This window comes from Pyrus communis, chromosome 15 (assembly GCF_041283825.1).
Source record: "Pyrus communis isolate YQ-2024b chromosome 15, ASM4128382v1, whole genome shotgun sequence".
In the NCBI taxonomy this organism is placed as follows: domain Eukaryota; kingdom Viridiplantae; phylum Streptophyta; class Magnoliopsida; order Rosales; family Rosaceae; genus Pyrus; species Pyrus communis.
Window position 1 is genome coordinate 6,607,984 of NC_142579.1, and position 57,073 is coordinate 6,665,056.

General features: G+C 37.4%; 5 protein-coding genes across 15 annotated transcripts; 4 read left to right on the top strand and 1 right to left on the bottom strand.

Annotated features, from left to right (window-relative positions):
* Window positions 1-3,642: 3,642 nt before the first annotated feature.
* LOC137748866 (putative pectin methyltransferase QUA2) lies at window positions 3,643-9,976 on the top strand. Of its 4 annotated transcripts, none has more exons than XM_068489072.2 (10): window positions 3,648-3,981; window positions 4,404-4,521; window positions 4,741-5,488; window positions 5,582-5,714; window positions 6,572-6,812; window positions 7,258-7,483; window positions 7,598-7,773; window positions 7,913-8,216; window positions 8,959-9,097; window positions 9,491-9,976. In XM_068489072.2, the coding sequence occupies exons 3-10, from the start codon at window positions 4,779-4,781 to the stop codon at window positions 9,647-9,649; spliced, it is 2,088 nt and encodes a 695-aa protein (XP_068345173.1). In that variant the 5' UTR covers window positions 3,648-3,981; window positions 4,404-4,521; window positions 4,741-4,778; the 3' UTR covers window positions 9,650-9,976. The 4 variants fall into 4 exon arrangements, with proteins under 4 accessions (XP_068345157.1, XP_068345173.1, XP_068345165.1 ...); XM_088685375.1 differs by lacking the exon at window positions 3,648-3,981 and adding an exon at window positions 4,037-4,051; XM_068489056.2 differs by lacking the exon at window positions 4,404-4,521 and having other exon boundaries at window positions 3,643-3,981.
* A 9,020-nt stretch (window positions 9,977-18,996) lies between these two features.
* On the top strand, window positions 18,997-20,552 carry LOC137748802 (protein WHAT'S THIS FACTOR 1 homolog, chloroplastic-like). Its single transcript, XM_068488993.2, has one exon. The coding sequence runs from the start codon at window positions 19,108-19,110 to the stop codon at window positions 20,317-20,319; it is 1,212 nt and encodes a 403-aa protein (XP_068345094.2). The 5' UTR covers window positions 18,997-19,107; the 3' UTR covers window positions 20,320-20,552.
* A 1,559-nt stretch (window positions 20,553-22,111) lies between these two features.
* On the bottom strand, window positions 22,112-25,702 carry LOC137748745 (uncharacterized). Of its 2 annotated transcripts, XM_068488935.2 has the most exons (6): window positions 25,294-25,621; window positions 25,100-25,149; window positions 24,603-25,013; window positions 23,192-24,497; window positions 22,941-23,087; window positions 22,112-22,838 (listed from the first exon to the last, which is right to left on the bottom strand). In XM_068488935.2, exons 3-6 carry the CDS (start codon window positions 24,654-24,656, stop codon window positions 22,357-22,359), a joined length of 1,989 nt encoding a protein of 662 aa, XP_068345036.2. In that variant the 5' UTR covers window positions 24,657-25,013; window positions 25,100-25,149; window positions 25,294-25,621; the 3' UTR covers window positions 22,112-22,356. The 2 variants fall into 2 exon arrangements, with proteins under 2 accessions (XP_068345036.2, XP_068345029.2); XM_068488928.2 differs by lacking the exon at window positions 25,100-25,149 and having other exon boundaries at window positions 25,294-25,702.
* A 16,892-nt stretch (window positions 25,703-42,594) lies between these two features.
* Window positions 42,595-49,349, top strand: LOC137748724 (uncharacterized). 7 transcript variants are annotated; one of them, XM_088686224.1, is made up of 6 exons: window positions 42,595-43,735; window positions 43,819-43,882; window positions 45,392-45,511; window positions 45,583-47,379; window positions 47,464-47,664; window positions 48,041-48,170. In XM_088686224.1, exons 1-5 carry the CDS (start codon window positions 42,681-42,683, stop codon window positions 47,506-47,508), a joined length of 3,081 nt encoding a protein of 1,026 aa, XP_088542350.1. In that variant the 5' UTR covers window positions 42,595-42,680; the 3' UTR covers window positions 47,509-47,664; window positions 48,041-48,170. The 7 variants fall into 7 exon arrangements, with proteins under 7 accessions (XP_088542350.1, XP_088542347.1, XP_088542348.1 ...); XM_088686221.1 differs by lacking the exon at window positions 47,464-47,664 and adding an exon at window positions 48,957-49,349 and having other exon boundaries at window positions 42,597-43,735; window positions 48,041-48,478; XM_088686222.1 differs by lacking the exon at window positions 47,464-47,664 and adding an exon at window positions 48,957-49,349 and having other exon boundaries at window positions 42,597-43,735; window positions 45,595-47,379; window positions 48,041-48,478.
* A 2,226-nt stretch (window positions 49,350-51,575) lies between these two features.
* Window positions 51,576-54,519, top strand: LOC148690445 (5'-adenylylsulfate reductase-like 4). The gene is made up of 4 exons (XM_088686347.1): window positions 51,576-52,177; window positions 52,945-53,132; window positions 53,217-53,341; window positions 53,685-54,519. Exons 1-4 carry the CDS (start codon window positions 51,995-51,997, stop codon window positions 54,128-54,130), a joined length of 942 nt encoding a protein of 313 aa, XP_088542473.1. The 5' UTR covers window positions 51,576-51,994; the 3' UTR covers window positions 54,131-54,519.
* Window positions 54,520-57,073: the final 2,554 nt, after the last annotated feature.

Here is a 57,073-nt window from a genome sequence, read left to right on the forward strand (position 1 = left end):
GAATCTTTATTGTCAGAGGTCATCTCATTATCCTTCTCGCCGAAGTGAGGTGTTACAGATTACTACATTCGGCACACTGAAAGCCGAATTTGACATTGAACTTCGCAGAACTAGTAACCTTGTCTTCAGGCTCTAGAACCCAAAGGCCGAGACGTGTTCCTCCCTCGTTTGCAGTCGCAAGATCAGGAAGTCAATAGTGCCTAACGCCACATTAACATATTTCACTCCTCGGTCGAGCTCGGCCGACGAGTTGGCACACCCAGCATACAACTGAATGACGTAATTAACTTATTAATTATTCGATCTACGCACCACGTAGGCTTGATAGTTTTTAGGATCAACAAACCTAAAAACACTAACCATGGAACTAGTTCACCGGATCGCATTTTCTTTCCATTTACTGCTTATTGTTTATTGGCCCCCACCTCTTTTTTAACCGCGTGGCTCGTGGGCCGTGGAGTCCAGCTAGCCACCCTATTCAATTCCTCGTGTCTACTCTCCACCGCCACCACTAACGGACAACTACCGTTCACACTTGCGAATCCGAGCTGCAATCATCTGCGACGCGCACCCATCTCACCAACCCACCTCCACCCGCCACCTCACCGCTCCAGTCCCACCGACACAGATAAACGCGGCAACTGGGTCCCACTTACCACCTGCCCGCACTGGCCCAGTCCCTTTCCTAAATTGCCTACAGGATATTATCTTACGAATATTTGCATGTGTCCCCCGTCTGCCCTTCAATATTTGTCAAAAGGATCCATGAATAATTATAAAAAAGTCCAGCTCTTTGGTATAATTTATTTCAGGGCTTCCAATCTAGTGTGATCAGGTACACGACTGCAACTAATTGCAGGGTGCCACGTCAGTGCGGTGAAGTCTTAGTGGTTGAGTGGAATCAGATTTTGGTAGTGGAAGTTGGATTCTTCTACAGAGGGAGGAGAGAGAGCAGAAGGATTGCCCCGTTTGTGTAGGTGAGAGGATTCCATTTGCCTGATTCTCTGACCCAAATCATTCACAAGCCCCCAAAAGTGTACCATTACCCTGTCAAACAAGCCCTCACCCATTTATTTATTTTCTCCAACTTTATTTTGTGTTTATTTATCTTGGTAAGAATTTATCTTTTTTCCCGCTGTCAACAAATGGTAAGATAATTACGCTGATTTTATCTAAATTAAAGAAATAAAAGTTTGAACTTTAATGCATAGCATTGATCGCATGGTGTCCAACTTTGTTAGATTCATGTCTACCTATCTATTTTATTTTAAAAGAATGATAAACCAAACCGTTTTTAATTTTTCACACACTTCTACGTGATTTTACTATTGTTTTCGTTGGTCACTTAGTACTACGGTCTAGTAGTATTCTTCTTCACTCGTTTGCCGCCTAGTACTATTATTGTTTTTCGTTTATAATTTATTTGATTAGATGATTAAAATTTCAAAAAAAAAAGAAGTGAAATTTAAAAATAAATAAATTATCATTTCCCTTTCTTTTACAATTGTGATTATGATTCTTCGTGGCTAGTAAATCTATCTTAAAGCAATATATGTCTTTTAGCTTTTGAATAGGAATTTAATCCCATCCGGATTCAAATTGTGGGGATCCTAGAGATTCTCACATCTTAGTCATTCATAGTGCATCGTACAGTAAAAAGTTATTTTATTTTTTTAATTTAAAATTAAACATAAATAATATCTGACGAAAACTGGTCGCACGATATACGATGAACGACTAGAATCTAGAAATCCTTAAAATCCTCACAAATAGATCCAAAGATAATCCTCTTTCTTTGGATGGTACTAGACAAATTACAGTTGAAAATCTGTCTTCAACTGAGCCAATTTTTTAGTCCACGACCAAAAGCATTTTGATTGCATAAATATACTATAGATAACACATGTGATGTGCTGTTCCTTTCTCCACAAAATTCAGAAATTACGACTAGGGTAAGATACATATTTACAAAAGAAAAAACCCGTCTTATCAATGACATGTAAATATTTGTCCGAAGAAACATAATTTTATAAAATCAACAATTCTTAACATATTTGCTGACTTTTAATATGTGTTATTTAAGTATTTCATTAGTTTTGAATTATTAAACGAGTGGGAGGTAGTGAGAAGTGATGCAAGTGCGGTGGGGAGGGTGAAATAATAAGATTGTTTAGTACAAAATACCGAATGGCTAGCCTAAGTGTCCGGCAAATCAGGCGCGAGCCAAAGTTTATATTTTGGTAGATCCATAAAATTCCTAAAACAAAAGGATCCATATAAACAATGAACTTTGCACACAGATAGATAGAGGAAGTCAGCAAGTAAATTCCCCAATTGCTTTTTTTAAATGATTTGTTTAAATTTAATTCTTTGGAAGATTGACTGGGGCTCATCCTCAAAAGCCCATTCCCTAAGACTTCCAAATGGTTCGTTTTATTCGTAAAAAAGAAAAAAAAAAAAAGAAGCACGGCTGGATGCACAAATTTTTATAATATAAGTGGTTAAATTTTTTTTTTCTTTAAATTTTCAACTATTTGTATTATGACACTTGATGTACCTAACTGTATTATTAATACACTGAAAAATCTCTTAGGATTAGGGTTGGTGAGAATAGGGTAAAGAGTTAAGTGATAGAGAGATAGAGGATTGATTTTTTTTAAATTTTTTATTTATAGATTTAGAGTTCGATTTCTTAATATTACAAAAAAGATCAGTTTTCGTTTCAAAATAAAGTGAAATGTCTATTTAGATCCTTAATTTTACATCTTTACATTGAAGCTGTTGTAAAATGATGGTAAAGCAAATAAACATCCTTTGTGACGTTAGAAAAAGACGTAAGATACAAGAAAACAGATGACCATCTCCTAAAAAAAAGTTCAACTGAGAGACAATATAATTAGTCGAGTGGATATTACAAAATAAAAAAAACTCATTAGAGGCATGGTTCATAAATAATTAACACCATTCACCATGTTCTCGAAATCTTAATACGAATGCACTTTTTCCCAATTTCACTTTGTATAAAGCAAAAAACTCTTGAAACCTCTCCCAAAATTTCAGTATACCAAATTCACCAAATACCTCTATAGTCATATATGAAGACTTGTGAGTGTGAGCAGTTAAACCGACTCATAGATCAAAAGTTCAAAACTAGTTGGGAAAAGGTCTCTTTCATGGAAGACCATCTTGCTCTTCTGTAGACCAAAATTAATTGAATGTCAAATTGGGACCAATTTGGGGCATTTGATATTTTCACATTTGTGACATTGAAAAAGTGAGAATTTAGAATTTATAGCAGCGGTGCACTTCTTCTCCTGCATGCATGGTAACACATAGCGTGTTCTTATACGTAATACATTTAAAATCATCTTCAATGAGTTTTCAAACTATGATTTTGTGTTATTATATAAGCTTTGGTAAATTTTTTTTTTTTTTTTCACTTTAGATTGACCCCAATAATAAAATTTCTGACTATGTCACTATTTTTAACGTAATATTTTATAATTTTGATACGAAAATTAACTTTAAATTGTGAAGTGATAGAGACTCTACCTTAACAGTGTGTTATTACCCTTTCTAATATATATATATATATATATATATATATATATATATATATATATATATATATATTAATCTCTCGCTTCAACCCTCTCTCTCCACAGTAGTGCATTTTCCCCTTCAAATTACATAGTACTCAGTTTTCACGAACTCTGTCACGATTGGATCGGTACAAAATCCTCTCCCTCTCTCTCTACTTTCTCTTTCCTCTCCTGTGAGCTAAAGCATTTGAGGAAAGTGGGAGAGACCGACCCAAGTGAGGGATGAAATCGGAGCCACAGCAGCACAAGTGTTTGTGGCAATAAACAGACCGAGCTAGTCCATGGATTCATACTGATTTCCTTCCAACAATTTCTTGGCCTTTCTTTTCTGTTTCTTTCTCTTTATCCATTATTCTGTTCTCTTTCCCTAATTAAAAAGGTACTGTTTTTTTCTCTGCAACTACTTCTTCTCTCACGTTTGCTACATTTGGCTCCTTCTGCACAATTGGGTAACCACTGGTTTTGCTATCTGTGGATTGATCTCAAATGGGTTTTGCTTACTTTGTACTTCTGGTTCTTTTTATTACACTCTAGGATTGAAATTTGAGTCGAAATATGCTTGCTGTTTTGCTATTAGTTCGTTTGGGTACTTGAAAGTGATTTAATTTTTTTATTGTTATTTGGTGTGGGAAGTGATCCAAATCTGTAGTTAATATGTAAATGCATCTGCTTTCGGTCTCTTAATTTCTGTAAATCTTAATTGCTCTGTGTCTGGGTTTATTCTTCCCAATTGATTCTTAGATAAAAGATTTTCCTTTTTCTCTTTAATATGTTGAATCGTTTATGGGGTCTGTCTTGCAGCTGGGTTAATGGATCTAGTGACGAAATGATCATGCTTCTGAGGGAAAACTTTTTATTCTTTCCTTTCTTTTAAAGCTTATTGGATGGAAAATACATTTGGGTTTTGTAGAATCTAAAGGTAAATCAACTTTTTGAATGAAGTTATGACCTCACCAGAAAAAGAAAACTCTTTTGAATGAGGAATTGTTGTGGTTTTGCAATTGTCTTGGGATTTAAGTTAAAGGACATTAGTGGGTTTCTGCCTTTTTCACCTCTCAGCCTGTTTTTCTTTTGTTGGAGTTTTCCTGGATGTCTTTTGATTGTGTATGAATTTTAATTTTATTTATTCTTTTAACAGATTCTTGTTCCGCGGTCTGCATCATTTGAAATCAAAGAATGGCCAGACCTCTGCATCGAGGTCCGTCTGGTCTGCGGATCTCTGGCAGTAGCAATGATTTTTTGGACTCCCAAATGAAAGATAAAACAGATAAAGAAGATTTGGACAGAAGAGCTTCTTCTGATAATAATAGTTTTGCTTTTAGATTGCCAGTTCGAGTACTTTTTCCGGACAATTCTCCTTCCAAACATGGAAATACCGAAAATGGCTTTGCATCCGATCCCTTCATGGCTGGTACTCCCAGAAGTCGGCACAAGTTAATGCTGCTACTGTTGAAGTTAAGTTTAGTTTTGATTGTTATTCTAGCTCTTACCGGATCCTTTTGGTGGACACTCTCCATCTCAACAACTTCAAGAGGTCGCATACACCATGGATACCGGCGACTCCAAGAGCAACTTGTTTCTGACCTGTGGCATATCGGAGAGCTTTCTCTTGGTTCATCAAGGTTGAAAGACTTGGAGTTTTGTCCTCAGGAGTACGAAAATAATGTCCCATGCTTCAATGTTTCGGAGAATCTTGCCTTAGGTCTTACTGATGGCAACGAATATGACCGGCATTGTGAGAATGGGATGAGGCAAAATTGTTTAGTTCTTCCGCCTGTGCATTATAAGATTCCTCTTCGGTGGCCTACTGGTAGAGATGTCATCTGGGTGGGGAATGTGAAAATAACAGCGCAGGAGGTACTTTCTTCTGGAAGCTTGACGAAGAGGTCAGCTGTGATTTCTCTTGTTAGCAAACGTTGCTCTAATTCTATTAACCTGTCCTGGTTTTGCTTTAATTTTGAGTTTCCATGTGCTTACAGGATGATGATGTTGGAAGAAGAGCAAATTTCATTCCGTTCAGCCTCCTTGATGTTTGATGGTGTTGAAGACTACTCGCACCAAATTGCAGAAATGATAGGACTGAGAAATGAATCTAACTTCATACAAGCTGGGGTAAGTGGATTGGAATTTGTGTGTATTAGTTGTTGGAACCGACCCCACATAACAATGGAAACATTCGTTATCATGTTCCTTTCCCTTGGTTGATTTGATTCCCCTCGTGTAGTTTATTTAACTTATATTCGGGTAGATTAGTCACGCAAGTTGACATATTTATTTTAATGCACATAATCATATTGATCAAGAAGTGTTAGGAATATATATGTAGCATTTTAGCCAAGCGGTTGACATCTTTATTTTAATGCTCCTTATTGAACAAGAAGGGGTTCTAGCCTAACCCCCAGTCCAGAATATTCAGTTTAAGAAATGAATCAGTATCCTTTTTTTAGTGGTAGTTGACATGTGGGTTAATATGTCAAACATCGCCCTTGGCATGAAAACTGCAGCTCAGTTAATACACATTTTGAACTGTTTCAAGCACTTTTACATTTGACATTGCTTACTCCATAAGAGACTGCAAATACTTTATAACTCCTTATGGTACCCTACCAAGCTGCTTTTTTAGCTTTGGTTCCATTTATGCATACACATAAACACCTGCATACCACCTAGAAGGGTACATATGTCATATCCATTGGTTTCTGATGCATGATTGATCATTACAGAAATTCTTATGTACGGATCAGATTATTTCAAAGACAAATAGAGCATACTGTTGTTATTTTATGATCACTTGTAGTGTATTTGCTCTTTAATGCACTGCAACATGCTTTATATGCCAGATGGACTGTGGTATGTACACACTTGTGTCTTATGTACATATTATCAAGATGTGTGGTGGTTGCACTGAATTTAAAACTCTGCTGTTATGTTTGAATTGGTTAATGAAACTGTCAAAATTAATTCTGCAGGTGAGAACCATCTTGGATATAGGATGCGGTTATGGTAGTTTCGGAGCACATCTCTTTTCCAGTCAGATCCTAACTATGTGCATTGCGAACTATGAGGCTTCAGGAAGCCAAGTTCAGCTGACTCTTGAAAGGGGTCTTCCTGCAATGATTGGTTCTTTTATTTCGAAACAGTTGCCGTATCCATCTCTCTCTTTTGATATGTTGCATTGTGCACGATGTGGGATTGATTGGGACGAACGGGGTAACGCTCTCCTCTTTAACAAGTGTTTTCTTTTGTGCCTGCATACACCACGCCTTTTAACCAATGCTACTAACCAACTACTTCTAACTGTACTCCATGAAGTGCCAATATTTTAAATGTTCAATCTGCATTATGTTCTTGTTTTGTGTAAACTTATCTTGGAACCTAGCACATTTTGATTGTAAGATCCGTCAGAAATTGTGTATAAAAAAATGTGCAGAATCCAACGAATACAATTCTTTCTGTATTATTAAAGAGTTTTCAGAAAATAATTAGACTGTTACTCTTTAGAAGAAATATTTAGGCTACTACTTTTTGGATTTACAATTTTGTTGAGAAGTGGGATTGCAGAAAATATCACATTCAGCCATTAATATACTAAAAGACTAATACTTTTTGGATTTACCGTATATTAATCATATGTTCAATTATGTTCGTACGACAGATGGGATCCTCTTGATTGAGGTTGATAGAGTTTTGAAGCCTGGTGGGTACTTTGTCTGGACATCACCTATTACCAATGCTGAAACATTTCGTCGTAACAAAGTGAATCAGAAAAGGTGGAAGCTTGTACATGATTTTGCAGAAAATCTCTGCTGGGAGATGTTATCGCAGCAAGATGAAACAGTTGTATGGAAGAAGACTAGTGAAAGAAATTGTTATAGTTCACGGTAAGGAAACTAATGTGGATTTTCTTTTGAACGTGGGATCATATGTGTTTGGTCTTTAGTGCACAAGAATAAGAGCCAAAACTGATATGTAGTACAATCTACGTATTTCTTCAGGAAACCAGGTTCAGGTCCCTCTATATGCAGCAAAGGTCATGATGTTGAATCTCCATATTATCGACCACTCCAAGCCTGCATTGGTGGAACTCAAAGCCGCAGATGGATTCCTATTGAAGGGAGGAAAACGTGGCCTTATAGGGCTAATCTGAACAAGAGTGAACTTGCCATATATGGTACTTGTTATGTTCCTGATATAGCCTATTTTGTAGAGAAAACAAACAAATGCATCGCTCAGCCTCTGACTAGGCTATTGTCTCCTAATTTATTTTAGTGAAGATCATATGGTTCATGTGTGTTGAAATTTTCACGCAGGATTACATCCAGAAGAAATCACTGAGGATGCTGAGACGTGGAAAATGGCAGTACGGAATTATTGGTCTCTTCTGTCACCATTGATATTCTCAGATCATCCAAAGAGACCTGGCGATGAAGATCCTTCACCACCCTATAATATGCTTAGAAACGTACTTGACATGAATGCTCATTTTGGTGGTTTTAATTCTGCGTTATTGGCAGCTGGAAAGTCTGCATGGGTCATGAATGTGGTCCCAACAAATGGACCCAATTATCTGCCCTTGATCCTTGACAGGGGATTTGTTGGTGTTCTGCATGATTGGTAAAGCTACTTTTTCTCTCACATCTTTATCCCTTGCAATTACTGTTAAGCATCATGTTTAACTTGGAACTGTTTAGCCAAATTTCTTTCACTAAACATAACATCTCTGCTTAGTTATAATTTCTTGCAATCTGAAGTCTTGTGGCACTGGATTCTTTTTTTCTTCAAATGAGCTCGCCAGTATACTTTCACATGGATAGGATGTATCATTCACGAAGGAGAGTTAGATTACATCATCTAACCAGGGATTCTTCTGTCCCGCATGTTTAGTAGTAGGTAGCTTAGTGATCCTTGCCCTTTGTTAATCAGTGGTGTAAAACCAAACAGGAATTTTCTTTCATAAAAAAGACTTCAAACTTCTTGTAGTGTCTTAAATTATGCTGACTTTACACAGGTTTGATGGGTAAATTCTTGATGGGGGAAATAATTCAGCGTTAATATACGTTTGTAACTTTGGAGTTATCTGAAAAAAAAAAGCAGTGAATACTGAGGGATGTCATTATACTATAGGTTTGTGAAACGACATTTGTAACTGTTGAATTACAGAACCCAATGGATTGAATTTGACATAAAAGTGGCATTGTCATGGCATTTGATTGGTTGAAAAGTTGATTTGCCTCCACCATGTTTTACATCATGGTCTGGACTCTGGACTCATATCATCATTTGTAGTTGTAGGAAATGCTGCATCGTTGTTCCTTTGTAGGGTTTTGTTTTAACAAGAATTTTTATCTGTTTCTAGGTGTGAACCCTTTCCAACATACCCAAGAACTTATGATATGGTGCATGCAGCAGGACTTCTTTCACTTGAAAGTGATCATCAGCGCAGATGTACCATTCTTGATCTATTCACAGAGATTGATCGATTGCTTCGTCCAGAGGTACCCATATTAAATAATTCTCATCACATTTCATCTACACGGTTATTTTACCAGTCCGTTTATTCCAATATAGTTTCAGGCAGAAGAGTGGAGAGCTGTTAACTAAATTTTAGACTCATAGAGGAAATCCCCTTTTAGGACTGTCACACATCAGTTATATGCGTGTGTGTATATATCTGTTTACATGTCAGGATGTAACTGGCATACATTATTTTGTCTTGTTTTGTACAGTGTCTTATACCATCGAGGCTTATTGAAATAAACAACGAAGTTAATTTCAGTTCCACCACCAAAACGCAATAGACCACTTATAGGTGCTATGTAGGATGGCTTTTTGTTTGCTTCGTTATGTTAGTATTTAGAATATCTCCTGATGTTAGTGATTGTTTGCAGGGTTGGGTGATAATCCATGACAAAGCTTTTCTTGTCGAATCAGCGAGAGCTCTCACGACAGGGCTGAAATGGGAGGCACGCGTGGTGGAAATCGAAAGCAACAGCGATGAGAAACTACTCATATGCCAAAAGCCTTTCTTTAAGAAGCAAGCAAACTAATACAGCAGTTTCAAAGGGAGCCTGAGATATATGGTGGTAATATCACTTTGATTCATATTCATTTACTTATTTTACTCGATCATCATAAAACTCTGCCATTGAAAGGAGAGGGAACCAAAATTTTTGGACAGACGAAACCAAAGAAACAAGCGACGAAAGAAAACCAGTGTTGAGTCTTGTAAAAGCGACACAACACCCGTGGAGCCGGCCGTAAGGCCGCCATGGGACATAGGGCATGTAATTATTATGGTATTGAGGTGCGAGAGAGAGAGAGAGAGAGAGAGAGAGAGAGAGAGAGGAGTGTAGGATTATATTTTTAATCTTCCATGTAATTTCGCATTTTAACTATACAACCACAGGATTTAAGATTGTGAAGATCATTACAGAATAAGCAAATGCAGTCCGTTTGTTATAGTGTAAAAAACATGCTTGTCAATGCTTTATATCAAGCACCCCCAACCTCAATGATTGATTGAATTACATTTCAAAGCTTACAAATCACGAATTTGGCTACAATATTTACATGTGTTTGGTATAATAACATTTCACATTTATCTTTATGAAGTGGCAAATGGCATTAGTTCTTTGTTTAGTGGCATCTCTTTTTTTCAATGTTGGAATAGGTCTCGAATTTGAAAGTCAGTCGTCACACTAATCAAAACCAAAATTTGAAATCCATATATTTCTTGCTTTAACCCAGAAGTCTCGAAACTTAATGACCTCGTATTATTTTGGAGTGTTCTTTCTTGACGACTCTCAAGTATCATGAAATGTGCACTTTGCTAACTTTAGTTTTTTTTTTTCGTCTCTCTTTCATACCTAAAGTTACCATTTGCTTCCAAAATCATTCTTCCGTTAGTTTAGTCATTAAGTTCTCTGTTAAACGATGACATGGCTGATCGTTGGCCCACCAAAAAATTTAAAATCATAAAAAAAAAAAAAATTGGGCAATAACAAAAATCATAAATCTAAAAAAATTACAAAAAAAAAAAAACTGCAAAATTGAAAAATCTTTGCCTTCACTTTTCGACTATCACTACAATCCCGCCCTCCTCCTCCTTTGTCTCTTTTGGGGAGTGGGCATGTCATATTTCCGCCGCTCATGTCGCTAACATCTCCACCATTCAAACCTGAACACCTCACTTTTTACATGCACCCACCGAGCCAAAGCCAATTCCGGACCGACTACTACTAAGTCGTCGTCATTCCAATTCTCGAATTTCACCGCCAAACCAAACGCCCATTTCTAATCAATTCATACCCGCTTCGGATTCGTACCCAAGACTTGGCTACACGATGTTCAAGCCAAACGACAGCGTTTTCGACAATGCGACGGAGATAAACTACACGGACATGTTCGACTTGTAGATGGACACGAGAGAGAGGAGTACCTAGTGGGATAAAGATAGAGGGGTGCGTTGGCGTAGATTTGGAGTGGGTCGGATTGGTGTGGTTGGGGGAGAGTCCCGCAGTGGTGGGGGTGATGTGTAGAAGGTTGCATGGGTGGGGATGAGAGTGATAAGAGAGAATGTTATTTTACTTTTAACTTTTCAATATTTATGTTTTATTAGTAATTATTATAAACTTCGTATTAAGTGTGATTGTGTAAATCCTAGATTAGATTTGATATTAGTTATTCTCTTGTATTCCTTGGAGGAGAATGATTATTCCTTTCCTTATTACTATAAATAAAGGTACTGCGTAAGGGGAATAACACATCCTCTACACAACTCTACCAACACATCTCTCTCTATTCTCTCTTAGTGTTGTTGGCCCCCTCTCCCTTGTCAGATTAAAATAAGCTACATGTTATCAGCACGCTCCAACCACTGCACTTAGGAATCTGACGTGGAAGTTTTCTGCATCAAACCAGTTTATCAATAGCATTACGCAATCAGGTTCTTTCAAAACAACGATTTTTTTCTCGATATTTTTGCAGTCCTGATAGCATAAACATTCACCATAATACATGACCCAACTTTACGTTTTTTGAATTTTAGATTCTATATAATTTGTGTATGCATTATATCCATAATTGTTGAATTATGTGAATTCGATATTGCCATGAATTGCATCAAATATATGTCCATGCATTGAATTATTTGATTGAATATGCATTGAATTAATTTGGAAATCAAAAGGAAAAATTATTAAAAATAATTTCCTAAGATTCTTCAAACCCATGACCTGAGCCACCCATGAAGCTATCAAGCTCCACCTGGAAAAACCGACGCTTATGGCATCGAACCCAGAAACTCTAACTCGCTTACAGCGAGACCACGACCTTGCCATGCAATTTTGTGGCAAATTCCGCCATGATGTCGTGATTTTGAACCAAAATCATTGAAATTCCAGAAGATTTTCATTGAATATAGGTGAAATTCAAGTTTGAATTTCTTGGGTTTCCCTTTTTCTTTCCCCCTGACGTCGAGGTACTTCTCCGTTACTACGAATTGGCTTGCCGTCAAACCCAGGGCCGTGCACCGAGAACCATGTCCCAAAACCCAACTGCCTGGGGGGTTTTGGACTTGACTCAAGGCCACTTGGGCTTTGCTTCTCTCGGCCCGCATCACAGAGCCCAATTGAGCCTTTGTTGGACTCAGCCTGAGACACCAGCCCATAGCTATGGTGTCCCAATGTCTTGCGACGCACTAGATTGTGTATTCCCTGGGTTAATCTGCCTATGTCGCACCAGATTCCAGCCCGAAGCTGGAATATCGATGCATTGCACGACGAAGCACCAGAGCATACCTCTGTGTAGGCTTAAAGCCCTACCTTTCTCCCTACCGCACTTGATCAGCGCCTATATGGGCCTCTGTTTTTTGACCCATTGTTTGCAAACCGTTTGCTGTTACTGGGCTTGCAGCCTAAATCCTTTTTTTTTTGGCCTGATCAGCTCATGTCTACTCTAGCCAAATTTTGGGCCTGGATCTCACGACATATATTTGCTTAGCCCACCCGTGGGCTTTGGTCCATTATTTTGGACCCCGAGTTTAATTGTTTATTTTTTTAGATAATTTGAGCTTTATAATTTTTCACCCGCACTTTATAAGCTGAGAAAGCCACTACCATGATCTTCATCAAAGACACATTCATGATGCATTGCAAACCGAGTATGTTGAGGAAGATCCATGAGCACTTTGGGTCGCTTTGGCTGAACGCTTTGATCACCAAAATGACATTTTCTTGCCTGAAGCAAGACATGATTGGCAGCATCTGCGCTTCCAAGACTTTAATTCTGTGAATGAATATAATTATGAAGTTTGTCGAACCCGATCACTTCTCAAGTTCTGTAATGAGAACTTCACTGAAGAGGATCTCCTGGAGAGGACGTATTCGACCTTCTATGCTACCAATATTGTCTTGTAGCAACAATATAGGTCTCAGAAGTTCACTAAGTTGTTGAATTTGATCTCTGTTTTACTTCTCGCTGAAAAGCAAAATCAGTTATTGATAAAAAATCATCAAGACCTACTGAGGCTACTGCTGTGCTTGAAACACATTATAGTACAAACCAACGCCCAAAACGCCAACATAGGCGTGGTAGGGGTGGCCAGAAGCAACCCCGTCAAGGTCAACAGAGTCAAAGCCCATCTAAGGGAGGAAACCGAGCCCATAAATGCCCTAACTTCGCTTCTTAGGCCCCAAACTTCAAGAATAAGGGCAAAGCACCTGAAACCATGGCTGCAGACATGTGCTACCGCTGTGGTTCAAAGGACCATTAGTCCCGTGTTTGTCGTGCTCCCCAGAAGGTTGTAGCTGAATATCATTCTCGTCGTAAGAAGTTTGAATCAAACTTTATGCAAGTGGATAAACTGAAGAGTACCAAGATGGAGGTTTCTGACTTTCAGGAGACTTTTACCCCTATAGAAGATTAGAATCTTAGTCATAAACTATTTTTAGTTGCATTTAGAACTTGGGGGCCGAATTCCACATAGTGGCCGAACCCCCCTCTTGTTTTTTTGTTTACGTTTGAACAATTTTCCTTTATGTTTGGATTATTAGTTGGTGGTTTGTTTTTGGATATTAAGTTTTTAACTACCATCTTTGAATACTTAAATTATTTTGAATGGATATTTGTTTTAAGAACTTTTATGCATGTGGCCGATTCAAATTAATTTTTATTTCTAGGTATGACTAATGGGAAAGTTAGTTGTCTGGCAGATAATGCAACCACACACACCATTTTACGTGAACGCATCTATTTCACTAACTTCATATCTAAGAATGCACCTCCGACAACCTTCTCAGGCCTATCCAACCTGATCAAAAGATATGGTGAGGCACGTATAATGTTGTCCAATGGTACAATCTTGACTATTGATGGGGCATTTTATTCTCCACGTTCCATAAGAACATTATTGAGTTTCAAAGACAATAGAGATAATAACTATCATGTTGAAACCTACGTAGAAAATTTAATTGAATTTTTGTGCATAACTTTCTACGAATATGGCCATAAGTGTATTTTAAAGAAGATAGAGTATATCTTGAGTGGTCTATATACTATGACCATACGCCTTATAAAAAGCCACTATGTGGCTGGCCCTACCTCTAGGACTATGCACGAAATTACACTTTGGCATGATCGTTTGGGACACCCTGGACGAGCAACGATGGGCCGTATCCTCAAATCATCACACGGGCATCCACTAACCTAAAGTTTAGGTTCGATTCAAGGAATTGCATGTTAAACCTGCTCCATAAGAAAACTTATTATAAGCCTTCTTATAACAAGATTCGTTCGAATCCTCATACTTTTCGACAAAGGATTCAAGGGGACATTTGTGGACCGATTCACCATTCCTGCGGACCATTTTGATATTTTATGGTACTGGTTGATGCTTCCACACTTTGGTCACACGTGTGCATGTTGTCCATAAGGAACACTGCATTCTCCAAACTGTTGGCTCAAGTTATCAAGCTCAAGGCTGACGACCCTGATTATCCGATCAAATCTATTCGATTGGACAATGCTAGAGAATTTACATCTAAAATTTTGATGACTATTGCATGTCGGTTGGGGTTGAAGTTGAACATCTAGTACCTCGTGGCCATACCTAGAACGACCTGGCAGAGACATTTATTAAGCGCTTACAAATGATTGCTCAATCGTTGGTTATATGTACCAAGCTCCCGATCGCTACTTGGGGCCATGTAATATTGCACGCAGCCATGTTGGTCCGACTGAGCTTGTTGTGACCCAACTATATAACGCCCTTCAATTGGTTACGGTACGAACCCGACATATCGCATCTGCGCGTTTTTGGTTGTGTGGTCTATGTGCCAATTTCGCCGCCTTTATGTACCAAAATAGGACCTCAGTGAATGATGATAATCTATGTCAGATATGATTCTCCTTCAATCATTCGTTACTTAGAACCTTTGATAGGCGATCTGCTTACCGCTCGTTTCATGGATTGTCACTTCTATGAGATAGTCTTCCTGTCATTAAGGGGAGATAAGAACGTCAATGTTCCCGAAGAATGACACAAATTATCGTGCAACGTATATTAGATATTCAGAGCGTAGCTTATAGCATGCCAGATGCTTTCATCGATCTAGCACGAGTGACAAGATCACATATTCCAGCTACGAATGTGCCCGCAAAGTTAGATGTACCAAATGTACGAATACTTCCCTCATGGAGGCTTGAGACGTCACTTTGGCCGGGCCACATACATTAGCATCTAGCCAATCCTCTGCCCATACACATAAGTGTGGCAGACCACTTAGTTCAAAGGATTCACACCCCCGGAAAAGGAAGCCCATGGCACAGGATCCTCTTGAGCCTACCTTGAGTCCGACTCTCCCTTACTCTTTCTATCCAACTCATGAGGAAATCTAGATTATGGAAGCGTTCTTGAATAAACGAATCCACCTCTCAAGAATCAAGAGATTTCAGTCCATTATGCTAGCTTAGATGATGTTTGGTGTAGAAATGAGATGATTATCGATGATGCATTAACACATGTAGTAGTTATTGAGATAATGTTGAGCGATGACATTGAACCCTGTTCCGTTGATGAATGTCAACATAGAATTGATTGGTCAAACTAAAAACAAGCAATAGAAGTCGAACTTGATTAGCTTGTGAAACATAAGGTGTTTGGATCTGTAGCTGATACTCCTCCATATGTGAAGCCTGTAGGTTACACGTGGGTTTTCGTTTGGAAGCGTAATGAGAATAACGAAATTGTGCGTTACAAAGCTCGTCTAGTTGTGCAAGGCTTCTCACAAAAACTAGGGATTGACTATGACGAAACTTATTCACCCGTTATGGACGTAGTAATTGTGTATCTCTATGAGGATCTTGATACCAAAATTTATATGAAAGTTCCCTAAGGACTTAAATTGATCGGATCAAATATTTCCAAACTTCGGAACATGCTCTTAATTCGGCTGAGGCGTTCATTCTACGGTTTGAAGCAATCCGGAATAATGTGGTATAACCATTTGAGTGAGTATCTGAAAAGTCAGGGATATGTGAACAATGAACTATGCCCTTGTGTGTTCATTAAGAAGTCACATTCCAGTTTTGCGAAATTGTTGCAGTTTATGTCGACGACATGAACCTTATTGGAACTCCTTAAGAGCTAGAAAGAACTGCCCCATGCACCTTAAGTCGGAATTTGAGGTGAAAGATCTAGGAAAAACTCGATACTGTTTTGATCTCGAGATAAAACACCGTTTAGATGGAATCTAAGTACATCAATCGAACTACACCCAAAAGGTGTTGCCGTTTTAATGAGGATAAAGTGAAGCCTTCGTGTACTCCTATAATCGTTTGATCGTTATATGCAAAGCGAGATCTATTCCGTTCGAATAAGGATGATGAAGAGGTTTTAGAGCCTGAAGTTCCTTAAGTTCCTTATCTAAGTGTGATAGGTGCTTTATTGTACTTAGCTTAATGCATTAGACCCAACATCACCTTCACTGTTTATCTTTTGACAAGATACAGTAATGCACCTACACGCAGACACTGGACTAGTGTTAAAGACATATTCTGTTACCTTAAGGGTACTATGGATCTGGGTTTGTTCTATCTCTATAGATCCTTAAGTGATGTCGCACCCCTTATCTCGAGTTGATTCTCGCCTTGTTGGTTATGCCAACGCAGGATACTTATCTGATCCACACAAGGCCCGTTCTCAAATGGTTATGTCTTTACCGTTAGAGGTACCGCAATCTCTTGGAGGTTAACTAAATAGACCTTAGTTGCCAATTCGTCTAACCATGCTGAAATTCTCGCCTTACACGAAGTAACTCAGGAATGCTTCTAGTTGAGAGCAGTTGTGAGCCATATTTGAAACTCATGCGATCTTTACCCCGTCGTTAATGTTCCGACAATGATCTATGAAGACAACGTAGCATGCATCAAACAGCTCAAGAAGAGTTACATCAAAGGAGACAACATCAAGCATATTGCACCAAAGTTCTTCTTCTCATATCAACAACAAGAGCATCAGAAGATTGAAATCACGCAAATCCATTCACAAGGCAATTTGGCCGACCTCTTCACCAAATCACCACCGAATGAGACGTTTCAGAAGCTTGTTCAAGGAATATGTAGTAAACTTTTTGAATTGTGTCAAACTCAGAGTTGTAAAAATGTTTCAGAGTTGTAACAATGTTAGTTCTCTTTGGAATTATGTCGAACTCAGGGGGAGTATCCTGAAGTATACTTGCTTAATCTTAATGTACTCTTTTTCCCAAAGATTAGGAGTATTTTTTTCCATCAGGTTTTTGCTACCCAACAAGGTTTTGATGAGGCACCCACCTTGGGTTGATCATATCCCTGATGATGCCACGTAGACGTTTCATTTAACTTTGCATTTCTCCCGCATTTTTCCTTAGACTATGGATTTTTTCCCTACTCGAGTTTTACTATAGCTGTTGGGTTTTTTGGGAGACTTAGTTCCATATGCAAGTTCCTACTTTACATTAAAACTAGCATGTTCCCAAAATCAGTGCCAATGAGTCGACATCCTCAACTCTACATGATGTCGAATCTACTTGAGTATTTACACATTCAAGGGGCAATGCTATAAACTTTGTATTTAAGTGTAATTGTGTAAATTCTAAATTAGATTTGATACTAGTTATTCTTCCATATTAGGACTTGTATTCCTCAGAGGAGAATGATTCTTCCCTCCCTTATTACTACAAATAAAGGCACTACGTAGGGGGAATAACACATCCTTTACACAACCCTACAAACACATCACTCTCTATGCTGCCGGCCCCCTCTCCATTGTCAGATTAAAATAAGCCACAACAATAATTAATTATTATTTTTTTATTATTTTTGATTAATTTAAATTTTTTGGTGGGGTCATAGGCTTGTCACATCACTTGAAGATAGTAAAGTGAAAATTATTTATTATTTATTTTAAGGAAAAAATTTTGCAATGTTATATGAACTTGTATGCATTTTTCAATTTGTCATATAAACTAAAATTTTAAGCAATTTGTCATACCAACCTTTTGAAATCATTAATTTGTCATCTCTCCCTAACTCTATTAAGTTTTCCATCCAATATACGTCATGTGCGAGACTTGTGTTTAGGGTTATTTCGGTCATTTTAATACCTTACTTCTCTTTTATCAAGTTGTATTCAACAAAAACTATAGGGTTTATCAGGCAATGGAACAATATTTTTTATATGATAGCAATGAAATGATCATGCAATGCACACTATCTTTTGGTTATTCCAAATATGTAATGATACACAAGTGGGAGTTTGCATTTTAGCATGTCATGAAGACATAATTTCATACGGGCTCTATAAATGAGAAACAGGTTAACGTTTTGTGCCATAAATAGAGTTGTAGATGCATATGTGCTAAATTTAAATTTTTTTTTTTTTTTAGTGTTTGTACTAAAGAAAAGTAAAAACATTTGTGAAAAGATGTTAAAATGACCTAAATAACCCCGAACACAAGTCATGTGTGAGGCACATGACTTATATTGGATGAAAAACTTAGCGGAGTTAGGGTGAGATGACAAATTAATGATTTTGTAAAGTTGATATGACAAATTGCTTAAAATTTTAGTTTATATGACAAATTGAAAATATAAACAAGTTCATATGACATGTCAAAAAAATTTCCTTATTTTAATTCTGGCTCCAAATCAATGTAAGTCTATGCAAAAGTGCAATTATTCCAAATTACTGTATATTTTTATTATTATTAGGTTTTAGTATTACTTAGAGAAGTGCTATTGAACCACTTATTTTTATTTGTCATTCACCTTTTTAATTTTTTACTATAAAAAATGAATCGAAAAAGATTAATTACAAAAAATTAATAAGACTGTTGAATAACACTAGCATATAATCTATAGGTGTAAATTATAATTTAGGAAAACAAATGGATATGCTATTTTGCTATTACCACTTAAAAACCATAACCAAGTTCGGAAGTCTCAAATTCTCAGTTGAGCTTCGAATTCCATGGCGTTTTGGCGCCTCATCCTTTCCAAAACCCCAAACCCTAAACCCTCACCTCACCTCCCAAACCTTAACCACTCGCAGCCCTCACTCCTCCTCCACCAAACCTCGCCGTTCTCCACCTCCTTCCTCATCACCAAAACCCCCAAAAAATTCAGAAAAAAACGCAAGAAGGACGAAAGCCCTCGGACCAAGCTCGTCCAGACCCAACCCAACCTCATCCCCCACTTCGAACACATCGTCGAGCGCGACGCCTACTTTCGATTCCTCACCAAATCCAAAGATTTCCTCTCCAAGCAGCCCCACCGCGTACTCCGCCTCGACGACGCCGGCAAGCTCTACCGCGAACTCGGCTTCCCTCGCGGCCGAAAAGTCGCCCGCTCCCTCCAGCGCCACCCCCTCATCTTCCAGACCTACCGCCACGATGACAATAAAATGTGGATCGGCTTCACCGACTTCATGGAAGCTCTGCTCGAAGAGGAGCGAGTCATAATCGACTCAATGGAGTTGGACCGAGTCAACAAGGTTCGTAAATTGCTCATGATGTCCGCCAACAAGCGTATCCCTCTGAGTAAAATCTACCATTGCAGGTCGATTTTCGGAATTCCTGAAGATTTTAGGGACAGGGTTTCGAAATACCCTAATTTTTTCAGGATTGTGGTTGAGGAGGATGGGAAGAGAGTGCTTGAACTGGTGAATTGGGATCCGTTGATGGCGGTGAGCGCGATGGAGAGGGAGTTCATGGTGGATGAGGAGAGAGTGAAGAGGGCTTTTCGGTTTCCAGTGAAGCATGGGAAGGATTTGGGTCTGGAGATAGAGGATGAGAGGAAATTGAACATGTTGAACTCACTTCCGCTGGTTTCGCCTTATTCGGATGGATCCAGATTGGACCTTTGGACTCTGGAAGCCGAGAAGTACAGGGTAGGAGTGTTGCATGAGTTTTTGAGCTTGACATTGGAGAAGAGGGCTTCCATACACCATGTTGTGGAGTTCAAGGAGGAGTTTAGCTTGACTAAGCATACTTATCAGATGGTTTTGAAGCAGCCCAGAACGTTTTATCTTGCTGGGACGGAGATGAATTGGGTTGTTTTTCTGAAAGATGCTTATGACCTAGATGGGGTTTTGATTGAGAAGGATCCCCAGGTGGTGTTCAATGAGAAGTTGTATAAGCATGCTGATATGAAGGAAATGGGACAGGGCTGTGTTGATCAATGAAATGATAAAGAGGTTTAAGAAAAACTTGAGTTCTTTTCTTGAGCTTCAAGGAAAATTGGGCTACAACGAAATCGGCAATGCATCATAGATAGCTTGGCTAGCCTTCCTTGACAGGATTTTCGAGGTTTTTGAAGTCATAAGAGAAATCATGTGATGTAACCTTGGGGCACTATTTGGAAATTTGGATTATTTATCCCCATTGATAATCCATATATTGGTATCCTTGGCAGATAGTGTTTTAGCGCAGTGCCGGAAAGCAATAACGCCTATGCAATCCGGTGTGGGTTTGATCCCCAACGATCTCCCTCCCACCTAACATTTAACAATTTAACCACTCATGCTATCATTTGTCATAAAAAAAAAAAAAAAAAAAAAAAAAACAAATGTATATTGGTGTTCTTGTGATGAAGCTGTGTGAAAATTACGCCTCTGAGCTTTGAGTTGCAGCAGGAATTTTTGTGTCTTGTTGATCAACTGGAGCTAGAGTTTTAAGAAATTAATGTTCATGCGAAAGGCTCAATCCGAAATTATGTGAACTGGGGCATTCGGGTACTGCTGCAGAAGAAGGATTTACTTCAAGAACCGACATTTATGCCATAATTTCTTTGCTACTAGATTTCAGGTACTAAATGACTTGTGAGCATGAGCTCCAAAGTTCTGTAGTGATCTTTTGAGCTTCAACTTTGAAAGATAAGAAGTTCTCTTTTGTTTATAACTTTGTATACAAGATGCCGTATGTTCTTGAAAAATCTTTACGGTGTCCCAATTTTCTTTTAAGATCAACCATTGATTGGCAGTTGGAATCTCTTGGCCAAGGCAAGCCAGAATTGATGTACAATGCTCATGTGAACAGGTTTTTGTATCCCTTCAGAGCTTGAAGAGACACTGAAAACAACAGAGCCAACAGGGACTTGTCATGGATGCCACTCTCAGGTAATTGGGGTATTGTTGTGTTTATGAATTATCCGAGTGTCTCCAACTGATACGTCAAATTATTACGTGTTTATGAATTGTTTCAATCGAGTAGTCAAATCCTACATGGATTTCAAATAAAGATTTGAAACGTCAGAAGATTACGCCGAAGATTTGTTTTGGCTTGCAAGCATTATGATCATGATGTTTTCCAGCAATTCTTTTCCATTTCAAATTTTGGTTCAATTATTTTTCTTTAGTGGGACATCTCCCAACTGTTTGTCTGAGCTGTCTCTCATCTGTGTGCCAAGCTTTGTGAATGTTCTTCAACCATTAGTCTGAGCTGTCTCTCAATTATGGCCTTGTTTGGTTGGTCGGAATGTAAGAGTGGGACTAAGAATTCAATTCATTTCCTTGTCTATCCCGGAACAGAATGGTTCTAAAACTTCCATTCCAGCGTTCGGAACAATTGTTGAATAAGAGATTAGGGATTTGACACATTTTCAATAACAAACTCCTGCTCTGTTTCTCTCTCTTTTTTCTTATTCTGTTTAGTTTTGAAAACAGAGGATAGGACACAAACCTCCCCCTAAACTTGTCGTTTGGGATTTTTCCGACTTGCTTGCATCATATAAGTTCGAAAATTATTTTCGGTGCTGCTTGGTACATTGTCGATAATATCAAATATCAACAACGTATGAATCGACAATGTACCAGCTACCAGGTACGGGAGATTGGCATCCGCTACCGAATAATCATTTTCCTAATTTTTGTAGCTGCTTTGGATGTATCACGTAGGAGGTTTAGGTTGCTGCATCTGTGTTGGTTTCAAATATAGCCTGGGAACGTATCTGATCTCATGCTAAACGAGATTCGGAAGTTGGGGCAAAAATGCAGCCTGCATATATTAACCGATGGAAAACTGAAACATGAAAACCACGACGCCCCTTGGCCCTACAGACACTGAAGAAACACTGAAGACATCAGACAAGGGACGTGCACACACCTCGAAATTTTTATCTCAAAACTTTTTTGAGTCCCCTAACTTTGAAGAATCATCTAATGGGATGAAGAGTGGCGTTCAGATAACGCTCTGACCATGCTCTTCGTCTTGCGTATGTTTCCCTATACAACACTTGCACCTCTCTTGTGCCCGTGGGTAGGAAATGATGAGCTTTTCTTCGATGGCAAGGCATGAGTTTTTTTAAACGATGCACTTCTTTGGCTAAGCTTCTTGCTGGCTTTTCTTCTAGGGTTCCACCCTTTGTTTCCAAGTGCAGCTTTGGCTACGCTGTCGGTGAGTACCTCCCTTGCTCTTTGTGGCTTGATGGACTGCTTGTTCAGGTACACTAGCTTTGGGAGGAGACTACAAACTGTCTTGCGTAGCTGCTCATCGCCGATGTTGGTCTGGATTGTATTCCCTAATAGGTTTAGAGCCTGCAGTGAGTTGTAGTTAGCCACCAGCTGGCCCAGTGCCCTTGTTGTTGTGATCTTGTTGAAGCTCAAGTCCAGAACTGTCAGCTTCAGTAGCCTATGCAGACCCTCTACATCGCCGATCTTGTTCCCGGAAAGATAGAGCTCCTTCAATACATTACAGCTCGATAATCCTGGCACCATGAAAATCCACCGAGTCAGTGACCATTCGGAATGATACACTTTACTAGGGAAAAGCTTGTGTTCTGATATCAATTAGATGGTTGAAAACTTACCACGTCCGATTCTAGATATTCGGTTGTAACTGAGATCAAGTACTCGCAATCGGGTTAAGTCTCTTAGTCCTTCAATGGCGCTGAGCTTGTTTTTGGACAAGTTGAGCGTGTGAAGACTCTTCGGCAGCGACCCCGGAGTAATGTGGGCTGCAAAAATAGGACAAATAGCCAAGCAACTTAGTTAGCTGTAAAAACTAGTGTGTTTTGAGTATTAACTCTTACAGTTTATTTCTTTTCCGCAGAAAGCATACCTATGAAGTTGTTCGACAAGTTGACAGATCGAAGACTGCAGAAGCATGAAATGTTGGGGATGGCTTTCATGCCCATACCAGATATGTGAGCCACTGTTGAGCAAGAATTTAGAGACTGGATCACAGTATTAGCATGTAAGGTATCCTCTTCAAGGCCTCGGCTGAAGTAAGTGGCGCTTTTCGATCTAGCAGTCGCAGGAGTCACAGTAGACTTTGGAGTCTCAGGAGTGGTGGGTGTCCGTGGGGAGACGATTCCCTCATTGTCATCTTCATTCTTTTCAACGGAGGTTTGTATTCTGAGATCTTTCACCCAGTCTTGCACTCTTGAAGATGATGAGGCTTCTGTCGAGAAAGCAACCCATTGGTTCTGAGGCCATAAGGCTGACGCACCAATGTGAAAACCATCCCAGCTCTTGTTTTCATCTACAATGTTCTTCCCCTTGTCCAACAATTCTCCAGTATATGATAGTGGTGATTCCGTCTTGCCAAACTGCATAGCTAGATTTGGTTCGAGTGTGTCTGAAGAGTACCCTCCTTGCTTGTTCGCTGAAATGGGACTAAGTGTATTTGGTTTTGCATCCCGTGTTCTGTGCAGGTTCCTGTGGCTCCAAAGGAACAACTTCCACCACAATTTTCGACTTCGAGAAGGCAGAACTTGGCTTGAAGAATGCTTCTTCAGCATCACTCTATCAGCACTGTAGTGGCTTGACACAGAACTAGGGCTGCCTGGATCAACATCCTTCCTCACACTATCAGCCATTTCCTGCCGTTCTTCGAGAGACAGAGACTTCGAAGCAGGCATCTTAGAGGTCATCTTTTTAACAACTTTCTTATGAGTCTCCAAATTAGAGCATGATCTGGTAAGCTTTGGTGATGCCCAAAACTCGGCCTTACCAACCCCGGGATCACTAAAATGCCCGCTTTGAACCCCTCGAGAGCTCGAATCAGGTTCGGATAAATCCAACTTCCTTGATGGAGTCACGTCACCTGAATTGGCTTCATTGGGTTGCAGATCAGAGTGATCATTAGAGGAGCTTCCCTTGGCTAAGGGGCTCTCTTTGTGCTCATATTCCCCTTCACTAGCCACTGCTTCAACGCACCTGATAGGACTTTTCGGGCTCCTTGTATTGCCACTAGGAGGGGAAGAGTACTTCTTCTCAACACCATAAGGTATTAGGACTCCGAAAGTTGCCGGCTTCGATTTCCCATCAATCTCCAACGGTTTCAGAGGCTGCTGTTGAAGCCTGACTTGCAGGGTTCTAATTGCCTTGTCCACTTCACCACTTCTTGTAGATTCATCATCTCCCTAAAATCGAGCACAAAAGTGATCGAAAATCAGCGGATCATCACAAGTCACAAATCAAACGCATCACGTTATGAGAAAGTAACCGAAAAGATTTGAGATTCTCACCTTAACCTTCTTCTTCCTCCTACCAATTAAAGAAAAGCAACTGAATTTTGCCATTTTCGATATGAAAAACCTCCGAATCCTCAAAAATAGACCGAAATCCGAAAACACTTGTATGTGGATTTTCCTGCTGTTTTCTTCAAAATTGATCTCACATTCCAATTCCAAAGGTCTGATTGAATGCTGAGAGGCTGTACTTTCAGTGATGGTTGGATCAAGGATTAACCATAATCAACGGGAAGCCACCAGACCGGCGACCGAGACCACCCGAAACAGGGTTGAGAACCAGAGACCTGATCGCCAACGCCTGCCCCGGCTCGAGAAAACTTGCCCGATTCGACGGCCAGAGTTGTATCTGATGCAGCTTCTCTGTGGAAGCTTTGAGATTATAATGTGTTCGCTCAGCAACCTCCCCTGTCACACAAAACAACAAAAGACGAATCGAACACATTAGACACAACTCCAAAACAATCTCACCTCAGAAACCGACACGAACCCACCTCAGAAACAATCTCAAATCCCCAGAATACTACCCAAGACATGAACTTTACTGCGGAAAACAACAAACACCACGTGAAGATCGATACGTATCCTGTACGGACACTAATATTCGTGGCAGAATAAATATATCAATCCGTGGTATTGAGAATTATACGTTAGTGTTTTTTTTTTTTCTTTTTCCTTTTTTGTTTACCTGCCAGCTTGATTTGCTTTGTTTCCCCCAACACCAAAGCAAAACTTTTATCCTTTTTCAAGCCTTCTCGGTTGTGATCACATCACCAACATCAGAGAGACAGGGTGGCGGTGGTGGAGCAGTGCATCCACTCTCCACGCACCCCACTCAAGAGTTTGACTCTCGTTCTCTCCGCTAGAGCCTTCGAGGCCTTAACCCCTTGTTTGGAATGGGAAGAAAGAAATCGCCTCGGCCTCCTTCGAACCCCAAAAAAAGGATTTAGGTTTTAAGGAGGCCAAAGAAAGAGATGCTGGTTTGGGGTTTGTGGTTTTCAGGTTGTGACCTGGTTAAAACCACAGGATGGAGAGGAGAGCAACAGAAATAGGGAGAAGAAAAGGACGTACGTACGCGCATGGTACACGGTACTATCTGTAACATGCGACCCTGCCAATGTTATATAGGGGCCAAGAATAAACCTACCATGAATAAAACAATTTACTATATCATAAGGGGTAGTGGCTTCACCACTCCCATTTTTTACTTTGTGTATAATTTAATTTAATTATTTAATTTAACGGCTACAAAACTAAAAATGTGCGTATGAAATTAAAAAGGATGTGTAAAAAGCACTACCCTATTATAAAATATGTTTTTATCATTACCCTTTTTTTTTCGCAGATGTTGCCTGTAGGTCGTGATGTGCCTCGAGATGGCTGTCTCTTGTCCCCCCATCGATGGGGAATTTGCTCTCGGGTCGTCGCTCTGTTGCGTTTGGTCCGTCCTTTAGGCACCTTTGCGAGCCAGGGAGTGTGTTATATCATCACCATAGTCCCAATCCAGTAAAAATATAATAACAAAATTAACGGTTTTTCTACAATGCATCAGTGTTTGAACGGTTAGATTGAGATTATCAAAATCCAACAATGCAATCCAAGCGTTCAATGCACCGATGCATCCCCACACTAGTGCATTATAGATTTTTAATGATGAAATTACCAATTTTCACATAATAAGAGTTCCTTTTTTTTTTTTTTTTCACGTCTTAAATTTTGATGTGGCCTTATCAAACAAAAAGAAGAATAAACCGACTACAAATTAGGATTCTTATAAAAACCTAAATACAATCCTTAATCTATTATAAAGTAATCCTAAATCTTAGAAGTTTAGCAAAGCAAATCCTAAATCTATTATAAAGTAAGAAAGGAGTCAAAATCCTTATTTAATTTCGAAATCCTAATAAAAATAATATAAAAAACATCATAACATGAAAATAAACTAAAATGCTAATTAATTAATTTTTCCAACAGTTTTATGTTTTAAAGTTAAATGCTCTAATACTAGTCAAGTGATCGTATTTGACTCGACAAAAACACAATGAGCTGAAAACCTTGACGGGATAAATGAACATAAAATCTTGAGTGCATTATCAATTTTCTGAATAATCAATTAAGTTATAAATCTATTATTTTTTAGAGTAACGTTAGGCAGACTAAATTTGGAGACAAAGTTTTGAAAATTAAAGGACATGAAAGTTGACAATTGGTTTATTATTTAAGCATTGGTGTTTATTCATATTGGTGACATGTCATTTAATTTGTAAATTTAGTCTTCAAATTTAATCTCCCTAGCATTACTCTATTTTATAACACATCAAAGATTTTAAACTATCTAATTTGAGTTCTGTCACATAAATCGTAACATTCTTTTTCTAATTCTATTATTCTTTATTACGACACATACTCACTAGTTAGTCCCCAAATTTGTAAGAACAATTTTTTTTTAACAAACGACATTATATACGCTAAGGAGAAGGAGATTGGCTTAGCCTCATAATGAACTATTAATAATATAGTTTAAACTCACTTGACGAGAATTGAATCTAAAACCTTTTATTTACAAATGAAGAGAATTTAAGAGCATTATTGATCTTTGCATTTTACCGTTGTTAACTACGTTAGGGGGACCCATGATTCATATTAATCTTGAGCTATTTGGTTGGAATTAGTCAAAGAGGTCTTCGTATTAGGTTGCTGGCTGCAGCTTAAATGTAAGGCATGTCCCATCACATTTGATGGCCAATGCTGTCCGTATACGTACCACCCGTCCACCACCGGCATCTCTGGTGCATGCAATTGACACCTTGTTTCACCAACCTAAGTCACTCTATGACGTGTTCCACCTTGATTGCCCTTATTATTTGCTCCACTCAAAGATTACGCTGTGTTACAGTCAATTGCTTACACGTTTTTATTCTGTCAAGGCGTGTAAAGTTCACAGTTCATACATTTTTACCCTGTTAATGCGTATAAAGTTCACTTAACAAACCAGGAATTGCCTTATATTGAAAGAGATTGCAAACTCAAAATCGTCCTACGAAAAATTTAACCTAATAAATGAATCAACACCAAATTGAATGGGATTTACCTTGCTATTTAAACATATGGCTTCCAAATGGAAATTTTTTTCTTTATATGACAAAGATATTTGCTCATTTTTAGAAAAGACAAAAGTTGAATGGCATTTCTCAAGTTATTGGGGGCATTCCTATTTGGGCTATAGGAATAACTAATAAGCACCAAATGTTCCCCTAAATTGGAGAATTCTTCTGCTTATGGTCCAGTGCATGCACCCTGCGAATTAAATCATAGCCCTGCATTTTTCTGCTGCCACACAAATAAATCAAGAAAATCTAACAGCCTGTTCATAATATCTTCCCAACATACTAACTGCCCCCGTCAATAACAAATGTGACTACAATACTTTGCGTTTTAAGTGCACGAAAGTGACTAAAGTATAAATTCTGTTTTGTAAATCTCACCCGTTCATTCACTTTGCATTGAATTTAGCATGTTATTGTTTTTTACTTAATCGTTGATTAAAGTACTTATTTTATATTGAGGACACATAATTTGGTTTGCAAATTTAGTTTAAAAATTCTCCCCAACATTAGTCTTCACGAAATTGTATATGTAACAATGGTGACTCGTGAGTCATCACGATTCATCAATTTGGTTGAGATCATAAGGAATTTAAATTTGGTGGTGTGATATGAGCTGCTTGAAACTCAGTTTTCATGACCATGACGGGCACATGCAGCATGCAGGAGTCTCATGTTACCGTGCAATCATCCTTCATTTTCATGGTAGGGATTGCCAGGGCCATCGCATCAGGCCTAGTGACGTTAAATTAAATATGTACACCCACCACAAACAAGCAGGTGGGCAAAAGTGGATGCCTCCAAAATATTAGGATTAAAAGGAAGATCAATTATTTCAAAGATAGATGACAGGTGAGTCACTCTCTTTTGTCATATATCCCAGCTACTTTTTTCATTTGTTTTGCTTTTTGTTTGTTTCGCATGAAATCTTCTAATTACCAACATGGAAAGTGGCCACTTTCAAATTTTTTTGTTACATTGGACCGATTTGAATACTGGACCTGTTATATTCTAAATTATCACTCCACATTTTATAGATTTGTAATCGAGTCAGATTCTGATCGGATCAGTTTTGATTCATTTTGGATCAATTTATGATCGTATTCTATTCCAATTATAGGATCTGATTTGTCGATTAAGGTCCTATTAGCATTGGAATTAGATGAGAACAGATCATTACGAAGACATAAATATCATTAGGAACTTCAATTTTTAATTATATTTTTTTATTTTTAAGTAAAAGTTTCATGTTGAATAATGGGAAAATAGGGTATAAGTGCATTTTATTGCATAAAAAACTTAAACTACCATTACAGAAAAAATATAAATATTATGAAAAATAATTTTAGCAAAAAAATTTATATTGTAAAAATCAAATAATATGTATATTAATTCAAATCGGATCAACCCCGATCTATCTCCAAATTCATTTATAATTAAATTATCAAATTTATATTTTATTCGGTTAATCGGATCGGAAGTCCGATCGATATCCTATTAATTACAAAAAATCTGATCCATGGACAAGTCTGTTTTTCATCACTATTTACGCTAATCCCAAGGGCTAATTGCACTTTAAATTTTATTACTGGACTTATAAATTGTAGATGTGTACTTTTTGGTGGTTGCTAATGTTTTTACCGAAAAAGTATTCCATTCCACCTAGCAATTTTTAGAGTTCTCATTTTAAGTGCATTTTTGCTCAATCCCCTAAAGTGAGAGTAATGCTCACCCTTAATTGTTGTTAGATTAATTTAAATTTCAAGATTCTTATTTTAAATTAGTTAAACGAAACTAATCTAATAATAGGTAATGAGCAAAGTTGCACTCTCTCATTTTGACCAATGGATATCCTCTGTTGTTGCTAGTTGATACCTCACCAATTTCCATGCCTCCCATCTTCTGCATCTCTTTCTGTGATTTGAGACCGATAAATTGAGATATAGATTTGTTGTCGATTTAGAGAGAGGAGATAGAGAAATAATGATGTCATTAATATACTACAGTCTAGTAACTTTTCATTAGTAAGTGAGATGTTTTAGGTTCGAATTTCGTGAATGACAAGTTTAATAACAATTTATTTCCTCATTCCCTTAGTGGAAATATAAAAAAAGTGAAAATGAAAACTCTTGTTTGGACCCATATTTGATACCTTCTACGTGACATGACTATCATCTAAATTGTGTCATAATTACCCAAGTCAACCATGGTACTACAAAAACACATTCTAACCATTCGACTAATTCGTTGATGCGATTTGACTTCCCATACCTTTCATCTCACCATATCAATACCCAAACTTTCTTTCACACATCCATTCACTCATTATGTTCACACCTACATCACCCATCTCAACGTTCATCTAACGCATATTCTGAAGTCCTTGCAAAAAAGGGAAGGAGAAACTACGACTAAGACAGGTTCCTTTCTCGGACCAAAAGCGCATTTGAAAAGATCATTAAAAGCGCAACCAAAATCTCCAAAAACTTCTCTTTACTCACTTGGTCTTAGGCCGCGAGTTGGCACGCTTGCACTCAATTAAAAGGACCAACACCGTGCAATGTTGGATAGGAGAACCAACACCGTTGCTAGCGTCATGAAAAGGGTATTGACGTCGGTTAGTCCCCTTAATTCGCCACCAAGAAGCAAAGTAATATAAAATAAAAAGAACAACATCGTTTGTTAAAAGTGACATCTAAACTTACGTCGGTTAGAAGTGACGTTGAATTCTGATATGATGGCGGTCCTAACCGATATCAAGCAACAATTAAAGAATTAAAATATAAAACCTACTATCGGTCCTAACCGACATCACATAATAGTTAAACAAATAAAATACTCAAACTACTCTTGGTTTTAACTGACATCATAACATCTCGATACATAAAATAATTATTATGTTGTCGTCCATAAACGACACCAAATATATTAATAATAAATAAAAAATCTGTGTCAGTTTTTAATTAATAATAATTAAAAAAATTATATAAAATTAATTCCCACCATATGTCAATGAAAAAACAAACAATTTTAAGCAAACTTCATATTAAAAATAAAATTTCTACCAACTATATATTAAATTTTAAAATTAACTACAAATCTTAAAAATGTACAACCCATAGAAATTCTTCCCAAACTCTTGCAAAAGATTTTGAACCGGTTGTGTGGTTCATAGTTTTCAACTGCCGATTATCCTTATTTTTTTCGGCAATCTCCTGAAAAATAAAACAATTTATTAGACAAATTTCAAGGTATAATAAAATAAATCATGAAACGTTTACCTTTGTTTTTTCGTTATTCCAGTATACCACCATCGAAATATTTCTATAATCTCTAACCTCTGCCGCTACATGTTTCGAAAACGCACTAGAATTATCACTAATGCATTTTCCAGACGAATCAAATGAACAAGGCTGTTCTTTCCAATTTGAAATTGAGGGTCCGCATTTCCGTTGAGTTGATCCTTATAAATACAGAAAAAACAATTAAAAACAAGAAACAAAAATAAATTTTCAATTTAAGCATAAAACTAGTTACAATACAAAACAGAAACTAAAATTAATAATCATAATAATTTAAAAATGAACCACCTTCGAGCTCTTCCTCTTCGAATTGGAGTTCCTCAGAATGTTGATCTTCAAAATGGTGATCCATAGCAAATGGGGAAGGAGAAGAGGAAAAACTGAAAGGGAGGAGGAAAGGGATGCACATATGAAATGGGGAAGGAGAATAAGAAAGATTGAAATTGGGGGAGAAATGAATGCACGGATGAAATGGGAAAGAGAGGGGTTTAAATATGGGTACTTACTTGGTGTCGTTTTAAATCGACATTGATTGACTGACGTCGAATTAAAAGCTACTGGTGCCGAATTAAATGTACATGGCGTCGGTTAAAACTGACGCCAACCTGACACACTTTATTGATATTCATGTCAAGTTAAATGAACCAGTCAACTTTTTGACACACTTTATTGAAAATCATGGCGTTGGTTTAAATTAATGTTGGTGTCGGTCTTAACCGACATCAACTTCTGACACACTTTTTGAAATTCACGTACCGTCGGTTTAATGAAACTTGCGTCGAATTAAAAGATGATAGTGTTGGTTAAAACCGACACTAAGTCTGACACTTACGTATTCTCCATCCATTTCCTCGCTCAAAACAAGTGGGAAATTTCCCGCCTAATATTTCAAATTATCTGACCAATGTCGACGGCTAAAAGCGACAGCAGACTAGTGTAAAAAAAAATGTTTAACCCAAAGAAAAAAAAAATAACTAGCTCTTTTTTTATGTGTTATCTCATATAATATTTTAAGATTTTACTAAATAAAATTTAACTTGAATAAAATACGTAATAAAAAAACAGAAATATAATTTTATTATAAAATTTCATCACATACTAATTGAAACATAGTCTAATTAATACTTAAAATACATAAAATAATTAATATATTTATTCCAAGTCATCATCTGTTAGGTCGTCGTCAATATTGACATAATTAACGAACTTAGTAGGCAACAATAATGATTCATGAAAAGGAGTCTCTTCCACGCCAACCCTTATAAGGAAATTTTCATTGTCAAGTATCCGATCATCCAAATTAGGTATGATATAATCATCAATTGCATCACCATTATCTAATATGTCAAACAAATCCCTCGACTGTGTCACATCCCGGCCCAGGCCCCTACGACGATGTGGGATGTTACAGACTGCGTTCGAACAACTAAGTGCCAATCTTTTTCAATTGTGTCCTCGACGTAAAATACTTGTAATGCTTGTGATGCTAATATGAACGGATCCTCTTTAAATCCCAATCGATTGAAGTTCACTGTAGTAAATCCATATCGATCGGTCTTCATTCCTTGTTGACTTTCACTATTAACCCATTCACAGTTAAATAACATCACAACTCGACCCTTACCTCTTGCCTTAGTATGACCACAATATTTAACCTCGAACATATCTACAACTCTACCATAACAATTCACTTGCCCAATTGCACCAGGAACATTTGCAGGTACAAAGACACCACAATTTTGATTCTTATGCTTATCATCCACATATTTTATGCGAAATCTGAACCCATGAACAATGTGACTATTATATCTACTCATAACCCTACTAGGATAATTAGCTAGCCAATGCAAGTCTTGAGATATCAACGTTTCATTAGGATGACATTTTGAATTCATCTGTAATAAGAATGAAGATAAAAGTTGACATGATAACTATAAACATGTTATAATTAAAAAGTAAAAATATAAATAAATAATGTGATTGTTATATCAACTCACATGTTGCTTGAACCATTCTATAAATTCTTTCTTGCTTAGCTCCTTGATTTGTCGCATAGTTAACCTTTCTCGACAATGTTTAGTTTTCAAGAATTCCTCATGTTGCATGGGCAATTATGTCCAAATTTAGATAATTAATTTTTCAAGGTTAAGAAAACCAATAAAACATTAAGACGTATGATTAAACGTTCTTACCTTCTAAATGGGTTAACTTTATTACAATTATTTAGAATGTATCTATGGCACTGATCAAGAACATTTAGATCGAGCTCCACATTTTTTCTCTTGAACCCATATAACATCTTTTGGAGTAAAAAATTGATAACCCATTAGATACTCCACGTCCAGTACCATCTTCATTCTCGAACCATCACAAGTTTGATTTTCCCTGATTTGGATGTTTCTAATAAAAACCACTTCATGTGGGGTACAAGACATGAATCTCCACTTAACTATCAAGTAACTGAGAAACCATTGAAGCCAACAATGGCAAGGAAGAGCTAAATAAGCCTTCGTCATGATCTTCATTCGAAGACTTATGCCTGAAGCATTACCCACGGAAATACTTCCCGAATAAGGATTCCTTGACTCTTTGGCTCGTTTCTATAGATCGTCTAATCATGAAAGATATTACCTGAAGCACACCATGATTACGTCCATGGATGAGTAGAATTCTAAAGTTTATAAATCAAATCGAATTTTGACTAGAGAATACTTTTCTCGTCCTTCCATGTTTTTAACTTGCTTCTGAAGCAGCAGTGTAGTAAGCGGAAGTTTACCACATTCTCGGATTTGATTACTACCACAAATGTGAGAGAAAGGTATAGACCTAGGTTCGGCTGGAGTTTACCGAATGGCTCAACCTAGTTCGGTCAAAGCCTACCGAATGGTGGTGCTTTGCTTCGGCAGGGGTGCACTGAATGGTACTTCTTTGCTTCAGCAGAGACCTACCGAACATACCCCTCCACCTTTGGTTGGAACCTACTGAACCCAAGTATAGGTCTGTCTTTCTCACAATCCAATTTCGAGTTTGTTTTTAAAACATATGGTAGAATCAGGGTTTGCCAAGGTGTGGCATCATGCCCAAAGCGTGATCCTTGGCACCTAAGACCTAAAACTTCAAGAATAAGGGATAATATTCCTAAACCTTAACCTTGCAGAATCTACTTCCGTCTTGATGAAATAGATCATTGGTTATGCACCTGTTCGTGCCCCTGCCAATGTTGTTAATGAGTACCATTAGTAGTCAATATGTGAAACTAATTTTGCTCCACCAAACACTGTTGGAAGAAGTAGAATTTTGACATGGATGACCTTGTTGGCCAAATCCCCTCAGTAAATCATTTACTTTGTGAACATTTTTCCATGTTCTTGGATTCAAGTTTGGTGTATGTTTTAGTTATGGATAAGTTTATTGATATTGTACTCGAATATGAGTTAATTGAATCATGTTTCTTGTATACATGTGACCTTATTCAATTAAACATGTGATTAGGTACGAATGTGGGGAAGTTAGTTGTCTGGATAAATGCGATACTACACACACTAACTTTACACCTAAATCATATCTCTAACAACGACTTCAGGTTTATCCAACCTGATTAAGAGCATTGGCACGCTCCTTGTTGTATGAATGGTACTAAATTACCATTTAAGAGACCTTATATTCTCACTGTTTTGGGTTTTTAAGGATATTCGAAAGGACAATGATCATAAATGAAACCATTGAAGAAAATAGAGTTGCATATCTTTGCACCACCTCTCAAAATGAGCTTGAAGCTTTGATTTAGGGCCAATGGGTTGTCTCCCCATTGGGAACACGCCATATGTGGCCAGCTTGGAGCCGGGTGATTGAGAAGTTTACTTGCTTTGACACGACCTTTTGGGACACTTAGGTCGAACAATGATGCCACGATGCATCTCCTTACTCGAAGTAAGGATCTTGTGCTTACAAGCACACTTTGCCAAGCCTGCTCATTAGGGAAATTGATTTTCTAAACCATCCATCGCAAAGATATGAAATCACCCTGTTTTCACAATGGATTCAAGGGAATATATGTGGACTAATCCAAGCAAAATGCGAACCATATAAATACTTATGGTTTTGGTTAATGAATCGACAAACTGGTCACATGTTTGTCCATACACATTGCTGTTAAACCTTCTGGCCGATTAAGGGTTTACTACCTTACTTATCCTTTAAAGTCTGGGAGATTGGATAATGTCGGAGTGTTTATATCGATGGTTTTTTGATAAAGTATTGCATGTTTTTTTAGTTTATAATTGAACATCGAATTCCCATGTTCATCCCAAATAGCCTTGCCTAACGATCATAAAGCGCAATTTAAATGATCGCCCGGATTTTGGTAACCGTACCAAGTTTTCGATTTCTGCCGAGGGTTATGCAATCTTGTATGCAGCTATGTTGGTCCACCTTGAGTCCCATTTCCACCCAACATATTTGACGTTACAGTTGGTTATTGGGTACGAACTTGACATTTTTCGTATTTACGCATTTGGGTGTGCATTCCATGTGCCAAGTTGCGCCGCCGCAACGTACCAACATTGGTCCTTAAAAAAAAGATGTGAATCTTTGTCGATTATGATTCTCCTTCACACTAGCTCTCTTAGAGCCCTTGCACGCTATCTTTTTACTGCTTATTTGTTGGTTGTCACTTTAATGAGACAATCTTCCCGCTGTTATGGGAACATAAGAACGTCAACATTCTTATAGAACGATGTGAATTTGTGGGACGTTGCCCACTATGTCTCATCTCGAACCCCATACCACACAAGTGTGATAAACAAGTGCAATGAATTATAGCTTTCAGAATGTTACTCTAAACGTATTCTTCTAATCTAGCTAAAGTGACGAGATCATATACCAGCTGCAAACATGCTTGCAAGGATATACGTACTTAAGGGACATTAAGTCAACATCCCTGGAAGGCATGCTGCCCTTGTTAGATGGTTTGGACGCCTCTGTTGGACAGTTTGATACACCGGCAGATAGCCAATCAATCTGTCTTGGCCTGGAGCACGACATATCACTCGGTTCATAGGATTCACTTCCCTAAAAGAGGAAGACACGACATAACAATGAATTTATACTTAAAGTTCTTGGTCCAGTATACTAGTTTGGATGAGTTAATAGAATTGAAATGAGATTACCATCGATGATGTTTTCACTTATATGGTAGCTATCGGCATAAATGAAAAGCGATGATATCGAACCATGTTCCGTTGATTAAGTGACAATGTAAAATTGATTGGACAACTGAAATTATAATCCAAGTCAAATTCCTTACCAAATTGTGTTTTGGACCTATCGTTCCTACACTGCCCAAGGTAACCTTGTTGTGTTACAAGTGGGAAAGGAAGCGTTATGAGATGAATGAAATAGTGCGATATAATGCACGCCTTACAACGCAAGGTTTCTCTCAAACGTCTTGTGATTGAAAGCAGCATTATGAAATGTGGTTAATGTTTTCTCCATGGGGATAAAGATATGAAGATTTACATGTAAGTTCCTAAAGAATTACATGGACTGGTTCAAATAGTTCCAAACCACGGAACACCCTCTCAACTCATTTGAGGCGTTCACTTATGGATTGAAGTAATCCGACGGATGTGGTATACCCATCTAAGTGATTATTTGATCAGTCAGAGATTGAATGAATGCTCTTGTGTGTTAAACTATGAAATTTTATTCCGAATTGCTAGAGTTACAATTTATATCGTTAATGCGAATCTCACTAAGACTCTAAAAAAGCTTAAGAAAACTGTTTCGCACCTGAAGATGAAATTTGAGATGAAGGATCTTAGAAAAACTTGTTTTTGCCTTGACCTGAAGTTCAAGCGTTGTTCTGACGGTAACTTGGTCTACCAGTCGAACTACACCTCGAATGTGTTACCTTGGAATATACCTATGATCGTCTATACGTTATATGCAAATGAGACCCTTGAAAAGGTTATGGAATTTGAAATTCCATATCTAAGTTCAACTTTGCCCTTCGTTGTACTTAGCTCATTGTGTTAGATAGGACATCTCCTTCGCAAGTAAAGATGCAGCACCACGTCTATACGTAACCACTGAATTGATATTAAAGACATACCTTAAAGGTACTACGATTTTGGGCAAATCCCAACGCATCTCGAGCGGATCCAACCCTCTTGATCCTCAGAATGATGCTTGCCTTGTTTGTTATGCTGACGCTAGTTACTTATCAAACCCGCACAAGGAAAATCCCCAAACAGTTATGTCTTTACCGTCAAGGGATATCGCAATATCTTGGAGGTCCACTATATGGCCTTAGTTGTGAAATCTTCGAATCGTTCCAAGGCTCACCTTACTTCACTACACCACAAGTGAGAGATGGTTAGGAGTTCTTGTTGAGCATATTCGAAGTACTTGCTGTTTTCATCCATCGTTGAGTCCCAACAACGATCCATGAAGATTATGGCACATATATCAACCCGACCAAGACATGATACATCAAAAAAGTCAACGCCAATACATATTGCGTCTACATCACATCAGCAAAGCATCATGAGATTGAAGTCATGCAAGTCGATCCTAGACAACCTTGCCAACCTCTACACGATGTTACTGCCGAAGTCAACCTTTCAGAAGCTTGTCCGAGGAATTGGTATGCCTAACTATCATATGTAATGCTTGTAGTTCTCATTTGGAAGTTTTGTCAAACTTAGGGGGAGTATTAAGAAGTATACTCACTTGATCTTAATGTACTATTTTTCCCTATGATTAGGAGCATTTTTCCCACTAGGTTTTTGCTACCTAACTAGGTTTTGACTAGGCACCTATCCTGAGCTGATCATACCCTTGTGAGCTCTTCTACTTGCATTCAGAAGACGTATAGTTTTGACTTAATGTAACTTCTCACTTTTCTCCTTAGTCTATGCATTTTTTTTCCCACCTTGGGTTTTACCATAGTGAGGTTTTGTGAGTTTTACCTTTTTACGCATTCTTCCGTTAATTTGAGACTTGCATTCTCTCATTGTACTGATAACTTCATCAACTGTACTTACTTCATCGCTGAAGACCTGATGCGCCATTTACTTGAGTATTTAGACACTCAAGAGGGAGTGTTCCAGTCCTATTAGATTAGGATTGTGATTGTGTAAATCTTATTAGATCTAGGAATATCTCTTATATTCCAATTAGGAGTTGATTACCTATTAAGAGTTGTAATCCTAAAATGGTAAGGATTTTACCTATCCTACTACTATAAATAAAGGTACAATGGGGTGGAATAGAACATACCTCAATTACACATCTCTCTCTTTCTCTCTACTATTGCCGCACCTCTCTCTCTAAGGCCTCTATAATTGTTCAGTAAATTATGCCTACAACAATTATATTCAAACCGTTATGTTTTTGGGTATTATTAGGACAAATTGAATTCGAATGATTAAATATGCAACAGAAAATGATAAATAAACATACAATATTTTATTCCATTTACATATTTGGTTTGTTATATATTGATAATGCAATAAATAAAGATGAAGAAGATAGTCACCTACAAGATTCTTTACCATGTGTGCGCCATTTTGTAGGATCATCCTTATACTTGTATTCTTCTCTTCATGATTGATCACGAGAAAGCTCTCCAAATATTTATTCTTTAGGAGTATCCACATAAATACACCAATGACAAAAGATGGAGTGAAGGATTAATTTCTGGGGCACATTAGAAAAATAGCTATTGGGTTTTTCCCTCTTTTTCATTGAGGGACAAATTTAATAATTTTGGACATATGAAGGAACAATGGGTATTATAAATACCCTTGTTGCACCTTTAACTGGACTGACGCCAAGGAGACTTTCTCTTTGCATCAAGTCCATTCCTACAAGCTCGTTAGACTTGTGACTTGGATTCCTTTTAATTAACTGAAGCTCAAAGCTTATTTAAATTAAAACCAAGTCCAATAGGCTCAAGTATTTAATTCAACATAATTAAAAATTAATTATATTCTAATCATGATCCATATAATGTCGTTAGTGCTATCACATATGTGTGATCTCTTAGGTTCTAGCTAAAGCGGATAGTGAAATGAATTAATAAATGAATTTAATTGCACAAGTCATGAGTGACACTTAGCAGCATATTATGTCTACCCACATTAGATTAAAGTATTTGTGAAATAATCATGATATTCTTTCAAACCTTGATTGTAATTACAATGCATTTCGGTTCTTCTATCATCTATATCCTAATCAAGATTTAAGTGATATGGAAAAATGTCAAATCACATACAGATGTCTTCGATCACCATGATACATTTCATGTTGAAACAATTGTTACCAATATAGCTTGATCAACAAGTACTTTGGCAGAAGATTTCTGAGATGGATCTTCAAGTGGCTTTGAGGATATGTCTTTCTATTGAACAATTACAAAAAAATGATAGATACCTCATTGCGCATTTATATACCTCCACACTTATACAAATGAATCCAAGCAACACATTATTAGACCCTGTGAGGTAGTAAGGCTTTGATGTGAAGTTAAAGTTCATATCTAAAAATACAAGAAATCCGATGCTGCCTTAAGTCTAAGAACTATTTGAATACTATAACCTGAAGCTCTGTAACGTTTGACATGTGGTAAGTACCTTAGGCTTCTTAGGCAGTCAGTGTTCAGTGAACTTGTTCAACAGACAAGCACCTATATATCCACCACGTGTCCAACACACGTAACAAGAGACCATGTTAACCTTAGTGTGATAGACACCGACCTTACAGGATAGTCAATGTTGAGTCGACTTTCTAAATGTCTAAGAACTTTGTTTACAGACTAAGTGACTATGGAATACAAGTCTTCATACCCTAATCTTGTTTAGGACTCTGCTTTTATACCTTAAATCAAATGGATTCATTCGTAGAATACTACCTTTATATTATAAAGCCAAACTCAAAAATAAATTAATCTTGCCCCTTATTAATTAATTAATATGGAGTTATTACATAATATTCAATATTACGAATGTGGGAGGCTGAAATGCCTTTGTGAGTCTTCTCGGCCCCCGGAAAGGTGGATAACCGTAATTTGCCACCAGTTGTCCCTTTTTTTAAAAAAAAAAAAGTTACGTAATTGGCTTATAGGGCACAACTCCAACACAAACATCATAAGATGATACATAAGGCATCCTAAAGTCTAAAACCCAAGCGAGAAAATCATGACACAAAAATGTCATTAATACAAGGTGTTGCTCGAATACTATCACGAGACATAAACAAAGATAAAACAAAAGACATTTCTAAGTGTCTTCAATCCTATCCACCAATTTTACAATCTTTCTAACATTCATAAAAACTAATTTTCCGAGACTACCACATAGCATTCAATGATACACAATTTAGAGCCGTTAGAAACATCAAGTTATAGATAGTACACTAATGCATTTGCTATAAAAAAAAACATCTTGAAGAGAATCACGTGGGAAATTTAAAGTAGAAAAAAGCGTTGCACGTGCAAACTAACAATTAACCAGGAAAAAAAGGCCAGTAACCTCAGGCCTCTTCAATGTTATCTACCTTTTTAGACCTCTTCAAGGTTATTTTTGAAGCTCTAGCCAATATGAGTTAATTAGAAAAAGGAGGTAGTGGAGCTGGTGGCCTTCGTTTTTGCTCTAGTGTGATGAAGGTAGAGGCAGAGGTTATTCAAGCCAGACTTATTGCTTGTATAGGGCAAGGGTTTACAAATGTGGAGGTGGACTCAGTTGCTAAAGAGATTTTGGATATAGTGACGATAGAGAAGATCACTGGGATGCATATGGAAGGGACTATCCACGATATTCCCATCTTAGCTTCTCATTTGGAGTCAGCCAAGTTTCATTTTTACCCTCGAGCTTGTAATAAGGCGGCGCACTCACTGGTTGCTTTTATCGTTAAAGAGCAATGTGGTTTCTAATGTGACGACTTAGAGTCCACTTGAATTTTCAATTTATTAGTTGCTAATGTTAATGTTTCTATTCGTATTTTGATCATTAATGAATTCAGTTTAATTTTTTAGAACAAACATACGAATTAATTATTTTGTTTAAAATAATATTAAAAATGGAGCATAAATTACAAAGAGCCACTAAGAGTATCTCCAAAGGAGATGTCAAAATTGTCACGTAGGTATACAACAATAAAAAATGGCAGCAAACTCTCTCCAATCGAGCCTTCAGTTTCTTAGGTGGCGCTGAGTCATTTGAAGGCAAAGCCTTTTGCTGTCAAATTTGACAGCAGATGTCCAATTTATTAAATTATATTTTAATAGATTAATATAATATATAATAAATGTTGTTATGTTTTTTGAAATATTTGATTGTTTGCCTTAATCATTGGACTCCACAAAAAGATAAAAAGTTTATTAAATGACAATGACATTATTATTTAACATATCGGGTGGAGCAAAATATTGTACAAAATGTCAAAATTGCCACATAAGCTATCAACTATCATTTTGATGTTTAAAATTTGACATCTCCTTTGAAGATGCTCTAAGAGCTCTTTTCTCCTGCCTAAATATAGGATATCTCAGAGAAATTTCTATTTTGCTTGGCGGATAGGGTCATTTGGATTTTTTCCTTTTTTTGCCAAATGGTAGTAATTTTGTTAAACTCAAATGGAAATGTTTACATCATTAGCGAGAGTGTTAAATAACCATTAAGGAAAAAGCCTACCGTATCTAATGGTTTTGCTAAAAGCTCATTCAAGAAGTCCATTAAAGATGCTCTTAGTTAGGTTTGTGGTTTAGGTTTGAAAATCAACAATTGATTTAGGGCTAATTTGGTATTTCCATGCTTTAAAAAAAAAACTGCTTCTGCTGTGCTGTGCTAGTAATCGGTTGTAAAATAAGATTGTTGAGAGTTTGGTAAAGCATTTTTTTTTTGTAAAAGTGATGTTAACAAAAAAAAAAAAAATTGTTTGGTAAACTTTTATATAAATTGTTATGAATATGCTAAATGACTAAAAATGATATAGTATTTAATGTGATATAATAATGTTCAAAGAAAATAACGTAGGGGCAATGATTGAGTTTTGTAAAATATGTGGGCGTATACTTGTTATTTGAAAATTTCATTAAACGGGTACTGATTACTATGCTTTGTAATTTTTTTTTTCTAGCATGCTTGTACTTTTCTATGATTTTCTACTGTTATTGACAACAGTTTTTAAATAAATTTTTTTTTTTTTTGTTTTACCAAACACAATTGATGTTCCATTTTTTTTAATAAGTTTTTTTCCTTAAAAAACAGCACAATCCCAAACTAACCTTTAGCAAATGTTTCAAAAACTTTGACCAAATACTCAAAGCCTTGATTTTAGTATTTAACTCTCATATGAAAATAAATTTACATGAAACGAGTAATTTAAAATGTAACATCTTGATCCAAAAGTATATTGTCATGTGTAAGTTTTTTTTACATGACAATATATAATAGCACCAGTACGTTGTTTTTGTACTTGTGAACCAATTTAATGTAAATTACACACTTGTCAGAATGTAGTTGGGTTCTCATAGAAGTCAAACGACACTGCGCGCCACTCAACCAAAAGTCGGGTCCAAACGCCTAGTCGTTTAACATCCACCCTGGTCCGCTATTTGTTTCTTCTTCTCCTCCTAAATCTCTCCATCTTCCTCACTGTTCAATGCCATGGCCTTCCCGCCCGTCGTCGACCACCACAACCCTAACCCTAACCACCTCCACCTTGAATCCCTCCCTCTCATTGACCTCGGCCTCCTCTCTCAATCAGACCTCTACTTTCTCTCCCTCACCTCCTCCTCCTCCTCCTCATCCCAATCCCGCCCCACCCGCCGCTTCGACGACAATGTATTGATCCCCAAAATCGACCGTTCCGTCTTCAACGAATCCGCCGGCAGCCGCAAGCAGACATACTCCCGCCTCCGCCTCGCTCCTCGCAACTCCCAATTCCCAGTCCCAAACCCCAAATCGCAGAAAACGATTCCCCATTCCCAACCCCGAGACCCCGAAACCCTCCAGATTATCGCTCTCTTGAAGCAGCTATTTCCCTCCGAAAAAGCCCTAAAAGAAAACGACGACGTACTTGTCCCTGTCCCCGTCCGCCTCGCCCAATACGACGCCACGCCCGGCCCCTCGGCGGAAAACTTCTCGGCTGGACTCTCGATCGATGTCGGTACAAAGAGGAAGAGAGGCCGTCCGCGTAAATATCCCAATGCCACTATATCTTACCCGAGTGTCAACGCTGATGTTTCGATGGAGATGCGTGGGGGTGACAATACGACGCCCGGGATTGTTGTTCAGAGCAGTGAGGGCAGCCGGAAGCGAGGCCGGCCGCGCAAAGATGAGAACAGAGTGGTTTCGGTGGCTAAGCGTGAGAAGAAAGTGAAGGTCAAGGAGGCGAAAGTCAAGGAAGGAAATGTGAAGGTGGAGGAAGCTGAGATCGTTATGGTGAACGGACATGGAGTTGTTGTGGACTTAGCTGCGGTGGAGAATGCGGACGGTTTGTTTGGGGAGGAGTTGAGGAGGAGGACGGAGGGGATGGATACGGAGGCGCAGTTGTTAGCATTTCTGGGAGGGTTGGAGGGGCAGTGGTCTAGTGCTAGGAAGAAGAGGAAGATTGTGCCTGCGGATGAGCTTGGTGACGTGTTGCCGGTGCATTGGAAGATTTTGCTGGCTCTCAAGAGGAATGGAGGTCTAGTTCGACTCTTCTGTAAACGATACATAAGGTAGTTCTCTCATTGTCAATAAAAATGTTTTGAGTTTAAATTGGGTGCTCAATAGAAACTCATGTGACACATTGCTAATTTAGGGTGCACGCAACGAAGGATATGAGTTTCAATTTTGGTAGCCCGAATAGAGAGATATATGGAAAGGTACATCGATATTGATTGAAATACTGGTTAAAAAAGAAAATGAAAAAAGAGGAGCTGTTGAACATTTAAATTATATGCGAGCCTCTACAAACTCCAAAACAAACTAATTAACGTATAAAATGATGGTTACAATGATAAAGGTGCAAAAGCTACAAAGCACCCTCGTTAAAACCTTGCCATAAAATCCTCCCAAAAGAAGAAATTTTGGCCGGTCAAGGAAAGAATACCATAAAATTCAACTACAAAATAAAGCATAATAATTAAAACTACATATGCTAGGGAAATGATGAACACACACTTTTTGAGCTTCATACACACCCATGGTTAATCCTGTCCTTTGTTTTCATGTGATATATTCAATTTGATGGCCTGAAACAAAGAGGGGTGTGGAAAAAGCTAAAAAAGGTGTGCGAAAATCAATTCCTGCCTATAAAACACTAGTACATAAAACTCTTTAAATTGCATCCCCTACATTACATATACAATGTTCGAATATTTCTAAGTGATTTAAATCTGTCCAAACAAAACAAGAAAGTGATTCAAATTTGTTTCTATTAATTTGGATGGGGTGTTGAAATTAATTTATGATTGAACAACCATTGGAAGTTGATTCCAGCCATAATGATTCAATTTTCAATTCATTTTCATTTTGATATTGGCAGTTCGTTATACATTTTAAAACAAAACACCTCTGGGTCTTCTTCATCCTCCTCTGGACTGCCCGCTCTTTGTATTGTCAAGGGCTCCATAAGTGTCCACTACTAAGGCTGCCATGCACCGATATTGTCCCCACTTAACCACCTAGACCTAATCCCCTAGGTGGTATCGTGCCCAATGGACCTCAGGTGGGGTTTTATCTCTAAAGGCCTCGGTGCAATTAGAAGTGGAACACGTATATTTAAACCTTAGATTATTGTTGTACTTCTCCGATGTCGGACTCTCTTCACATCCATCTTGGCTTGTATCGAGCCAACCTTTTACACCAGCACTCTTCTGCAACTTGCCCCACGCTGCTGCTCTTCTTTGCCTCTGGGTGGGTAATTTTGGTTTTGAAATTCCACCAAAATTCAATTGATATTTCCATTAAAAAAACTCTGAAATTTTGGAGATATTCCACCAAATAATCGATATCTAACCAAAACCACTGAAATTTTGTGGAAAGTCAGTACAAAATTTCGTTCGATATATCGGAAATATTGGTGAAATTTCAATTCTTGAACATAACTTCATTGAGTAAACTGATTTCTGGAAGTTGGTGCTTTGATACCCATGGTTTGTCTTTTTTTTTGTTTTTGGGAGAAGGGTATGGGAGGTAATTCAAATTTTCTGTATTTGTTTTTCTCAGGTGGTGTATTGTATATTGTTTCATTAAATATCCCATAGCAAAAAATATCAACTATTTTGGGATAGCTACTATTAATTTTGACCTTGCATTTTTAAGTTAGATGGTTGCCTGGCTCTTATACTAGTTTCCCTAATTTGGTATTATTCAGCCCTAATGGGCAGCAGTTTGTGTCGTGCGAGGAAGTTTCTTCGTACTTGATCTCTTATTTTGGAGTTGGAAACAAGTCAATTCCTGGACATACTGATGGCAGTATTCAGCTTTCTAATAAATTGGTTTCTGGAGATGTAAGTCACTTTATGCACCCTTTTTGTTATTTTCTATCATTCTGTTATTTTCATTCATGTTATATATTCAGGGTATGCAACAGGATACTAATACCTTTGAAGATGAGATCAAAGCTAATGAGCTTGCTAGCCGCTCTGTAATGCCTATTACTTTTGTATCACCTGGTCATGAGAAGCAAGAAAACTTATTTCATACAGAAAATTCACAGGAATTTCAAGCAGGAGAAGAAATGGGTATGCCTAAGAAAGTTGACCCCATAAAGACTGGTATTCTGCAAACATCTTTGAAGATTCATGAGTCGGGTCAAATAGACAGGGAAGTATCTTCTGATGCAGTAGCCAAATGTGAATTGAGTGCTGGTTTTCCTTGTGGTAAAGTGAATAATGATATAACAAATTGTTTTGGAACAAACAACCATGAATTTAATTCATTGTCTTCTGAGGATCAAGCCTTGAAGAATAATAAACTTGGTAAGGATTTGGGATTTTCTGAGCAGGGTAGTGCAGTTAATTTGACAAATGATAAGTTGGTGGATAAGCCTACTGGTCCTGGTCTCAGCTTTGGTGAAACAAATACTTTGGACTGCTTTCATGATGGAATAAATGATGGTTATAAGGCTTCTGTAAGTACAGTTGATGTGCCCAAAGTGGACACTGGTACTGCTTTAAATGGTATGCAAAAAGAACGGAGGTCTGAGAATTTTGATGACAACCAATTAACTAGCACAGAAGAAAATACAAAATTTGATGATGTGGATGATTGTGGGAATGGCGGGTCAATATCTGGTATTAGTGGGAGTTGCGTTGGACCCGAGAATGTTTGTACTAATTTCTTGCAGCAAAGTACTTCTGAAGTCTGCTTGCTTCTTCCTTCAACAATCATACAGTCTCTGCAGAAAAGAGGCTCTGAAAGAGGTTTATGTAGTACTACTGATGAGAAAACATGTGAAGTCAGGGATGTTTACAATAGTGAGTCACTCTGCACATCTTATAGGCCCAAGTTTGATAATACTGATCTATCTGGGAATGAGGACAAGGCAATCAGTTTAAGCAGCGAGCATGGTATGCTGAATGTGGATGCGATGGAAATCAATGAGCATGTTATAAGTACTGGGAGCTCTTCAAGCGTTCCAGGTCTGGATGGACAAAGTTGTATCAATTTAGGTAATGCAAAGAATCCTAGTTATATAGAGGAGGAACTCTGGCAGGAAAAGAGTTTTCAAATTAATGTATCTGTTCCATTTGTTAAACAGGGCAGGGATTCTTCTGAAACTGGTATGATTTACTCCTCTGGCTATGCACAGAGTGTGAATAGCACATACTCAAGCTCAATGGAAGAATCGAAAAAGGAGGAGGCAAAAAGTTCTTGGAATAACGAGGTAATGCTTTCTTTTGGCAGCAGTTGTGCTGGACCAACTTCCAATTCTATAACAAACACTGTGCATGAAAGAAGTTCTGGAGGACCTTCCATTGTTCATTCAGAGAATAGCCAAACATTTTACAATGGAAATAAAGTAACTGGCATTTTCAGTAGCTCAGTGTTGGATGATAAGCTGATTAGAGGTTCTGTTGATGGTTTAATACATCGAAATGGTAATGAACAAACCTCTGGGTTTGAAAATAATCTTAACAGGGTTTATAGCAGCATAGTGTGGGAGCAGCCTCATACTGAGAGTGCCAAAAAATCCAGGAACAATGAGCCCATGACGGGTTTTCTAAATCATTCCCAACCTTCTGGGGATGTCATGGCTGAATTTATGTGGAGAACTGATGAGCATAATGTTCAGCAGAGTGGATTGGCTGATGCATCATCTGAGCTCATGCAGTCATCTGACTACTATCCGAACTTTGATATGTTGTCTGATAAGGTATGCTGTCTATAGAGAATATATGTATTAGGGACAGTGATGTATGTAGAGGACATTTATTTGAGACTGCAGTATACTTTTCAGCTTTTGTTTTACCTGCATACAAAGGCGGATGCACATTGGGCCTAGCTGGTCCCAGGACCACCCCGAGTTCAGAAAATATACATGTTAAGGTCTTCCGAGGACCCTCCGAATGTTTTGTACGGGTCCTTTTGTACCTACCAAGTGTTTGATTTAATACCTGCTAGGCATATCTCAACAGGTTGCGCGGGCTACACTCGACAGGTTGCGTAGACAACGCTTGATAAATTTTCTCGATATCGCTCATCAAATGTTTGACGAAATGCCTCAGTGAATAAACTGAAACTTTTTTTGTGTGCTTTGCGCTTTGTTTCTATCTAAAAAACTTGGACCTTTAACACTGGGATCACCCAAGATTCAAATCCTAAATCCGCCATTGCCTGTGTAGTTTCACTTTTTCTTAGAGTACAGTTTTAGACTTGTTTTGAAACATAACATACAGTGAGTTTCTTTGATAGTCTGTCCGTCTTCCTCCAGTGAATTAGTTCATTTTTTCTTTACTACTAAACTCTGCAAAGAATCTGATATGTTGTATTTTCAGTAGAAATGACTTTATATCAAATTTTGCTTCAATGAACAGGGTGCAAACGGAGCTTTAAGTGTAAATGAAAAGTTTGACAACATATCAGGTTTGGAAGGATTGGGACCGGGTCAGTTTGATTATAATATCCCGACAGTGCAAGCAACCTCACATACAAAGGAATCAAAAGTGTTGTCATATGATGGAGAGCTGGAACAAGGTTTCAGTTCATCTGATTGGCTTGAAAAGGAATCTTTGCCCTCAATGCCAAATATCACAAGCAGGCATGAGATTAACACCTGTGTCTGGTGCAGAAATGAGTTTCATCATGAGGTTTATGAACGAACACAACCTGGTTCTGTCGGTTTGATGTGTGCGACCTGCCAGGTCAATTTCTCAGGCGATTTTTTGTAGTTATTCATTCGTAGTGCTGCACCCAGTGATGGTTTTCTTGTTATATATTCATCCTCCTTGCAAGAAGAAGAATTCTTGGTTGAGGTAATTATCGTATCTAACAACAGAATGGTTGCTTTGGCCCTTTCTTCTTCCTTTTTTTTTTTTTTTTTTTTTTTTTTTTTTTTTTTTTGCGACATTTTGTTAAGCCTTTAATATCTTTGTGCAAAAAATGGTATTAACTTTACGAACTTGATGAATGTCAGATATACACAGGTCCAGTACACTTGTTTTTCTTACTATTTTTATCAATGGGGGAGAGAGGATACAAATTTGGTCCTATTTCCGATCTTCTGGGTTAAATTTCTTTTATTTTTAGTTGTCTGTTTTGGCATTCAAGATTCAAGTCTATGCGTCTGCAATGCAGATTCAAGTCTTATGTGTTTGCAATGCCGAATTGAGCCCCAATATGTTCTATTTTCATTGAAGAATGATATATCTTCTGTTTACTATTATGCTTTTACTGGAGATAATGTCGTTGTGAATGATTGTGGATTGTTCTGATGTGTTATGTTACGTGCAGGCTTTGTTGGAACTGTTTTGAAGATCACTTTTGCTCGTTGATAGATCTATTGTTCCTATGCAAGAGGCTGATATTTCTGGTTCTGGTATGGAGCTATATGTCCATTTCTTGCCAGAGGTTACTTGCTGCAGCACATTTACTTTTTTTTATTCTTGGCTTCCCTTTAGGTCTAAATGATTGTTTCATATTTCTGATTGATTTAGGCATTCTCTCTTTCCTTTCCAGCGGAGGATTTTTTTCATATTCTCCGCACGAGAGAGAAACTGAATGTCCAATTAGGTTTTTGGACTAACTTGTGCATAACAACTCGGATAACATTTTCTGCTCCGAATATTAGCGTCGCAAACAAAACATTTATTTTGTTAATGAAGATAATGACGATAAGAATTCTTATGCTGGTGAGAACATGACTATTTTGTCAAAGAGGCTCGAGATCTACTTTGTTCTCACAGTACAACTTGGGGGAAATGTATAATGGGGGGTTTTAAACAAGGGATATGATTTTCGTTCGGCCCTTTTTTTGTTCCTTCTGCACACTTTCCTTTTTCAGGCGTTCGGAATGAATAAAGCAAAGGAGAATCAACGGACACAAGTAAAGAGAGGTATGTAGGAGGAGAAAAATGCGGAAATCACTTGCATTAAACAAGTGATCATTTGCTAGTTTCCGCCATCACCGTCTCTCCCTTCCCCCTCCTTTTACATTTTATCTCTTCATTGTTAAGCTCTTACTGGATTTTTACGTTTACTTTTCTATTTCCCCAATCTCATGTGATGGAGGGATATGGATTAGAGGAGGTATTATGAAAACATTCGCAGCAGTGAAGTGTTCTCTTTCCTCTTAGCAAAGGTTTACCTTTGTTAGCCATCTGCGCATTAAGCTATGTAAAGTTGTGGCGTGTTATTGCAATTGTTTTCAAAACCGTAATCGAGTTGTTTCTCGATTATGTTGATATTGCAAGATGACATTTTTAGAATGTTAATAACAAGCCTCGTCTTAGCGTCCACCGTTGAAACTTTCCAACCCCTGTAACTTTTCTGACAAGGTAAAACTGGTGTGTTGGAAATGATATGGGGTATGGGATGCCATAAAGAATATTCAGATTTGTGTTTTGCTTCTGTCTTCCTGTTCATGGGATCTGGTGTGTTGGCTGCCATGCGTACATCCTGGTGGCCGTAAAATTCAGTGCTCCAGTGGCGCCCATTCTTCTGGGTGGATGGGATGCCATGGAGGTCATGTTATCAGACGATATTCTTCTCTAGTTGAATCTAAATTACGACCAGAGATATTTAAACTCAGGTGCATTGGAAAGCGGGTGGGCACTAGTCAGTAGTCAATGCGGCCATGCCCTCGTATTCGACTATGTTATTAGGAGAAAACTGATGTTATGCGCTTGGAGTGTTTTTAAAATAACTGAAAGTGTTTCTGTAACCAATCTTTAGTTAAATTGCAAGTGAATCATGGATAAGCACTTGAAGTGCTTCTTCTAGAATGCACTTCAAGTTCTGTTGGAATCCAAAACATTTTGACCAATAGGACTTTTACTCATTTAAAAAGTACTTCCAGTCAATTAGAAGCTGACTTGATAATTTAAAAGCACTTGCTCATTGTTATTGTATTCACACAATTATAAACTAGTGTAATGAGCTTAGGACATCTCCAGTCATCACGCTGAAAAGAGTAAAAAAAACTACATTATCACTCACATTGGTATCAACGATGTTGCCGCGGGGAGTGATTTGATAGCAACCATTTTGCGTTTTTTTATCCTTTTGTCGGAGCAACTATTTTGTTTAAATTGCTTAGAAATTTCGTTAAAAGCCTATATATATATATTATCTTTCCATAACTATCAGATAGCTTTTCTTGGTAAAAACGCACAATATTTCTCGGCACCTGTATAAGCCCTTTTACTTAAGTTCTTAAATAACAAGTTTAGATACTTCTAGATAGGACTGTAAATCGGCTCGAATGTTTTGAGTTCGACTCATATTTAGCTCCTTTTTATTTTGTTTTGGGTCGGTTGGTAAATAAAATTAGTTGAATTGTAACAACATATTAGGCTTGTTATTATTAACATCAACGACTTGTTATCATGTTTAATTTCGTTAATTTCTATTTTTTATTAAATTAAACAAACGTAAGCTCGAGCTTATTTAAGAAAACAAGCTCGACCAGCCACTCAAAATTTTGAGTTTTAATTTACAAACGAGTTGAGTCAAGATCAAACTTTGAAAGAATAATTTAAGCTAAGCTTGAGCATGCGTTAATGTATTTTTTAAGATTAAGCACGAATAATATTATTTGAGTCCAGTTGAGCACTTATGGTCCTTATTACACCCGTAGACCCAAACAACCCACCAAATAACTTTTTTGTTTTAAATTATAAAAAGGGAGATTTAAAACACCATTTCATTATCATCACAGAAAAAAGTAGCATTTTTTATTTTTTATTCCTAAAAGCTAAATTAAAACACCATTATGTACGAAATAAATAAATAAAGGAATCGAGAGGTCTTTAATTAACACCGAATTATATTATTACTAATCTATTTTTTTATTTTTTTTAATGTAAATAATATCTTTTGTTTTAAAAAAAAAAAAATTAAAAAACCACCTGAGACAGGGGAGAAAGGAGTTGGCAATTACAGAGAAGCACACGAGCGTGACTCAAACAAAGAACTCACCGATATCTCCACGTCTCGGCTTTTCCTCTCCTCTCCACCCCATAACCAAACTACCCAAACCATAACCATAACCAAAACCAAAACCACCCTTTTTTTTCCCTTCCTTTCCCCGCAATAATTCCAAATAAACCAACCGATTTTCTCCCAAATTTACCATTAATAATCCAATCCAATCCAATCTGCTTCCCCAACCAACAAGCCTCGACGCTGAAATGCGCCGGGCTTTCTCCCCTGCGCCCCCTCCTTCTTGCTCCTCATCCGCCGTCGCGCTGTTGCTGAGCAGCTCCCCATTTTAGTTTTTCGTTTTTTTTTATTTCGGTTAATTTGGTGTTTGGTGAGGTTTTGATTCTTAAATGGGGATTAGGGTTTGGGAAAGTGGGATCGTGATATTGGTTTTATGGGTCCGGCTAATTTCCGCCGCTGAACCCACCTCTTGCCCCGCGGAGTCCGCAGCCGATGCGATCTTCGGCTTCCGGTATTCCAATTGCCCCGTCAACGGCGCTTCCAGATCCGTTGAATCCATGGGTGTTATCGTGGTACACAATTGTTTATCTATTTACTGTATTGCTATTAATTTTTATTTCAGGGAAACTATGTTTTATTTAGAATTATATCATTGGTGGTGTATCTCAGTATCTGGGTTGGAGGTGCAGATTAGGGAGATGCTGTTTTTATTTGTTTATGTGTTTATTAAAAATTCGGTTTTCGGTATATGCATTGACCTTGCAATTAGGGTAGGAATTTGTATTGTTCTTGTGAAAGACCTAGTTGGGCAATGCCCATTTTCCCAATGATGTTCAAAGTAGCTGCCGGCCTCTATCCGAAATTGTTTCATTCATAGAGCTTTTCCAAGAGGATCAGTTTAGGTTTTTGAGTTTCGCTACATTTGTATTTTGAGTGCTTTGGTGACCTCTGATAGCGAACCCTTTTCCGAATTTATATGTTTGGATAAACAAGAACAATACTTGTCTCAAGCAGTCACTTGAAGACTAGAATCCTGCAACCAGTTTCTCCTTTGAATGCTGTAAATATCACATGCAGTTTAGTTTAGTGCCTAAAAACTCTTCTTGGGGGTGAGGTAATGGAAGTGTTTTTCTTCCGAAAGTAGAGGGAATAGATGGCACTGAAGATGAATCTGCAATGCACAATTGAGAGCTTTTATCACAATTCCGTGGATTACACTAGTGCTGGGATGACAAAAAAATGTTTTTTTTTTTATTTATTTAACGTATGCGTTGAAAGTTGAATTTCTTTTCTCTTACATATTTGTTATTCTAATTTTGTTTGTATTGCTGCTTTGAAGGGGGATGAGGTTTCTTTACAAAGGGCATTAAATATGGTTCACAAGAATACTCATGATTATGTGGCGGTGCTCTTCTATGCATCATGGTGCCCTTTCTCAAGGATGTTTAAACCAACATTTTCCATCCTGGCTTCTTTGTATCCTTCGATCCCACATTTTGCATTTGAAGAATCAGCCATCAGGCCAAGGTTTGTAAATATCTGCAGATATTGATCATATTCTAAACGCTTTGTTATTAGAAATTGGAACTTAACTGATTTAACTGTTTGCAGTATACTCTCTAAATATGGAGTTCATGGATTTCCTACTCTTTTCATTTTGAATTCTACCACACGCATTCGATATCAAGGCGCCCGCACTCCTGGTTCTCTTGTTGCTTTCTATAGTCATGTTACTGGTATGTCTTTTTGTTCCTATTGTAGGCTTATATTTTGAACTTTATGTGTAATGTTTTATATTTGGTATGATGAATAGGAATCAGTAAAAAAAAAACCTTTTATCTAGTGATGAATACTAAAGAGAAATGGTTTTTTATTTGAAATAATTGTTTTAAGGTTATCTGTGACCCACCGATTCTATTTAGTCCTACAGGACAACTTGTTCTTTTTTTCTGATATTCTGCATCACCATCCAGAATCATGTTTTTCTTAATCAGATTTGCCATTCTTTAGTCTCTCACTGTTGTTGTATTTATCTTATAACCCTGTGGGGTAGTTATTGACCGTGGTGAATGGGTGCAGGCATCAAGACTGTATCACTGGATCAATTGTCACTGGAAAAAATTGGATACCCACTAAATCATGAGAAGCATGATAGCACTGAGCAGGAAAGCTGCCCGTTTTCGTGGGCTAGATCTCCAGAGAATTTGCTTCGGCAAGAAACATATTTAGCTCTGGCTTCTGCTTTTGTGCTTCTGAGATTGCTCTACTCCTTTTATCCTGCTCTGCTTTCGTTTGTTCAATCTGCATGGAGACAGCATATTCAAAACATGAGACCGGGAAGCTTGTTGGAGCACCCTTTGGCTTTTCTAAAGCGGGCAGTACAGTTGTTTAATTCTCTAAAAGAGCCTTGCAAGAGGAGTAATTTGCAGGAAGGAGCAATGAACGCCAGGGTGTGGGCTTCCAAGTCACTGGCCACAGTTTCTATCGGGGATGCAAGCACCAGCAGGGGTTATAGCAGTGACTGAATGCTGTAGACAGTTTATCTGAACAGACTTTGATGCTCCCATGACAAAGGGTGAGGCTGCAGAAAATGTATTGTCCTAGAAGCGTTTGGTAATCATCTCACCCTTGACGAGGGTTTTCTTGCAACGGAGGTAAAATATGTTGTCGTATCTTGTCGCTGTAGCACATCATTCCGTTGTTGTTGTTGTCTATATGCTTTACAGGGTACAATATGTTTATCATTCGGACCGATGAATTTGTAATCCAATTTTTGAATAGGTTGAATAACTAGTAACCCTTTCATGTGCCACTCGCTTGCGTTTGATGTTTGTCCAAAAGAAGTGAGAGGGGTTCGTTGTATCGTGTAGCTTAGAAATTTCTTATCATTCCTAATGGATTGGCCTTGAATGAATGTGTTGAGATTGATGGAAGTTGGCACCAACCTCACATGTATTTTATTAATTTTCGACCAACTTTTGTTTTAGATTTGTAGTAAATTATAGTTATTGCACAGCATAAGTTGGTAAAGGCATCGAATGATTCAGAAAGCACATGCGATCTGTGAATCCAGGCTCCACAATTAGCAGGAGCACAATTGCATTCATCATTTCCTTCTCCCTCCGACGTTGTACGGTTACTTGATGGTAGGCTTATTATGGCGACTACTTTGTTCTTTTTAGCATATTACTACGATCTGATAATATTCTTCACTTGTGAGGTTTTGTGTTAGATTTTTGTGGATGACGAGTTTGATTTGACATCATATTATTACGACGAACCTATTGGTTTAGTTAAAATATCGCTCCTTTGTTTGAAATATGGGTGCTCTTACTAGCATTTCAAAAACTTCATTGTGCATTACTAAGTGTTTTTATTTATTTATTTATTTTTAAATATAGAAAGTTTAGAGTTCATAGATTTTTTGAGTGCAAATAAAATATTATTGTTTTAAAACTTCCTATAAGAAACTCTCATCTTATATGAGTGTTGAAGAGCTAAATAATTAGTAACTTAATACATGTTAACTACTTGTCTGTACTCTCTTCAAAAAATAATCTCATGATCTGTACCATTTATTTTTTAGGTTCTCATTCCCAAATCATTGTAAAAATTCATTCAAATCCGAAGTTGTATTAAATATTGCGGATTACAAGAAAGATTTAGTCCCACATATACAGTTAGCATAATATTAACTTACTAATTGATTATCGAGGCACATAAGGTGGCCAATTCAAAAGGTTATTGACGTGTGAGATCTAGAATGATCATTAAGAATCAACGTCATAATATATATATATATATATATATATTATTTTTTTATACAAAGTTTCTTTTTGTAAGTAGTGGACTTCTCTGGTGTTTGAGTTCTTCCTCTTCAACCCACTATGTTTTAGATTTAAGCTCTTTCATTCCCTCTATTGTAAATTAAATAAAATAATATCACTTGTATTAAAATTAAAAAAAAAAGAAGATTTTTTAGGGTTCATTACAAATAGGACCTTGAGACTCCTATTTTCTAAACAAATACTTACCTAATCTTAGACATTCAAATTCCAAATTCAAATAGATTGTCATGTACATAGATATGTGACCAATTATTACAATATTTTACAACCTATGACACGAGTTGAAACCTTAATTATGTCAATAATGTTATTACTCACCCTAATTATGATGAGCAATGAGCTCCATATAGAAATTTTACATTTCTAGTATCATAAATATTAATATCCTATAAAAAAAAATTAAGGGAGGAGCTCATTAATTTGAATAACATGCATCTTTTTTTTTTTTTTTTTTTTCAAACAAAATCATAGGCATCTTCCGTATGAAAGGAAATTTCTTTGTGGGTAAATTATTTTGTATTTATTATTACACATATTAAACACGTTTTATTATTATTACATATACTCATGTTTATAAATAAATAAATAACTGTTTAACCAGATAGTAATTCTTTGTAGATGACGTTTTACGACAACCGGATATATATTTTTATTTTTTTATTACACAACATGTACATATCATTATATAAACCCCGCACCACTACCCTAAACGGTCACATATTTTTAGATTTTATCCAAATGTAGAAGTAAAGAAAAGTTTAATATCTTCTTGCAGAAAACTTCTCTTTAAATGTCTTCGAAAAACCTATCAAGGCAGTAGAATAAATAAAAAATATAGTCAAAATTTCCTGTTACATATCGTGTATAGATCATTATAAAATCGGAAACACAACCTTAATGTTTCAACCATCAAAGCTTCGATCATCCACAAGGAAAGAAGGATTAAGAACTCTTAAACTCTCATGGCTAATAAGAACACTCCCTACTACAATTTCATGCCAACCAAAGCTGAAGAAGAGAACGCAAGGGCCAACATGAAGGTGAAGAACACTTCGTACTACAATTTTATGCCAACCAAGTAACACGCGCCCATGTGGAAATCAGAGAGCCTTTGGAAACAAAGGACTACCTTGGATCGTAGATGTTTTAAGTAATTTCTATAGAATGTGAGGGTGTTCTTTTATTATGGTTCTTTTTTGCTAGCTTATCTAGTGGAATTAGATTTGGCTTTAAAGCGAGGTTTAAACTTAAAAACTTCTTTTATTATTATTTCTTTTTGCTAGGAAATAAATTAAAGACCTCTTTTATTATTATTGTGAGTTGGACTTGATTTATTTAATTTTTAATAAATTTGTGTTTGAAGACATATTTGACTCTCTTTGTTTACTAAAGAGACATAATTATACTTTATTCGTGTCTCCTTGATTGGGTGGAGACAACCAAAACGATGAATATCTAAGAACATTTTGAATCTCACTGTCACTATCTTCTCATTTAGATAATCTCGTTTTTACTCATACTACATAACAGAAGAAGTAAAATAATGAAATTTTAAAATTTTAAAATTTTAGTTTTGAGTGCTAGTAGAGTACATGTGTCATAAGAAGTTGAGAAGATTAT

Coding starts and splice junctions, on each gene's coding strand:
- LOC137748745 (XM_068488928.2), bottom strand. CDS start 24,656: ATGGCAAAATTCAGTTGCTTTTCTTTAATTGGTAGGAGGAAGAAGAAG. Junction 24,498..24,602: donor GGAGGAAGAAGAAGGTTAAG/GTGAGAATCTCA, acceptor GCTCGATTTTAG/GGAGATGATGAATCTACAAG. Junction 23,088..23,191: donor CTTGTCGAACAACTTCATAG/GTATGCTTTCTG, acceptor CTATTTTTGCAG/CCCACATTACTCCGGGGTCG.
- LOC137748802 (XM_068488993.2), top strand. CDS start 19,108: ATGGCGTTTTGGCGCCTCATCCTTTCCAAAACCCCAAACCCTAAACCC.
- LOC148690445 (XM_088686347.1), top strand. CDS start 51,995: ATGGGGATTAGGGTTTGGGAAAGTGGGATCGTGATATTGGTTTTATGG. Junction 53,133..53,216: donor GAATCAGCCATCAGGCCAAG/GTTTGTAAATAT, acceptor AACTGTTTGCAG/TATACTCTCTAAATATGGAG. Junction 53,342..53,684: donor TTTCTATAGTCATGTTACTG/GTATGTCTTTTT, acceptor GAATGGGTGCAG/GCATCAAGACTGTATCACTG.
- LOC137748724 (XM_088686221.1), top strand. CDS start 42,681: ATGGCCTTCCCGCCCGTCGTCGACCACCACAACCCTAACCCTAACCAC. Junction 43,883..45,391: donor ATAGAGAGATATATGGAAAG/GTACATCGATAT, acceptor AATGGGCAGCAG/TTTGTGTCGTGCGAGGAAGT. Junction 47,380..48,040: donor TTGATATGTTGTCTGATAAG/GTATGCTGTCTA, acceptor TTCAATGAACAG/GGTGCAAACGGAGCTTTAAG.
- LOC137748866 (XM_068489056.2), top strand. CDS start 4,779: ATGGCCAGACCTCTGCATCGAGGTCCGTCTGGTCTGCGGATCTCTGGC. Junction 7,484..7,597: donor AGAAATTGTTATAGTTCACG/GTAAGGAAACTA, acceptor GTATTTCTTCAG/GAAACCAGGTTCAGGTCCCT. Junction 7,774..7,912: donor GAGTGAACTTGCCATATATG/GTACTTGTTATG, acceptor ATTTTCACGCAG/GATTACATCCAGAAGAAATC.